The sequence below is a fragment of the Spinacia oleracea genome, chromosome 4, assembly GCF_020520425.1.
Source record: "Spinacia oleracea cultivar Varoflay chromosome 4, BTI_SOV_V1, whole genome shotgun sequence".
Lineage (NCBI taxonomy): Eukaryota > Viridiplantae > Streptophyta > Magnoliopsida > Caryophyllales > Amaranthaceae > Spinacia > Spinacia oleracea.
The window spans coordinates 90198628-90270716 of record NC_079490.1 but is presented as its reverse complement, the minus strand read 5'-3'; the positions used below and the strand labels follow the sequence as shown (position 1 = coordinate 90270716).

General features: G+C 37.3%; 2 protein-coding genes and 1 pseudogene across 3 annotated transcripts; 1 reads left to right on the top strand and 2 right to left on the bottom strand.

Annotated features, from left to right (window-relative positions):
• Nucleotides 1-20934: 20934 nt before the first annotated feature.
• On the bottom strand, nucleotides 20935-23214 carry LOC130459505 (uncharacterized). Of its 2 annotated transcripts, none has more exons than XR_008918918.1 (2): nucleotides 22895-23214; nucleotides 20935-20974 (listed from the first exon to the last, which is right to left on the bottom strand). XR_008918918.1 is itself a non-coding variant. In XM_056826918.1 (2 exons), exons 1-2 carry the CDS (start codon nucleotides 23157-23159, stop codon nucleotides 22067-22069), a joined length of 342 nt encoding a protein of 113 aa, XP_056682896.1. In that variant the 5' UTR covers nucleotides 23160-23214; the 3' UTR covers nucleotides 22048-22066. The 2 variants fall into 2 exon arrangements, 1 of the variants encoding a protein (XP_056682896.1); XM_056826918.1 differs by lacking the exon at nucleotides 20935-20974 and adding an exon at nucleotides 22048-22143.
• Nucleotides 23215-23782: 568 nt separating this feature from the next.
• LOC110801533 (protein argonaute 4A) lies at nucleotides 23783-32838 on the top strand. The gene is made up of 23 exons (XM_022006895.2): nucleotides 23783-23940; nucleotides 27222-27504; nucleotides 27604-27809; nucleotides 27906-28151; nucleotides 28222-28358; nucleotides 28682-28779; nucleotides 28869-28969; nucleotides 29050-29212; nucleotides 29305-29421; nucleotides 29508-29615; nucleotides 29879-29941; nucleotides 30031-30147; nucleotides 30255-30420; nucleotides 30511-30623; nucleotides 30735-30872; nucleotides 30986-31119; nucleotides 31253-31318; nucleotides 31640-31703; nucleotides 31784-31895; nucleotides 31987-32060; nucleotides 32168-32262; nucleotides 32333-32364; nucleotides 32452-32838. The coding sequence occupies exons 2-23, from the start codon at nucleotides 27226-27228 to the stop codon at nucleotides 32625-32627; spliced, it is 2805 nt and encodes a 934-aa protein (XP_021862587.1). The 5' UTR covers nucleotides 23783-23940; nucleotides 27222-27225; the 3' UTR covers nucleotides 32628-32838.
• Nucleotides 32839-37206: 4368 nt separating this feature from the next.
• Nucleotides 37207-42176, bottom strand: LOC110801531 (protein SPIRAL1-like 1; annotated as a pseudogene).
• Between the last annotated feature and the right edge of the window lie 29913 nt (nucleotides 42177-72089).

The window sequence follows — 72089 nt, the reverse complement described above, 5'->3', positions numbered from 1 at the left end:
CATTCCAACGTAGATATGCCATATCTTATGGACCTAGATTGTGAACACACAATCATTGATGATCATATTTGGTCTCAAGTAATCATCAACATGATCTAGCCTAGATCTTTATGATTTCTTGCCAAGTGGATTTTATACTTCTGAACCTTGGAACTACCCAAACAGATTCAACTCATATCACATTTGAGTCAATAAACCTATATTCACTCAAATCCATGTGAAATAATAAAGTCATAAAATCTTTCTTTAGCTTTGAACTCTATCGTCTAGGCGTTCTAACAATAGTTCATATCTTTTGTTACTTTCAACAAGTAAGACTAGCTTGTCTTAAGTTGATCTAGAAATCAACCAACTTTCAAAAGTCCATCAAAATAGAGCTTATGAATGTTAACTTGTTGATATGGTCTAAGCAACAATGCCAAAGATTTAATGGAACTCAAATCAAGGGTTTGATTTGAACCTAGTAAAGTTCTTTAAAGAGTTGTTTGTTTTAATCAAGCATATTGACTCAACCAGTAATTGACCATTTCATTCAAATAAACAAACAAACAAGCATTGTTTTTGTTCTTCTGAATGTGAGTCTTTCTGTGTTTGAAGCAGAAATTTAGGTATGCTGATTATGGAACAAAATAGCCATTTAGTTCCAGCCTTTGAAAGGACTTAAAACAAACTAGATGACCCTACAATTAATGTAGCAATGCCATGCTTCATTTCCCACTTGTAGGTCATTAGTGTATCCTAGCTTCCATTGTTTGAGTTATTACCGAAGTAAGAACCTCAAGCGGTATATGATACCAAGGAAGTTTGATTGCTAGGTCACTTCTCTTTAAACATAAATTTATAGGTAGAAACGGAATCGTAAATTCCTTTCATTTGTTCCTCGTTTTCCTATTTCTTGTACCCTTTCTTATAGTCTTAAGAATTGAATTCTTTAGTGTTGACTTTTATACTTTGTTAGACATGCCCAATGTCACCAACAAGGTTCTTTACCATTTTAATTTATGTTGAATATTCTGTTTCAACTAGATGATCTTACCAGAAGCTTCTAAAGTTCTCTAAGCATCGATCTATTCGAATGTCTAGGAACTAGACTCATTCAAGAATTAAATGGACAAAGATATTAGGTTGTTAACCATTGGTAAAGCTGAGCGTATTAAACTCAATGCTTTATGATCTCAAAACTACAGTGTATTTTGAATTCACAAGCACCAATTGGTTTGCCATTCGATTTTGATACTCGAAAACAACCATAAAAGTCGATATAAGAAACGTACATTTTAAATTGCTCACTTTCTCTCATTTCCGTGAATCGTTCTTGGATTCACTACCAATCGAGGAAATTTACTGTTACCTTTCTAAAAGGATTTATTGCAGTGCAAGATATTTAATTATAAACAATAATTAAAACATACATTGAAGCATGCAAAGTCTAAACATTTATCATGAATAATAACTTGAAATTAAAGCAACCATGCAATTCAAACAAGTTATTAGCATTTTATTCGAATTATGTGTTCCGGCAGGTGTGAATAAAATGATTCCAAGATCCTAAAATCATTGAAGAACTAAGCACAGTTTGTCGACTTAATCCTAGAACATCTTAGGTAAGCAAAAGCCTTTTGCTAATAGTCTAGAAACTATTCTTGGTTGATAGGTACGTCTAAGAACTTATTAGGTAAACCTATCGAATTTGCCACGACATAAAAGGACTCCTTACTTATATCGTTGAGTTTCACCAAAACTAACATGTACTCACAATTATTTGTGTACCTTGCCCCTTTAGGACCAATAAGTAACACCTCGCTGAGCGAAAACTATTACTAGATTGATGTAAAGGATATCCAAGCAAGTGTATATTTTGGCATGGCACCTTTTAACTCAATTTTTAAGTTTGGAACTTAAGGCTCTTACTATGTTGGTTAGATTTTAAGTGAACTAAAATCCTTAATCATGCAACATAATCAAGCTTTTGATCTCATGCATTTTAAGACATATTTAAAGCAATAAATAACTTAAAACATGCATAAGATATTTGTGATCTAGTATGGCCCGACTTCATCTTGAAGCTTTGACTTCAAAGTCCGTCTTGAAAATCTCCGTGGGAGGCACCATTTTCTTCAAATAGGATAAGCTATAACTAATTACAACTATTTGATGGTTCGCAGACCATATTTGAATTGAAAAATAACTTTGGTACTTTAGACCAATTACATTCAAATTAATGGCACGCAGACCATATTTTCTATCCTATTTGGGCCATACTAGTCACTTCATAACCTGCAAAACAGTACATATACAATATATACCATTCACCCATTCATTATCATGAATGGCCCATATAGCTGGTTAGTAAAACACATTATGCATCACGTAAACATTTGCAGCACTTAATCAAGGGCACCAATAATCTACCAATTATTCAGTCCTTATTAATTCTAATCAAGTTGTTTTAACCTTAAGGATTTGTAGACCTAATCAAGAGTTTATGACTAAAAAGCGCTCCCACTTAAACCAATAAATTCATATGCTTTACCAATTTTAAACATAAAAATGTATTTCTAGTCCAACCGGAAACATACAAATTTAATTAAAATTTAAAGCTCATATCAATTTATAATTGAATCCAAAAATTTAATTTAATTTCAGTCGTATTTAAATTAATTCATGATTTTAATTTTAGTAAAATAATTAGAATAAATAACATTTATTATAATTATAATATTCAAAATTAAAATCCAAGAAAATAATTCAAATTATTAATTTTAAAATCAATTAAAATTACGTGAACTGAAATTTTCAAATTAAACATTCAAGACGATCTAATCGTAACGCAAACACCCTACGCGTTGCACGCCCATGGGCCGTACGCACACAGCCATTGCTGGCCATGTGCGCGCAGCCCATGCGCTCGTCGCATAGCTGCTGCTTTCTCATCGCAAACCTCCGCACAGCGCCCCATCGCACGCGAGCTATCGCTCGCAGTGCGCGCGCGAGATCGCTCGCTGGGCGCGCTGGCTCGCTCGCTGCGCGCGCGAGCCATCGCTCGCTGGGGCGCGACATCGCTCGCTGGGCGAGCGACATCGCGCGCTGCGCGCGCGAGCCATCGCTCGCTGGCGCGAGCCATCGCTCGCTGGTGCGCGACATCGCTCGCTGGGCGAGCGACATCGCGCGCTGCGCGCGCGAGCAGTGCTGGGCGCAGCGCTCGTGGCACGCGAGCTTGCGCTCGCTGCGCGCGAGGCTGCGCGCACTTGTGCGAGGCAGCGCGCGTTGTGGCGCAGCTCGCTTGCTGCCCACACGCGACTGCCTTGGCTCGCCCTTCGCCCATGCCCATTCGTTCATTGCTCGTGGCACACGACACAAGGCAGGGCTGCTGCCTTGTGCTCGTGCACTACGCCCTTGCTCATTGCATTCGTGCCGCACGGGCGACGAGCTCCCTTGCTCGTCGTCGCATGCCCGCATTATACAACACCCCTTAAGGGTAACACGAAGCGTCCATTGCTTCGTGCGTGCAAGTTAATTGAACGAATCGCATAAAATTTTAAAATTTTATATTTAAAATTAATGACAAATTAATAAATATTATTAATTTCATAATTTTAGGGCGAAAAATCGAAAATTTATTATCCAATTGATTTCCGATTGATATGGATTCAAGTCTAGGTCATAAAAATTTAAAATTTATCGTAAATTTACAATTTTTATGGTGGTTTTTAATCATAGGTTTCTAATTAAATTACAATTAATTATGAAAATCAAATTAATTCTAAATTATTCTAATTTTCAACAAATTAATCATAATTACAAATTAGATTGCATAATTAACAAGACTAGGCATTCAAACTTGTTAAACATATGCAGTAGGTCAATCAAAAATTCAAGATTTATCAACAAGAATCGCAAATATTTAATTTAACATCTTAAATTTACGAAATTTTGCATTCGAAAAACTAAAACCTTCGAAAAGTCATAGTTAGGCTTCGAATTTGAGAATTCTGGGTTCGGCAGAAAAATACTATTTTTGTCAAAATTTTAGAATGCCTTTTACATGCGGAATTGACACAAAAATCACTCAATTCGGATGAGTAATGAAGAAACTGCCGAAAAACTGCGTACATATAATTAAATAAACGCAATTTGCAATTAATTAACAATTACGAAAATTAATCACCCCTTTTAATTCTTGCAAATTTGTAATATTTAACCATGTTCATGCAATTTAGATTATGAAAATAATAAGGGGCTCGTGATACCACTGTTAGGTTATGATACATATGACATTTACATAAATCATGCGGAAACAACCATTAACCCAGGAATCATATTATTTACACATAATCATATAGCATAATTAGATGCATACTCTTTGTTGCGTGCCCTCCCTAGCTGCGCCCGAACCGAACAAGAACAAGTCTTTTAGGACTCCAAATGTCGTCCCTCCGTAGATAGTCCACAGCACGTCCGGATCCGCCTTAAGATTGACCAACTAGAATCGCCCTTAAGGTACTAGAAAATTCGGCACTTTTATGAGCAAGATGTGTTTTAATTTTCTCTCAAAAACTCACTTTTGAATACTTTGAAACTTGTGTATAAATTATGACCCCTAGGCCTTTATTTATAGAGTTATGGAAAAGGAATCGTAATCCTAGTAGGATGCGAATTAATTGGAATTAGAATCCTACATGAATTCTATTTAATTAATTTATCCAATTAGGAATAGACATTTAATCATACACTGACTCTTGCTGATTCAGGAATCACGCATGAGCACAAACTCACACACACACGGCAGCCACAAGGACTGCCCATGCGTGCGAGCTGCAGCCCACGCAGCAAGGCCCACGCATCCGTGGCCTTGGCGCGCGCTGGGCTTGTGGCGTGCGTGCTTGCTGGGCGACGGCCTGGCTTCGTGCTGGGCCTTCGTCCGGCAGGCCTCGTCCGATGCTAATTCGTACGATACGCTTCCGATTAAATTTCCATTTCCGGAATCTATTTCCGATACGAACAATATTTAATATTTCCGATTCCGGAATTAATTTCCGTTTCGAACAAATATTTAATATTTCCGTTTCCGGAATTATTTTCCGATTCCGGCAATATTTCCGATTCTGACAATATTTCCGTTTCCGGCAATATTTCCGATTCTGGTAATATTTCCATTTCCAATAATATTTTCCGATACGTACCATGTTTCCGTTTCCGGCAACATCTACGACTTGGATAATATTCATATTTCCGATACGATCCATATTTCCGTTTCCGGCAATATCATCGTTTCCGGAGTATTCATTTCTTGCCTGTGACGATCTTAGCTCCCACTGAAACCAAGATCCGTCGGTTCCGAATATTCATAGATGGAGTATTTAATGCCATTAAATACTTGATCCGTTTACGTACTATTTGTGTGACCCTACGGGTTCAGTCAAGAGTAAGCTGTGGATTAATATCATTAATTCCACTTGAACTGAAGCGGCCTCTAGCTAGGCATTCAGCTCACTTGATCTCACTGAATTATTAACTTGTTAATTAATACTGAACCGCATTTATTAGACTTAACATAGAATGCATACTTGGACCAAGGGCATTATTTCCTTCAACTACTGCGTCCATCCAGCTGGATTCGGTACGTAAACTGCATACTGTGGTGGGTAGCAAGTCAATGCTTCTCTCTTGGTGAACTTCCACGTGGACCGACCTGTTTAGGTCGATGAGTGTTGAGCTTGCGAGCTTTGACAGCGCGTCTGCTTGCGTGTTTTGTCCTCGGGGAATGAGGATGACTTCAAAGGATCTTAACTTTGACGTTAAGGATTTAATTTTTGCTAAGTAGGCTGTCATGCTGGGCCATTTGGCCTCATACTCCCCTCGGATCTGGTTGGCTACAAGCTGGGAATCAGTTTTGAGGCAAACATGCTCGGCCTCCAGAGATAAACAAAGCTCTATCCCTGCGATTGCGGCCTCATATTCGGCCTCGTTGTTAGTTGCTTTGAAGCCGAACTTCAATGCATACTCTATGCTTTTCCCCGTCGGGGGGATTAGTACAACTCCTGCTCCTGAGCCGTTTATTGTGGAAGATCCGTCAGTGAAGACCTCCCAAGTGCTTTTCGTATCATCCAGCATTTCCTGGTATGAGCACTCGGCCAAGAAGTCTGCCAATGCTTGTGCTTTGATTGCTGTCCTCGGCTGATATTTGATGCCGAACTCTGATAGTTCGAAGGCCCAGGCAGCCAATCTTCCTGACCTCTCTATTTTGTCGAGTACTTTCTCGAGCGGTTGGTCAGTTAGTACTGTGATCTGGTGGGAGTCGAAGTATGGCCTTAGTTTTCGTGCAGCTACCACTACTGCATATGCGACTTTCTCGATGAGTGGGTACCGGGTTTCGGCCCCTGTGAGTGTTCGGCTGGTGAAGTAGATTGGCTGTTGCTTCTTTTCTTCTTCCCGAAGAAGCACTGCGCTGACGGTTCCAGGGCTAACTGCGACATATAGGTACAGGGTTTCCCCCTCCTTTGGTCTGGCCAGTGTCGGCAGTTGAGCTAGGTGGGCTCTGAGTTGCTGAAAAGCTTCTTTTTGCTCCTGTTCCCATATCAGTTCGGGATCCACTTTCCTCGGGACCCCCTTTTTCTTGACTGGTTCTGCTTCTCCTCCGGGGAGGTTCTTTGGTTTCAGTGCTTTGAAGAAGGGGGCTCCCTTGTCCGAGGCTTTTGATATGAACCTTGTTAGTGCGGCTAATCTGCCGGTTAGCCTCTGCACATCTCTCTTGGTCTTCGGCTCGGGTAAATCCAATGCCGCTTGGACTTTGTCCGGGTTCGCATCAATTCCTCTTTCGCTCACCATGAATCCGAGGAATTTCCCTGACTTCACCCCGAAGACGCATTTTTTTGGGTTCAGCTTCATGCTGTATTTCCTCAGATTTCCAAAGGTCTCTGCCAAGTCTTTGACATGGTCTTCCTCCTTGATGCTTTTTACGATGGAGTCATCCACATAGACCTCCACATTCCTCCCTTTCTGGTCGGCGAAGACGTGATCAACTAGCCTCTGGTAGGTGGCTCCGGCATTTTTCAAGCCGAAAGGCATCATTTTGTAGTTGAACACTCCTGCGCTTGTGATGAACGCTGTCTTTGCCCTGTCATCGGGGTGCATGAATACTTGGTGGTAGCCTGAAAAGGCATCCATGAAGCTGAGCAGTGCATGGCCGCTGGTGGAGTCAACCAATTGATCTATCCTTGGCAGGGGATAGCAGTCTTTGGGGCAGGCTCGGTTCAGATCTGTGAAATCCACGCACATTCGCCAGGAGCCGTTCGCTTTTTTTACCATCACCACGTTGGCCAGCCATTTCGGATACATGCATGGTTCAATGAATCCGGCCTCCTGCAACTTTTTCACCTCCTCGGCGATGGCTTTGTTTTTCTCCGAGGAGTAGTTCCTCTTTTTTTGCTTGACTGGCCGAGCTCCAGCGTTGACGTCCAGCTTGTGACAAATCAGCTTCGGATTTATCCCTGGCATATCTGCTGCTGACCATGCAAAGATGTCTTTGTGATCCCTGAGTAATCGGATCAAATCGATTCGGAGCCCCGAGCTTAGGCCCTTGCCTATTCGGACGCTCCTGTCTGAATCCTCTTCGAGGAAGATATCCTCCATTTCTTGATCCGGTTCGGGAGATAGGGTTTCGGGGCGGGCATCAACTTCTGCGGGAGACAAGCTGCTCGTGCTTGCTCTTCTCCTTTTTGCCTCGCTTTCCTCTCCCGTAGCTCCTTTTTCTTCCTCGGGGCCGTCCCCTAGTTTGGGCTTTCGGACAGCAGTGTGGCAGGTTCTTCTCGCCACTTCTTGATCACCTCTGATTCGTTCGGCGAATCCTGCATCCGAGACGTATATCATCAGCTGATGGTATGTGGAGGGGACTGCTTGCATCTTGTGAATCATGGTTCTTCCCATGATTACGTTGTATACGGAGTCGCAGTCCATCACCAGAAATTCGTCCCGAAGGGTTTTTGCTGCCTGGCCTTCTCCCACTGTGACTGGCAGGGTGATCTTTCCTCGAGGGATAGCTGCGGATCCGTTGAATCCGATCAGAGGATAACTGACTTTCGTCAGTGCTTCCTCTGGTTCTTCGAGGATCAGCTGCTCGAAGCAGTTTCTGAAGATGATATTGACGGCACTTCCTCCGTCGACTAGCACTCGATGTACGTTGTGGTTATTGAGGTCCATGGAAATGACTAGAGGATCGTCATGTTTGTACTGGACTCCGAAACAATCATCAGCAGTGAAGGTCATGTTCGGGGGGTGTGGCTGGTTGTCTCCCACCGCGCTGAAGTTGACCCGATGGGAGAGGGCTCTTAGGTGTTTCTTGCTGGCCTGGCCAGACTTCTGCCCCCCGAACACCACCAGGATGTCGTTTTTCTTGTGTCCTGTTGCTTCGTAGACCCTCTTCTGGGGTTGCTCATGTTGTTTGCCACTGGCGGCCTTTTCTTTTTCCTCCCTTCGGTCTAACAAGTACTGTTTCAGGTAGCCTCGGCGAACGAGGTCCTCAATGTTGTCTTTCAGCGAGTTGCATTCTTCGGTGTGGTGACCGAAGTCATCATGAAACTCGCACCACTTGTTCTTGTTTCTCCGAGCTGGGTTGGACTTGAGCTTCCCCGGTAGTTTCCACTTTTCATCATTTCTGTTGAGGCTAAAGATCTCTTTTCGGGGCAGAGCTAGTGGAGTGTAGTTAGTGTATTTGGGTTGAAGTTCACCCCTTCTCCCGTCTTTCTTCGGGCTCATCTCTCTAGCTCCTACTTTCTCCTTCCCTTTCCTTGAGCCGCCCTCGGGCTTGCTCTGGGTATTCTTTGTGTCTCTCGGATCCGACGATCCCTTCAATCTTGCAGCGGCCTTGTTGAACTCTTCGGTTCTGATGAACGCATCAGCCATTTGGAGCACGTCAGCTATTCTGGAGGGGTTCTTCATTGAGAGTTCGTCACGGAACTTCCCTTCCTGGAGCGCGTGCTTCAAGGCGAAGATGGCCACGTCTGGCTGCAAGTTTGGTATGTTTGTTGATTCCTTCATGAATCTGGCCATGAATTCTCTCAGACTTTCGTCTCTTTCTTGTTGGATTGAGGTCAGTTCTGCTGTGGTTCGCTCGGGGCGATTGTTGCTCAAGAACTGTGTGCAGAATCTCTTTTTCAGCTTTTTCCAGCTCTTGATCGATCCCTTCGGCAGCGATCTAAACCACTCTCCCGCCACTCCGGTTAGCGTGGTTGGGAAATATTTACACCAACATGCTTCGGAGTAGGGACTCAAGAACATTTGCTGCTCGTAGGAGATGACATGATCCCTCGGATCTGTGATTCCGCTGTAGGTTAGGTGCGCTGGCAGTCTTACCTTCGGTATTTCTTCCATGATCAGCTCGTCCGAGAAAGGGGATGACGTGGGAGTCATGATTCTTTTCCCGAGTCTAGCCCTGATGCCTTCGTTTGCCGAGGTTCTGTGATTAGAACGTTCGGGCGTACGATGGGGGCTAGGGGTTCGATCATGCCTCCTGTCTCTTCTTCTCTCTCGGCTACTGACCTCGGGTCGTTCGCCAGATCTGCTTGGCTCGCCCACCCCGAGTCTCGTATGGATTGAGGGTCTTAACCTTGAGTGGACCGAGGGCCTCAACCTGCTGAGCACCGAGCTTCGGACCCGAGTGTTACGAGTAGTCGATTCGCTTTGGAGAGCTGTTGGAGTAGGCGATGGTCTCGCAAACCAATCTGGTTGCTGTTGTGCCCTTTTTTGGGTGTCCCACGTGCTTTCCATCCACCTCGACGTCAAGTGTGTACCTGTCAAGGGAAGGAGTTCTCGTTCGGGTGTGGACACTTCCGCACTGGGTGGCTCGTTCAGCCTTCGCCTGGTCCTCCTCTCTTCTCTGCGGTCATTTGCCAGTCCTTGCTGCTTCTCATTGAAGAGGAAGTTTTGCATGATGGTCATGGCCGCAGTGAGCTCTTCCCTAGTTGGAATCGGAGGTCCTGCATTTGTGGCGGTCGTAGCTCTGCTTGGCTGTGACCTCGCCATCGATTGAGGGTGCTCCTCTTGGTCAGATTCTGAATCTGACCGCACCATCATATCGTCGTCATTGTTGTTAATAACATCATTTACCATTTTCGCGGAAAGAGGTGGTTGATGTCTTTCAAAGGCTTTGAAGTGTTCTTCCCCACAGACGGCGCCAAATTGTTCCGGTGTTGTAAATATGGAAACAATGGGCTTCGAATGAAGGCCCTTTCGTATGTGTTGAAGATCTTGATTGTTTGAATGAGTAGAGTCCGAATTCACCTGCACAAGAGCAAAGTCACTAGCCTCGGGGGTGTTTCCGAGGAAAGCCCCTCCGATGCCTAAGTAAGAACGATGCTCGGATTCTAGAGAGAAGTTCTCTAGAAGAGTAGTCTTAAGGCGATAAATTGGACGTACCTTGAGGTGTGAGCCTTGGCGGCCTATTTATAGTGTTTGCATAATAAATGCCCATAGGTCATTTATTGCTTTTGGGCCTTGGGCCTTGATGGATGGCTGACTAGCCATTGGTAGGTTTGATGCTGTTTGTTTAGAGCCATTGGGCTTTGGACTTAGTGGCCCAATTGAGAATCAATTGGGAGCCCAAACATTTTCAATTCAATTTGTTCGAATAAATTGTATTAGGATACTGTGAATAAGTTTCCTTGACTATGGTGATGGTGATATTTGATTCAATTACTTTTGTTGAATCTAATGACATTTATTGGCTTTAGGGGGTTTATCTTTTGTATAATTTTCTATGCATTATACAATTGGTAACTACTCCAATTTATAAAAAATCTATAACTTGTTAATTTTGGATTTTGAAATTGTTTATATTACTCTTGTGATGCACTATATCACTAATAAAGGTAACTATATATTCAGGTTACAGCTTCTTTGAGGTGCTTGCAAGCTCCTAAATTCAAAGGCTTAGTGATGTTGTGGTTCTTGTTTCTGTTTTGTCTGTACTACCTGGTGCAGCTTGTTTTGTGACCTGTTTGCTAGTTTTTTGCTTCTGGTTTCAGCCTTTTGACAGCGGGTTTGAGTTGGCTTGGATTGATTGTAGTTCTGGTTATGGGGGCTTGGAATGAAGTCTTTTATGTTGTTTGTTTTTCGTATATTACTTCATTCCCATGGTGACCACATTCCAAGATTATGTATATTATCATGAACATAATTCTGCATTTTCCATTTTTTATTTCTTGCAGATTTCCGTTTTTATTTTCAAATCCTACAAAATTTATGAATACTACAAAATACAACATGGTTATGTATAACTCAGTTGGTTCCTTATATGCTTGCTCAATCCCTAAAAGTACCCGAGGTTTTACTACCTGCTCTAGCAGTTGGATTAGTAGCTGGATTCAGGATAGATAACCAGCATAATTATCTAAGTCAAGGAGCACATCTTTCTGTTGGAGCCGAGAGCCATAATGTCACTGTAGAGAATAAAGTTGAACAGCAAAATGTGACAAGTAATGTTGAATCCGGAGCTGTTGTAGTATGCACAATAAAACTGCTGATGTCCCGGCTAGAAAATGAAGGTCAGCACTGAGTAAGCTTTTGTACGTCCAGTTCAGATGGAACACATTTTTCAGAGACAGTTGATGTAGTGTTTAGCTTTTTGTTAGGTGATTGTATGTAAGTGTGCTTCTTTGATGCACTATGCAACAAATAAAGGTAACTATACTCGTAAACAAAAGCACTATAGAGAAATTAGATGACATTAAGCAATTGGAGTTTGATTTTTTGTATATCCCTTCATTCCCATGGTTCTGAATTTGGCTAGTAGATATTATGACAGTGAATAATATGGCATCTTAAATCAGTGCTTGGATTTTGGTGAAGTATCAAGTATTTTGAAATCACAGGAAGATAGAATTGGTTGAAGCCTAACTATATACCTTACTGTATTTTTATCTGTTCGGGAAGGATGGTGTGACAATGTTGGTTCTGTGGAACAAATACAATCTATGTTGCTCAAAAGGTAGGAAGCTGCTGCTAAGCGTATAAGCCTATTAGCTCAACTGGTCGAGCACTTTGTATTGGTACTTCAAACCAATACAAAGAGGATGTAGGTTCAAATCCTACATAGGCTATTGGTTTTATATAGTTACGTATTTACCCAATCCATTTTAGTAGTAACCCTCTAAGTTACCTTTTTTTAAACTATGTTGACATATGTTTAATATATAGTCACCCTTATTTACAACATATACAAGTAGTTACTCTTTTAAATCGAGTGACTCTTTTTAACATATAATGACCCTTTTTGACGCATAGTGCCCCTTTTTGAAATGTATCCTTCTTTAAATTGTAGTTGCCTTTTTAAACATATAGTGACCCTTTTTAACATATAGTGTCCTTTTTTGAAATATATACTTCTTTTATTTTTAGTTACCCTTTTTAACATATAGTGACCTCTTTTCCATTTAATTTTTTGAAATGAACAAAATAACAGGAACGAAATGTTGGAAGTTCTTGTTAGGAAATACAAAAGAAAAGAGTGTAAAAATGTGAATGTTGTTTTTGTCCCACATTGAAACTATAACTCATTTCCTCTTTGTTTATATATTGGGTTGAAGGTGTAACTCTTGTTTGAGAAAGTGTGAGAGTGGTATGGGTGGACACATAGCACACTCACGTGCGCGCGTGTCGGCTGGCCGGGTTGGGTCAGGCCATGGGCCTTGGGCTCTTGGGAATGTGATGCGCGGGCGTGGGGTGGGTTTTGTGGGCCTTACATATTCTTTTCGTACCGGGTTGTTTCGGTTAAAACATTGTTACGGGAATCTATATTGATTACGTAACCGTTGGTTTAATTAGCCTTAATGGCGGCCGTTACAATCTTTATTATTCTAGCCGTTTTTGGTCTCTTGCTTTTCCTAAAGTTTGATTATTTAATCAAACTTTGTACCTTCCAAAAAAGATATACGTAATACACAATTCCAGAAAAACCAAACACATGCTTTCTCTCCCAAATTGCTCTTGGTTTTGGGCATATGTTCTGACTCCATTCGGGTTTGTGCGTGCACACAAATTCGGAGTTGTGTTAATCCTGGAGGGCGACCGCTTTTGTTCTACTGCACCAGGAGGTAGTGCGGAATCGTCTTTTAGGACAGTGGTATCCCACGGCACAGCAATTGTTTGTTATATGTTTATCCGATTATTCGCATCTACCAGATAAGTATATTCTATCTACATTCTTATAGCAACATTATTATTATTATATTGTGCTAATTTGCAACAGTCTAAAAGACGATTGATCAATGTTGCGTATGTTTTTTATGGTGTTGGTATAAATGTTGATTTCCTTAATTGGTCGGACCTTTAAGACGATCTGAAAATATACGAAATCGGAAATGACGAAAATGTTGTTGGTATTGCTTGGCCTTGCATCAGAGTGCTATTACTAAGGGAGTTTTCTAATTTCTACTCATATTAATGACACCGCATAATCTGTTGTTGGTATATGTGAAAGGAATTCGGTAATTAATTCGATCAAGTTTATTCTTGTTCCATTTTTTGGCATTTCGGAAACTGTGTTATGGAGCTTTTATGCATTTGTTATAAAATTGTTGTGCCTGGTTATGTATGATTCGTTATTGGATCTTTAATACGGAGTATTACGCATGTTAGTATTTTTTCGTTATTGCTACGGAGTATTGCTTCACTATTGTGGATTATTTATTTAGCATAAATGGGCTATATTAGAATTGTTTATAGTCTGTTTATGGCCTTTGGAAATCACTTGGAATGTAAACCTGTCTGAACCAAATGTCACAACCTTGGATCGGGAGCTTTTTTTTTTCCGACTGAGATCATGTGATCAATATCATCAGAGCAATGCAATTTTACAATGATACGGTATACTCCGTATATGGTTATGCAAAGCGGTTCTCAGCATCTTGATAAGTCATACGTTTTGTATACTGCATTTATTTTCAGCCGGTTTGGTTTTTTGTTTGACTGGCATTTGGTTTTTATTAAGTTACCATTAATTTGGTCAATCATATATGATATATCGTGGTAGTCGTACATTGTGATTAGCTAAGTTTTAGCCTCAAATTACGTTAGTGTCTTTGTACATAAATGGTTCAAGGATCTTTTAATTTCTCATAACTCTTCGTGAATTATGCCGCCTTAATTACATTGGTTCTCCGTGAAACTCAAAGGACTTGTGTGTTGTGTTTATGGTGTTTTATGTAATTCTTGAGATAAGACGCCAAACAAGAGGAGTTTTATTTATTGCGGTTAGAGAAGTGTTCTCTGAATTCTTTCTCCTCGGACAAATAAATGTTGTTGTAATACTCATATAGTACTACCAGTATGTCCTACTCTTTCTGGTTCTTTGTCTAATGTAATACGAAGTAGGAGTACTTGTAGGAGTCATCCCCTTTTCTATTAAGTAGTCTTGATAGTTGGTTTTTTTTTTTTTTTTGTGTTCCTTGTTGGGGCATGAACTCCTCATCCCTCGAGATGGTTATCCTTCTTTATGGGCATAGCAATTAGCGACTCATATTGGGAGGCAGCAGCATGGATTAGACTTGTTGATGTTGTATGAGTTTTTTCAAATGCGTTATAAACTTATAATGTTACGGTCAACTAAATTTTTATTGTTGATTATTAATTTAGTTTTTCTTGTTTGACCTTTGTAACTATTTAATTCATTTTCCTCATACTTTTCTAAGTTAGAACTTGGGGGTAAGGATTGTTATTGTTATGGAATTAAAAGACAAACTTGACCAGCTAATGGAGTTCTTTGGTCTAGTTTTAAGAATCAGATGTCGTACTAATTACCTTTACTTTGGAGGTTTCGAAACGGTCGAGTGAATTTTTATTTATTGAGTGATATAGTTATTTCTCAATTTATTATCATTTTATAACTTATTTACATATTTTAGTTTATGTACCCTCTCATAGGCTCATGTTGGGTACTTTTTTGTTTTTTTTTTTTTTTTTTAACTCTCTATCAGCTAGACTATGTGGGGGTTGGAGTTAAAATTTGAGCCCTAACGAGTAAGTAAGTTATGGTGCGAAATTGGTCGCTAGTAAGATTATAAGTGTGCTAAATGTACTCACAGTTGTCATGACTACTTTCCTGCGATGCTATCAATACTAATGAGGTTACTCATATTCTACTCGGCGAACAGGTGCAGTGATGGTAGCACACCCATCGAGCACGTTAGTAAGGAGGTCTTTAATCGCTTTCTAATATATGAATATTATTATATGTTTTACTTGTACCCCGTTTATGCATAATATTTATTTTGGTAAATAGTTTTGCAATGTGGGGGTAAGCTAGTATTTGAGACTAACTAATAAGTTAGTTGCAAACCTAGTTATGTTGAGTATGTTTGTAAACCTACGAAAGAATCGTTGCAACCACCTAAATACAAAAGTCATATGAGAAGTTTTATTCTTTTCTTGGGTTATAACGTTTGGGATTTATTGCATGTGTGTAGCCTAAATTTTAGCTTTGAGTGTGCCAATATGGATTGAGGTAATCATGTTGTTGGCTCTCACACGCTATAATGATGTTGGTGAGACTAATGTTTTTAATGTCTTAAGCCAAGATGAAGGTTCGCGGTAAATTATATGATACTTGATGGCTTGGTAAGGCAAATGAGTTGGTACATGTACATTTAATCTTATTCTCACCTCATGGAAAGTGTTTGGTAATCGTCAATTACCTAATGTACACTCGTTGTAGTTCTAGCATATTATTGTTAAATTTTGAGAAAGAACCCTCAAAATATTATGCTAATGTGTTTGTAAGTATAATGCGGTGCCCACTTACTCTTGATTGTTGTTGCTTTACAGTTGGGACGATCATATCATTACTAGTAAATTTGTTCTTCACCAGGTGATAGTGTGTAATGTTATGAAAAGATGCAAAGCATAAGTATATTGCACTTTACAATATGAAGCTGAGCTCATAGGGCTGATTTCAAGATGTCAAAAGAACAAGGTCTGTAAGTTGGTTAAGTCATACGTTGAAAGACTTAAGCAAGCTCCTAAATGACGGTATTACAAGTTTGACAAGACTATGTCTGGTAATGTTTTCATGTCATTGAAGGTGACGCTTGTGTTTATTCTAAGCATGATTCTCTTGATTGTGTTTGTCTTTACGTGGATGATATAACAATGTTTGACACTAACTTGAATCGAATAAATGAGATAAAAGATTTTTTTTAATTCGGAATTTTGAAATGATAAACCATGGATGAGGCAAATATGATTTTGGGAGTAAAATTTATAAGGACTCCAAATGGCGTTTTTCTTGGTCTGTCTCACTAAGCTGGAAAAAATGTTTAAACGTTTTTCTCATTTAATGTCGATCAAGTTAGGACTCCTTTTGATCCAAACATCCACTTAAGGATAAAAGTGGTCTAGTTTGTCAAATCTGAATATGCTAAGATTGTTAGTAGTATTATGTTTCGTATGAACTACACTACGCTTGACATTGATTATTATGTGAGTGGTTTGAGCAGGTACAATCATAGCCCAAGTAATGATTATTGGGATGCTATAAGGTGATTGCTTCGGTACCATGTAGGTACCATGGATTGGAGTTTGCACTACTCCAAATTTCCAGGAGTGATTGGAGGGATCATGTGATTTCTATTTGGTATCTGTTAATTATAAAGTCCACTCCAATAGTCGTTGTTCTTCACCCTAGGGGGTGGAGCTGTATCTTGGAAATCTTGCAAGCAATCTTGTATAGACTGTTATGACTAATATGGAATATGAATTTATTGCTATTGATCGAATTGGCAGGTTATGAGGCAAAATGGTTGAGGAATGTGCTTGCAGATATTCCAGTGTGGGGGAAGCCAGCTCCTTGGCAATTGTTGTTGCAAAGAACCATGCCTATAATGGAAGATAGACACATTCGTTTGAGGTATAAAGCCGTCAAAGATATGTTGTCTATTGAGTAAATCTTTACTGTGTAAAGTCTGAAATGAATAAAGCGGATCCGTAAACGAAAAGGCCTATAATGAAAACTAGTTCTGGAAACATTGGAAGGGATGGACTTGAGGCCCATTGAATGAATTGTAAAATAATGAACTCCTACTCACAGAGTTCAAAGGACGACATTATGTTATAATTCGGAAGCACAAAATTTTATTTTTTGTCCATCCCCTAAATGTTATAATGTGCTTGCTACAATCGGAAAGAGGTTGAGCATACGGCTCTTAATGAACCCATACCATATGTTTGGTGGTGTGAATGTAGCTCACACTTGATGGGATTCACCTACGTAGGTGTGGAAGTGTGGCCGCTTCCTATGAGAATTGCGATATGGGCTATTCTCTAGAGCACCTATGAGCATATCCAGGTCGGACGTATGGCCAGTATAAGGCGTCACTTTATTCGCGGAGTTAGAATATCATACATATTCAGTTGTGTGCTTTGAGTGACGGGTTTCTAACCCCCTATCAAGTTCAATACGAAAGTCACTTGGTAGGAAAGACATCATAGCTCAAATGTCACTAAGTGTTAATTCAAGTCGAAAGACATTGGCACCTATTCAATTGGTATGTTTTGTCCAAAACCAATTCATTCTTTTCTTTCTTTTTCTCATCTTCGAACCTGTGGGGGATTGTTGGAAGTTCTTGTTAGGAAATACAAAAGAAAAGAGTGTAAAAATGTGAATGTTGTTTTTGTCCCACATTGAAACTATAACTCATTTCCTCTTTGTTTATATATTGGGTTGAAGGTGTAACTCTTGTTTGAGAAAGTGTGAGAGTGGTATGGGTGGACACATAGCACACTCACGTGCGCGCGTGTCGGCTGGCCGGGTTGGGTCAGGCCATGGGCCTTGGGCTCTTGGGAATGTGATGCGCGGGCGTGGGGTGGGTTTTGTGGGCCTTACATATTCTTTTCGTACCGGGTTGTTTCGGTTAAAACATTGTTACGGGAATCTATATTGATTACGTAACCGTTGGTTTAATTAGCCTTAATGGCGGCCGTTACAATCTTTATTATTCTAGCCGTTTTTGGTCTCTTGCTTTTCCTAAAGTTTGATTATTTAATCAAACTTTGTACCTTCCAAAAAAGATATACGTAATACACAATTCCAGAAAAACCAAACACATGCTTTCTCTCCCAAATTGCTCTTGGTTTTGGGCATATGTTCTGACTCCATTCGGGTTTGTGCGTGCACACAAATTCGGAGTTGTGTTAATCCTGGAGGGCGACCGCTTTTGTTCTACTGCACCAGGAGGTAGTGCGGAATCGTCTTTTAGGACAGTGGTATCCCACGGCACAGCAATTGTTTGTTATATGTTTATCCGATTATTCGCATCTACCAGATAAGTATATTCTATCTACATTCTTATAGCAACATTATTATTATTATATTGTGCTAATTTGCAACACGAAAGATCAATAGTTTGATAGTCTATGTAGGATTCGAACCTACACCATTATACAATAGCATAATAGCTCTACCAGTTGAGCTAATAGACTTTACAATTATAAAATTCATTTTCATTAAAGAATGGACAGATTAGCTCTTCCGAGTACTTGAACAAAATGGAAAATGGACGACAATGATGCAGAAATATGGGATTTTGGTATTGTAGAGTATCCAACCCTTTGGCAAATGTGATATGAGATATAACGGTCAAATTTTTAAGAAGGGTGAACTTACCAGGAGCAACTGTATAGCGTGCTTCTTTTCGCGAATCACGCAGAACAGCTACCTCAGATTTAGTTATGCACAGAACATCTATATCAGCCCCTGCATGAACACAACCATATGACCAAGTCAGCTAGAGAATGAACCTCCTACCATAGGTTCATCACTACAGATTCATGCACAAGTTTCCGAAGAGTCTATATAGTACTCATAGCTATACAACCTCCTAGTAAGAATGACATGAAAGTCCCCAAGACTTGGTCAATACACTCAGCAAGGATACAATTGCAATCAAAAAGATTGTTATTCATGACTCATCTAACCACATTCCAACACTTATGAATCTCAGGCGTATTCCGCTGGTTTTCTCTCCAAGACCTGTGATTGCATTATAATACCAGCAGTAAATTCAGAGAAAAGACCAACCAGACGGAAGATGTAACAGAGCACGGGTAAAAGCAGTTTCACAGCAACGACCAACCATGTACTCTCTTATTTTTGTATAGTGATCATTTTCTACGCATAGTGACCCTTAAAAAAACTAAACACTTATTTCTAGCTATAGTTACCCTTTCTGAATCTTAGTAGCCTTTTTTTGGAAACAAGAATATCAATAGCCTTCAACCTAAAATTCATCATCCTTTTGGTGGAATAAATGTCCTTTAAACTGAAAATAAATAGTTTCAAACTTGATTTTTCAGAATGGTATTGCAATTAGTGTCTTATAGTAACCTTTGTGGAAAAGAAACCAAAACAATAGCAAGTAATTAGTAACTCAAGTAATGCAGTGTTAATGAGGCAACGAGACCCTGCTATTGATAGCATTATTCCAAATCATCCAACACATTGTCCAGTGGTTTCTTATTTGTTTTCCTCTTGTTAGGTAAGAATTACATGGTGCAAAACTTAAGACTGAGCAGAGTTATCAACAAAAATGTATCACTAATTAGAAAATTAACCTAAACAAGCAACCACAATTTATGATTAAAAAGGATTAGCTTCTGAACATGTAGAGCTTATGTATAAATCTATTATAGTGACCCCTCTTGTTGAATAGGTATCATAAAATTGAAAAAAATCAATTTTAAAATTTTAGATAAAGGAACTGTAATTTGTGTCATAGTAACCCCTATGTAAAGGAGAACTTAATGATAACTAATGTACAATCAAACTCTTTTACCCTCTCTAAATTTCTAAAAACTAAAAATCTCCTAAACAAATTTAGAATCTGACATGAAAATTCAATCTCTTCGAAAATTAAATCAACTACAGATTTATAATTTTATAGAGGTTACCAGAAACTTTTGGAGGAAAGTTATGGTTGAGAGAAGTACTCTGGATCGAATACGCCACTGATGCGACCTTCAAATGAATAAATAGCTTCACTTCAATAAATCTTAGAACCAAAATCACTACAAAGCTACTCCCTCCGTCCCTTAATACTCGCACCGTTTTGACTTTTTGCACTATTTACATAATTCACTTTTACCCTATTTTATTTCTAGTATACGAAAACAAATGTTAGTATATAATATATTGTTGGCTTCATCTTAATATATATTTTCAAATATTAATATTTTTTTTAGTTTTTATAATATATACTCCCTCCGTCCCGGAATACTCGACCCGGTTTGAGCGGCACAAAGTTTAAGGGACTTGAATTGACTTATTTAATTTAATTTAATAGGTAGTAGTTGATAGTGGGGTATTATTTTAATGTAGTTAGTGGGAGGTGGGTTAAGAGGTGGGGTTGGGGGAGAGTAGGGGTTGAATTTTTAATTATTTTTTGTATGGAGTAGGGGGTATGTGGGTTAATAGGGGTGGGAGTGAGAAATAATATAATATTGTTAGAATATTTCCATTTTTAGAAACAGGTTAAGTATTAAGGGACGGCCCGATAAGGAAAACAGGTAAGTATTCCGGGACGGAGGGAGTAGTTAAAGATATTAGTGGTCAAAGGTGTGCATTGGCAAGCGTGTCCAGTCAAAACGGTGCGAGTATTAAGGGACAGAGGGAGTACATTAATAGAGATAAATACGAGCAAAAAGGTCAACTGCACATTCAATTTAGACTAGCATAAAACAATCTTTAGCAAATTCAAGAGAAATTGCCAGAAAATGTAGGCAAAAGCCGATTAAAGCATCCAAAACAAAAGAATCACTCACCATAGCATGAAATCGAGAGGAGAATTCAAACGGAAAAACGATAGAAGAATCCAATCGCAATCTATCGAAGAATTGAATCAAAAACAAATTGAATGAAGCTCGACGAAGAGATCGAGAGAAGATGCAACGCTCAGATTGTGCAGGGGTGTGCATGGTGCTCTTGGTGCACCTATCCCAAAACGCACATAAATAACATTAAAACGCAACAAAAATAAAAACCGCAAAAAAAAAGAACATTAACAAAAGAACATTAACAAAAAGAACATTAACAAAAAGAACACTAACAAAAAGAACATCAATATTGACAAATCAGACAAAATGTACAAATATAAAAAGCAGTTATATTTTTTCTTGTTCTTTTAAGTTCTGGAAATGTTCTTTTCCAACCAATTTACAGTATGTTCTAATTAAAAAATAAAACGACGAACCTTTGATGAACTTTAAAACCAGATTTATAATTTTTCTTGTTCTTTTAAGTTCTGAAAATGTTCTTTTCCAACCAATTTATGTTCTAATTAAAAAATAAAACGACGAACCTTTGATGAACTTTAAAACCAGATCTATATTTTTTCTTGTTCTTTTAAGTTCTGGAAATGTTATTTTTCAACCAATTTATGTTCTAATTCCGTTATTTTATTTATCAAAAGATATGTGAAAACAACACTATAAATATGTAAAAAGAACAATTGCTGATTCTAAAAAAGAACACACTGTTTTGATGCCACAGAAATAGAAAGTTATAAGAAAAGAACATTAAAATTTAAAAAGAACATAGAATTAAGAACGAGAAAATTTACCTTAATCACCCGATGCACCTTCATCAACAGCATAAACCTCTTTGAATGAATAAAAAAATTCAAAAAATAGCGAAATTAAAATAGTATTTCGCTTAATAAACTAGTTTTTTGTAAACGTAATTCAATTAAAATCACATTTCAGAGAAAGAAGGAGGAGAAATTTTGTTTTGAACTTTCTCTCTCATAAAATCTCTCTTTTGTTGGGAGAAACTAAAAGCTCTCCTATTTCTCTCTCAAGAATGTGTTTCTAAAATGAGAAGTTATGAATCCAATAGGAGAAATATTATATATATAGAAAATGAAAAATAAAAAAAATAAAACAAAAGAGGGGGAAGGAGAAGAAATACAAGCCATGTTCATGATAAGAACGGTGCACTTGTTTTTTTTTTTTTTTGGGTTTTGTTGTTCTGTTATTTTATGTTTATTGATATAAATCTTAATGTTCTTTTATGTTTGTTCTTTTTTCAAAAAGTACAGTATTGAAGAGCAAAGGAAGCTTTTACTTGACCAGCAACAAATGATGTTAAATCTTCAAAAACAGCTGAAAGAACAAGAAGAGAGGCTGAATAAACAGAGCAATTCCTCAAAAGAACAAAAAGAGGATGAACCTAAAAGAACATTATAAATATAGAAAAGAACATATCATGTAGAACACTTATTTTAACCATGTAAAACAACATTACCAATAAAAAAACGAACAACAATAGAGCATAAAAGGACATAATAAAGTAAAGAAAAAGAACATTAAAAATAACAGAAAAGAACATATCATGTAGAACACTTATTTTAACCATGTGAAAAAAGAACAACAAAAAAGATAAAAGAACAACAAAAATGGTAAAAGAACAATTTGATCTGAAGTGTGTAATATCAAAAGAACAACAAGCTAAAGCAAAAAAGAACAAAGAACAACAAGCTAAAGCAAAAAAGAACAAAGAACAACAAGCTAAAGCAAAAAAGAACAACATGTTCAATAATTATTTTCTGTATTATTACAATCTCTTAATACATATATGAGAACCAATATATAAAAGAACAAAAGATAAGAATAAAAGAACATATAAAATCGAAAAAAGAACAGAAATCAAAATCATCAGAAATATATAATCAAGATACATTAATCATCAAAATTATCAAAATATAGAATCAAAATACATTAATCAAGGTTATTGAGAAATGCAGAAATCGAAATAATCAAAAAAATCAAAATAAATTGAAATGATGAAAATAATGAACATGGAAATCAAAATCATCATAAATAAGTAATTCGTTTTAAAAAATTGAAAAATTACCTTCACAAATCGGATTATCAGCAGAGGAATTCAAATTTGAAGAAGAAGAATCAATAGAATTTGATATTGAAGTAGAAAAATCAACCAATATCTGAGAATTTTCCATTACTTTCTCTCTCCTCTTCACAGTTTCTCTCTCCTTTCCATAGTTTTTCTCTCTCCTCTTCACAAATTCTGATTCGAAAATTATAAAAAAGAAGGTATATATACCAGAAAAATAGAGTGAAAAACAAAAGAACGAAAAAAAAAGGGACAGAGCAGTCATTGTTCTTTTTTTTAACAAAAGAACAACGTTTGTTCTTTTTTTTAACAAAAGAACAACGTTTGTTCTTTTTTTTAACAAAAGAACAACGTTTGTTCTTTTTTTATCAAAAAAACAACATTTGTTCTTTTCTTCTCCGGATTCAACAAGATATCCGCGTTTTACATTTATTGCATGTCGTTTGGACACCAGTGCACCAAGAGCACTGTGCACACCCCTGCACCATCATATTTGCGGAGAAGATGACACTAGAGAAGAAAAAATAAAATTAAGAAAGAGAAGCGTTTCATTAGACTCACACGTGCCAACATCTATTTTTTCGTTGAAGCTTCCCCTTTTCATCTCTTGGTCCACAATAAATTAGGGCGAACCTGGTTCATTTAAGAATTTTGCTACCGGCTTACCCAGAAGTCCTAAATCCCATTTTGTTTAATTATTTCGTTTTATTAAGTTTCTCCAATTGTACTACGACAACTGGATAAGAATCATGATTGCACCAAATAAATACGGAGTAATTCATGTATTAATGATTATACGAAGTAACTTCATTAATTAATCACTAAATTAAAAAGAACGACGGCAGCATGTGAAAGCTGAATCGTCAGTTGTCCTATTTAAACACACTCCCTCACTTCCCCAATCCCCATACGCTCTCACACACACTCCTCCACTCCTCTCCTCCTCCTCCCTTGTACCCCCTGATTCCCTGAAGAGAGAGAAATCCAGAAACAGAGCACCATTCTCTCTCATCTTAGGGTTTTCGCCGCTCCTTTTTCACCTCACTGTATATTTCTCTCTCATCTCTTCTCTGCCTTTCCCATATTTTCATTGTTGTTCTATATTTGATTCTTGCTCCATTTACACTTTTGAACTTGTTTTTTTTTTTTGGGTGAGTGTTTGGAATTTCATGTTACATTGCTCTTTATACTTTTTAAATCTCTTTGATAATGTTGTTTGCCATTTTTCTGTGTTCTTCCGGTGCCTTCTTAGCATGTTTTTTTTGCTTGGGTTGTTGAAATTTCATGGTACGTTGTTCTTACATAACCTTAAATCTGTTTGATGATGGTGTATGTGATTCTTCTGTGTCCTTCCCCTGTTTTTTGTGGTGGTTTTCCATGTTTTTTCGGTAATTTAGTTCACCTGAGAAAGAGAGAAAAGATCTGGGTGTTGATTGTCTACGTACATTTCTGAGTTTTTCAGGGTTTGCGGCACTGATTGTCTACTTTTGGTGTTGTTTTTAGGATTTTTTGGTAAGATTTTTATAAACTCAGTTTTCACCTGTAAAAAAATGTGGGTAGGTTAAGGACATTATTTTACCTAATATGCTGAGATTTACCTGAATTTTCTGGGTTAAAAATGTTCTCTCTGTTTATCGGATGTTGGTTCATTTTTTTTTTCCCTCTGTTTATCGGATGTTGGTTCATTTTTTTCCTCTGTTTATCAGATGTCCTTTTTTAGACGTTGGATAGAATTGTTTAAGGATTTTTTTTCTCTGGTTTTTTCTGTTTTTTTGGTGTTTAAAATCTCGGATAAATTGAGAATTTTCTTTGGTAAGTTTTTTATGAAATTGTGGGTACTTTTTAGTAAATTATTCGACTAACTTTGCTTACATTCCCATGAATGTTTGTTAAAAATCTCTATTTTTTCTGGGTTGAAATTGTTGGGTTTCCCCCTTCTTTTCCTGTTGAGTTCTGATTTTCGCTTGATGAAATCGCGGATAAACAGAGAAACTTGAGCGTTTGTTCATCTGGGTTTTTGCGATCTCATATTTTTGCTTGACTAGTCATTATCATTCGCCAGAAACCTACGAAAAGACTGCATAATTTTGGTATTATTTTATTGTTTGACTGACGTTTGACGTTTTAGGTAAAATAACGTACGAATGATGATTTCATTTTCCCCCTCTTTTATCCGGAAAAGGAAAGAGAGAAAATATAATTGGTTTTTTTATTTACCTTGCAAACCGGGTCTTTGTTTCTTATGAAAAAATGTGCTCAGGATAAGAATAAAAAAATGAAAAAATTCACTATTTATGGTATAAGATTCAAACCCTAATAAATTTGTGTTAAAATAATGTTACTCATACTTTCTCCCTCAAATCCCCATTTTGTTTTCGATTATTTTTAGTGGGTAAACCCACATTACGATTTTGACAACCCAGAAAATTGTTGACTCTAGATCTAGTTCTTAGTTATAAATGTAAGATGGACGAGATGATTTATCTTCCCAAATAAAATACTCCCTCTTTTTTGAAATAATGAGAATATTACCCATTTTCACGTTTGTCAATGTAAATATTTTGTCACTAATATCTCTAATTTTGTATTGAAGTTAAAAATTTTGATATTCCGAAAGTACTTATCGAGACAAATTGAACAAGATCATACACGACTATATTTTTCTTTACCCATCAATTATAAATGATAGTCAAATTAAAATTTGTGAATAGTGTCATAAGTCAGAGCTTTATTTTGAAACGGAGGTAGTTTTATACAATAATTAAGGGCAATAGCAATATGAGGTTTCTCACAGACTACTCCCTCCGTCCCTTAATACTCGCACCGGTTTGACCGGTGCGGAGTTTAAGACACTTGAATTGACTTATTAATTTAATAGTGTTAGTTGATAGTGGAGTATTTTTTTAATATAGTTAGTGAAAAATGTGTAAGGGATAGGGAGTGGTGAGTGGGGTATGTGAATTTTTAAATGATTTTTTGTAGGAAATAGTGGTGTAGGTGGGTTAGTAGGTAAGTGTGAGAAATAATATAATATTGGTAAGAATTTCCATTTATAGAAACGGTGCAAGTATTAAGGGACGGCCCGAAAAGGAAAGCGGTGCGAGTATTAAGGGACGGAGGGAGTATTTGCTAGCCTAAGCTTTTTAAAAAATGTTACTAAAAACAAACCAATTTGCATCTCATCTCATATTCTCATAAAGGGAAAAAAATAATGTTTTATTTTTATGTGAGTTGAATGACGTGGACCCATGCATAAATCTTTAAATAGGTTCTTACTCCATACTTCCTCCATTCTTTTTTAAATGCCACAATTGTACTTTTGGCACTATTCATATAATATACTTTGACCATCAATTGTGATTTATACGTAACAAAAAATATAGTCATGTGGGGTCTTGTTATAATCGTCTCATCCTATAGTTTTATAATATCAAACTTTTATAATTTTTAACCATTGATAATAAAAGGTATTAATGGTTGAAATATTGCATTGGCAAACGTGACAAAAAAATTGTGTCATTTAATAAAGAATGGAGGAAGTATATTGTTAATCCAATTTTGTTGAAGATGGGATTTGTAAAATGATGATGTGACATAGAATGCCTTGATAAAGTTTCATTATTGCTATTGCCCTAGTAGTCACGTGAATAGTAATTTTTTGAACGGGAATGTAAACACGGGATTTGGATTGAAGCAGGGCTAATAACCCAAATAATTTTTTCGTGGGAAATTGCATTTGCATAATTTACCATATAAATAACGGTATTTTAGATATGTAATGGTTCTTGAATTGGAATTATACCATAGATTTTGCCTTCAAACGTTTCTTAAAACTTTTGGATATAGAGCTACTTAACTACTCACTTCTATTATGAGCTTGGTTATTATTTGAATACATGCCAACGTTATAACAAGGCAGAATACATAGTTTGTACGAAGTATTACGTTTAACAGTAGTTCAAAGCTTTATAAGTGTTAGGATGTATTAAAGATCTCATGATTTGGTTTTATCATCTTTGGTTACCTTATGATTTGTTTAGGAAACTCATTCTCACTATTATGGCTTGAAAGGTATGAGTTGATATTTTATAGTAGAAGATTAAGTTAAGCGTAGGTGTAGTCTGGCTCCCAACTTGTATTGTCCTTAAATTGAATAACAGTTATAAGACCTTTCTAATTAAGTTAGAATCTTGTCTTCTTCATGATTGATTACATTCTGCTACTTGATGGGGGAATGTTATGGTATTTGTTTTATGTGTGCGAAGTGAGATCCTGAAATTTCCATGCCTGAATGTTGTAAGTTGCTGTATCTTGTGTGTTTTTACAGCAAAATGGGCCTGGAAGAAGAAGAGACTAATGGAGTTCCACTTCCTCCACCACCGCCAGTTATTCCTCCGGGTGTTACTCTTGTTAAGGAATCAGAACTTGAGTTGCCAAAGAGTTCAACAGCACCTAAATCAGAACTTGAGTTGCCAAAGAGTGCACCAGCACCAAAGCGGTTTCCTATGGCTCGGAATGGTTTGGCATCCAAGGGAACAAAGATACAGCTGTTGACCAACCACTTTCAAGTCAAGATGCCAAATTCAGATGGTTACTTCTACCAGTATAGTGTATGTCTCATTTCTGATGTATTTCTTTTGGTTTTTGATAATGATACTTTTAGGGGATTCAACTGGTAGTTTTCTTACTGTTGCCATGCATGTTGGCAGGTTAAGATGGCGTATGAAGATGGGACTGCTGTTGAAGCCAAAGGCATAGGGAGAAGAGTAGTTGATAAGTTACATGAAACATATGAATCTGAGCTTGGTGGGAAGCAATTCGCCTATGATGGAGAGAAGACTTTGTTCACACTTGGAGGTCTTCCTCGTAACAAGCTAGAGTTTGATGTTGTTGTGGAGGATCAACAATCTAGCAGGTACACGCCTTGTTCATATGAAATGTAGGTCGTCTATCTCCTAGACATGATTAGCTCATGTTAATTGGAAGTTATTTTCTGTTTGTTATATATTAGATCTGGTGGGAAGACTGGTAGCCCTGGTGGAAGGGGTGGTAGCCCTGGAGAAAATGAAGATCCTAATGGTGAAAGGAAAAGGCTTAGGCGGCCACAAAGGTCCAAGACTTACAAGGTTGAGATAACATATGCAACCAAGATTCCATTGCAAGCGATAACTAATGCATTACGCGGACAAGATTCTGAGCATTTTCAAGAGGCAGTGAGAGTTCTTGATATCATATTGAGACAGCATGCAGCTAGACAGTAAGTACATAAGCTCTTTCTTTCTTTCTTTCTTTTTGGTTAATTAGTTGTTTTCTATGCATTTTTGCAGGGGCTGCCTTCTTGTCCGGCAGTCTTTCTTCCACAATGAGCCACGAAACTTCGCTGACATAGGTGGTGGAGTTCTTGGATGCAGAGGATTTCACTCAAGTTTCAGGGCTACCCAAGGCGGCCTCTCTCTGAATATTGGTAAGAAGACTATTTAAAGAGCTAGATAGGTGGACCAATGATATTGTGGTTTAGTAAAGAAACTAAAGATGATTTGTTGTCATCAATTATACGAATATCTGTGGATGTAAATTTGTGTAAATACTAAATTACCTATATTTAATCACTGCATTCCATCCCTTCATCTTTTTGGTTTAGCCTTTTGCTCCCTTAACTTCTAGTCAAAATGGCAAACAACTAGAATTTTATATGCTTCTGTAGAAGTATTTAGTACATTTTGATGCATCTGCTATTAGCATTCACAATGACATCTTTTTTCTTTTCTTTTCTTTTCTATAATGTAGATGTGTCAACTACTATGATTGTTAGGCCTGGTCCTGTGGTGGACTTTCTCATTGCAAATCAAAGTGTTAAGGATCCTTCACAGATCGATTGGAACAAGGTAACGTACATTGTTATCATGGATAATGCATGTGGTGTTTCTTTATAGGAGCTTTGTGACTAATTTATGGTGTTCTGTTTGTGTAATAGGCTAAGAAAACGCTCAAAAACCTGAGGATGACTGCGCGGCCTTCTTCGAACTCGGAGTTTAAAATCACTGGGCTGAGTGACAAAGTTTGTGGAGAGCAAACGTAGGTTAACTTACCTTTTATTTCTTGTCTTTACCAGGCTGTTTCCACATTGCAGAAATATGAGTTTATTATGTATGTAGGTTTGAATTCAGACAGAGAAATGGTAAAGGAGAAGGCCAGAGTGTTGAGATAACTGTCTATGACTACTTTGTACAACACCGCAACATAAAACTTCAATATTCTGGTGATTTACCTTGTATCAATGTTGGGAAACCAAAGAAGCCTTCATACTTTCCAATTGAGGTAAATTTTATTTCAGTGAAATTACTATAGCCATCCATAAACATTTATTTAATTTGAGAAGTAGATGCTGAGTTCCTTTCTACTATGCTCAGTTATGTGACTTGGTTTCGCTGCAACGATATACAAAGTCATTGTCTGGATTACAAAGAGCAAGCCTAGTTGAGAAATCACGTCAGAAACCTCAGGAAAGGATGAAAGTTCTGACTGATGTATGTCACACTTGTTCAATCTACCTGCACTCACATTTCATCCCATATTCCCCTTTTTCAGTTTTATTGAATATTTTTTGTTTTAGGCTTTGAGGAGTAGCAACTATGGGTCAGATCCTTTGCTTAATTCATCTGGCATTTCTATCAATACTCAATTTGCTCGAGTTGAAGGGCGTGTCTTGCAACCACCCAAGGTAAATAATATTTTCCTGCATAAAGATGAGTTGTTTAATGAAGTAACATGTGCTTTTCAAGAAGTTAATGGGTTTCTAAAATCTAAATAAATAAACTTCAGTTAAACTATATATGAGGTATTGTGGAGGCTTAAGTAGATATTAAAATCCAAGCATTCCTAACCTTCAGCATTTGGTACCATAAGTCAATAATCCAAAGAATTCTATAAATCATACACTGCTAAGCTGTTTGATTTGTTTCCTTCACATTCTTGCTTGTGTAGCTAAGAGTTGGAAATGGTGAAGATTTCTGTCCTCGTAATGGTCGATGGAACTTCAATAATAAGGTATGCCATGCCATACTTGATTTAGTAATTGAATAAATGGTATTAACTTAATCCTGTGGGGCTTACAATGCTTAATTATGTTGATGTAGGGAATGTTTCAACCAGCAGATGCTTTAGACAGGTGGATAATTGTCAACTTCTCTGCTCGCGTTGATATGAACATGCTGTCCAGAGATATTGTCAAGTGTGGCCAGAGAAAAGGAATGGTTAGCTTCCATACTATTGTACATATAATCTTTCGTAACTTTTTTGATACATGACTTGAGTTTGGTTCTTTCCCTGTGGTTAATGTTTTTCTTTTTTTTAAATGAAGAAAATAAGTGACCCGTTCGAAGTATTCAGTGAAAGCCCTCAAGATCGAAGAACACCAGCTCCTATAAGGGTGGAAAAGATGATGGACACTGTCAAAAATCGGCTCCCTGGTCCACCCCAGTTTATTTTGTGCATTCTTCCTGAGAGGAAAAATTGTGATGTTTATGGTTGGTTTACACTTCCCTCTTTCCTTTTTTGTGCCATCTGGATTCTGTGTTAATGCGAGCATTTACTAAATCTGTTGTACTGGATTGAAGGCCCGTGGAAAAAGAAAAACCTTGCTGATCTTGGTCTTGTAACCCAATGCATAGCTCCTACGAGGTTGAATGATCAGTATCTTTCTAATGTCCTGTTGAAAATCAATGCCAAGGTTATTACATTTCGTGATTTTACCATCGTTAACCTTATGTAACAATACCTGCCTCCTTGATCGGGTTATTTCTTTCATAATTTTCACTTTATAGTTTCCCTGTTTTCTCAGCTAGGGGGACTCAACTCTATGTTGTCTGTTGAGTTTGCAAGAAACATACCTTTAGTTTCGAAGGTTCCTACTGTAATTATTGGGATGGATGTCTCACATGGATCCCCTGGACGAGCTGATGTCCCATCTATTGCAGCAGTATGTTTTCTCTAACCATTCATTCAAATAGGTGTTCACTTTCTGAAAAAATCAACACATCCTTGCTGTATTTCATTTTATGATCTAAAATTTGATGCGTAACATATTAACAGGTTGTAGGCTCCAGGGGATGGCCGTCTATCTCTCGTTATCGAGCATCAGTGCGTACTCAGTCTCCCAAGGTTGAGATAATTGATGGTCTGTTTAAGCCTGTGCCTGGAACTAATCAAGATGATGGCATGATCAGGTAGCTTTACGCAACATGTTAATCTTTCCTGCAATATAATAATGGCTTTTGTTATCAACTTATTATGCAACTGTATGATATCAGTATGATTAAAACTGCTACTTTCTTGATTTTCTTGCAACCTGTTATCTAGGGAACTGTTGGTGGACTTTTTTCAGAGTTCTGGAAAGCAAAAACCACAGCACATAATCATATTCAGGTAAAGAAACATACCAACTGTTCTTTATACTCTGTGATTCTTAAAAATTGAGTCTTTTTCTCAAATATTGCCACTGCAATTCAGACATTTACGACTGAATGGTTCTGTTTGACTTTTAGTATTTGGTTACTTTTATCCCATTACCAACTCTACATTGAAAGCAAATACATGTGGAAGCAAGGAAGATATAATAATATTCTTACATGATCATTTATGCTTAACATCAAACCACAAAATCATAATGATATCTGCAACGGCAACAGTGTAATGTATGAGCTAAGTGATAGTTGCTAATTGTAAGTTTACCTTTATGCTTCTCAGGGATGGTGTCAGTGAATCTCAGTTCAGTCAAGTCCTGAATATTGAACTGGATCAGATAAAAGAGGTTAAAAGAAAGTGCTTTCCTTTCAGTTTTATGGTTCTAAATCATCAACTTAACTTTACATTAAAATATTTTGTTGTTAGGCTTGCAAGTTTTTAGAAGAGAATTGGTTTCCAAAGTTTACACTGATAGTTGCCCAGAAGAATCATCATACGAAGTTTTTCCAGGAAAAAGCTCCAGACAATGTTCCAGCTGGTGAGTTTGTAGATTAGAGATCCAGTAAATCTTGTACTCGGTAGTATTGCATGTGAAAGTGACTATATATCCTTGTTTGGTTCCCCTGCAGGAACTGTGGTTGACAACAGCATCTGCCATCCTAAGAACAATGATTTCTACATGTGTTCCCATGCTGGAATGATAGTAAGTTTTTATTTGAGCTTTATAATCGAATAATGGTTTTATTTTTTAGAACTTGATAGTTGAAGAATGTTTAATTATTTATTATTCATACTGGTTAATGTTTGTAGGGAACAACTCGGCCAACACATTATCATGTTCTGCTTGATGAGATTGGTTTCTCAGCTGATGATTTGCAAGATCTGGTTCATTCGTTATCCTATGTGTGAGTATTGTTGTTTATATTACTTCTCCGAGTTACTAAAGTTTGAATACTAATATTATTTCCTCAACAGCTATCAGAGAAGCACAACAGCCATCTCTGTGGGTGAGTGTTTATTTGCTCTCTTGGACAATTAATCTATCTGTCAGAAAAATGAGTTTGTGTTAATGCTGCCTACTTGGTGTAATGCAGTTGCTCCTGTATGCTATGCTCATCTAGCAGCGAGTCAGGTCGGTCAGTTCATGAAGTTTGATGACTTCTCTGATACTTCTTCGAGCCAAGGTGGTGTCACTTCTGTGGGTATCGCGCAAGTTCCTCAACTTCCAAAGCTGCATCAAAAAGTCAGCAGTTCCATGTTCTTTTGTTGAACTTTTCTTATTGCCTACTTTTTAAGCTGTTATTGCCTTAGCACTTTTGGTGCTTGGATCCCAAGCTAACTTATTAAGTTATTATGTGTACATAAGCTGTTGCTGATACTCGATGCCCCTGTCATTCCTGAGCAATTTTGGTTATCTTGAATATTTTGTCTCCTGTTATATGCTCACAGCTATTTATAAAAGTTTTGGCTTTATGACCTAAGTTCAATCTTTTGCTTCTGTTTTTTGTTCAAACTAACTTCATTCTTTGCTAATTGTTCTGAACGCCTTTTTTCCTGATAAACTAGCCGGAGGGTATACCATTTAATTTTAGTCGTAATCTATCTGATACAAGTTTCTGACCTCCCAATTAAAACTTAATACAACTTTGAACTTCCAAAATTCATCATTTAACACATAACATTTAACCCAAAGGCACAACCATGAGCATGTTCTTGACTACCAACAGCACCAGCAGGCAATGGGAATAGTCTTTTCTTTGGTTAAAAGCAATGGGAATATTCCCTCCGTCCCTAATCGTTTGCCACTTTGCCCCATGCAACAATAGTGTTTCATTAAGAATTGGTTGTGTAGAATTGTGTTGACCCTTATAATTTTGGTAGATGACAAAGCAAACTTCCTAATATTGTTTAATTGTGTGAAGAATATTGCTCGAGTTCCTGAGTTGGAAGTTAAATTATACGGAGTAGATAATATATTTGATTTGTCTCATATTATTCGTGGGCATACGTCTCTATTTATATTACAAATTAGATTTCGTACACTTCGTAGGATTCCTAAGTCCTATAGACTTTTATCTCATCTCTATTATATAAGTGAAGAGGTGAGGTTATTTTAGTAAATCCACTTTTAGTGTCCCCCTTGGATTACTAAAATACCTTCCACAATTATATAATAGAGAATATAATGACAACCTACCTAATAAGAAAAGCCCAAAAACACATTTTAATCAATCTAGCTCCTTAAATACATTCTTACCATTTTAATCAATCTGTTTATATGTATTCGGTTCTATCTAATTTATATGTTTCTTATATTCGCACGTATCGCATTTATATTATATTTTTTACATGTTATTTCAGGTTAAAATGTAATAACACAAATCTGTTTCTTATATTCGCACGCATCGCGTGCGTATAAGACTAGTATCATATAACATAACTCTATCTCATATGATATTCTATCCTCTAGAATAACTACGTTATCCTTAACACCCTCCCGCAATCGTAACAGTAGTTTCACGAACGTTGCGATTTGAAACGTAATATTTTCTGCGTTAGTACCAGATCAATCGGATGAACTGGAACTTCTTCGTCTTTTTTTGAAGTCGATATGCGCAACTCAGTGATGCCGACTTCGATTAAAAAAAAAATCGAGCAAGAACGCCATTCTTTTCGAACCTGCACTTTTTTTTTCTCTTGATCGATGAGAACGTTCTTCTTTTCGAACTCACCAATTATCTTTATATAACGGGAACGCCGTCGACTTCTCTTGAGCAAAATCATGCTCAATCCGTCATTGGTTTTTCGGAGCAAAACCAAGCTCTCAAATCTTCATTGGTTTTTCGAAGCAAAACCAAACTCAAATTAATACTCGAATTGGACGCGATTCCAAGTACGAGTCTTATCCCCAACACCAACCTCATCTTCTACCAATTATTTGCAGCGAAATTATTATATTAACTACGAATCCCGCCGGTGGGTTTATTTTTCTACCCCACCGGCAGGTTAAATTATAGAGAATATATTTGATTTGTCTCATATTATTCGTGGGTATACGCCTCTATTTATATTACAAACTAGATGTCCTACCTTTCGTAGGATTCCTAAGTCCTATAGACTTCTATCTCATCTCTATTATATAAGCCAGCTCCTAAGGGCTTTTTAGTAACTTAACTTTTCGTGTCCACTTGCAAAAAGACAATAATACCCTCATTATGTTGTTTATCGGGCTTGCTGAGCATTCATTTCTAGGGTTAAGATTCGTTTATCCATCTCTCTCCTCTCACCTGCCTCTCTCCTTTCACTCTTCCATCGCTTTCCCATCGTCGTGCGCTCCCGATCTCTGCCGACCATCGCCGTCGCCACCATCAGGTTGGTTGAGTTTTTCTTGCTGATCGATTTATTGGGTTCTTCTATTTTTCCTTCCATTTTTGTAATCACTCTTCTTTTCTCTACTAACTTACTGATATTGATTTTAATTTGTTAGGGCTCATTTGAGCGGTTAACCTCGCCACTGCAAAAACCTCCCCGAAACTAGAACTCCGGCGAAATCTCAATAATGGCTAGATGTTATCAAACGCCTAGATGCTATCGAAGAATCCGGCGTCGAACACTTCCCACTGTATTCTCTCTCCTTCCTCAATTAGAGCCTAATCCTCCCCAATTATTTTCAATTTTTTATCGGTAATTTGATTTTGATTTCGAATGTTTTTTAGTGAAATCGAATACGAAGAGAAAGCGGTGAATCTAATTCGGAGAGTGGATTTCGCTTGGGCGTTGGAAAGAGACGCGAAGAAGCAAAAGAAGGCGAAGGTTTAGTTGTTTGATCCGACTTTGGTTTTAGTTTCCTTCATTTTTCAATCAATTTTGTTTGTAAATTATTTTAATTTGAAGTGTTTGTTGGCTCTCAGCTATTTTATTTATTTATCTCATGTGAAAACTCTTTACCAAAGTTCATGGCTAATAATGCAGGTTCTGAGAGATATTAGGAGATGGTGGCAAGTTCAAATAGGTGATTTCTTCAGAAAAATCTTTGATTTTGAGCTTATTTTAATTATATCTATTGTATTCTGTTGTTGAATTATTGATTTCGGTGGTAAGTAGTAAATAGTAACATACAGTTAAAGTTTTGTGGTGGTTTTGTTCGTATGAAGTAATTTTAGGTTTTCCAATGATGTTTGCTGAAATTTGTAAATATTTGTTGTGACTCTAAATCATTTTCTGTTATTATTCGTAGAATTACGGAAGTTTTGGTGAATATTACTTGAAATGGCGTAATTCGTAGCTTAGATTGTGGCCACTTCTCTCATTTGAAGCTTAATGGTAATTATTGATGAACTGGAATTGCCAGCGTGTCATTATTGCCGGTCATTGTGCCTTGGAGATGAGGCAGCTTCGCGCTGAAATTGACGCCATCTCTAAAGCTGACGGGTAATTTCCTAGCTTTTTTTCCAATTTTATTTTAATTGTGTTTGCGAATGGTAGAAATTATAAGTTTGAATTTGGTAATTGGGTGTAGCTCAGCTGTTTTTGAGATGGGTAACAGCTGAACATCTACTAATTGAGAATGCAAAGGTGTTTTAATTGTTGGTCTCCCTAATGTTGGCAAATCCACTATTTTCAATGCTGTTGTAAGCCAGTTTTCTCCTTCATTGAATCTCAGTTCTGTTGTTTGGCTCTGTCTAAGGTGTCTGATCAAATGACAACATTGAGAAATGCCTCAATTTTTTTTTTTTTTTTAAATTTCTGAAATTAATTTTTTGTTCATTACCTTCATGTTGTGGGTAGCTGTTAATTGTTATTATGAAACTCGAAAGGTACCCCAAATCTCTCACAGTAACCTGCTAATCTTCTACCGGTCTCTTCAACTGTTTGTTAAGGTTTGAAACCAGTCTTTGGATTTTCAACTCCAGTAATTTTAAGCCTAGGAGGTCCAAGAGGTCTTCTTGAGAGAGTTTGAATAAGACATGTCCATTGGAAACCCATAAAGATGTCAAAATCAATAATGTGTATTTTTTATGCTTTTTCAGCCAACTTTGCCACTACAAGAAAAAAGGGTTTTGGTGGTGATTATTTTAGCCTATAGTAGCGAATATATTCGCTACGAAAACATTCCCCAACAATTAGATATTTGAGGCGATAGCCACCGTTGCTGTACCCTTTAGTAGCGATTATTACATTCAATGGGGTAGACCAAAATAATCGATACGAAATACTATGTATAATAGTATCGCTTATTGTAGCGATTATAATCGCTATAATTCCCTTATTTCACATACCAAATACATTAGTTTTAGCGGCAAAAGAATCGATGTTGTTGGTAGTTATAGTAGGGAATGCAATAGACGCTATTAAATACCTATCGTATCGACTATAATCACAACTATAGGTCATTTATTGTTGCAAATTTAAGTGATACTATTAATTTCGTAATTGATACATTTGCTAGGATAAAAATTCAAATTGACTGTCTATAGCATCGATTATAATCGCTACAAAATAGATCATACTATAATTGATTATAATGGCTTATCAAAAGTTGCCACTATCAAGCATATTGACAATTATAATTATACATGAATATAAATTTAAAATCCTAGATAATTATAAGATAAAAATAATATTATAAATAAATAACTCATATTTAGTAAGTCATAAGTTATTACATAAGTGATATAAAATTGTCTAATAATCTAAAAAACTTAACAAAATGTTGTCTAATAATCTGCAAATGACAAGATAAATAACTAATCAACTACTAAAATGTAACAACGAAACAACTAAGTCGATAACGTCATGTGCTTCCCCAAATAAGTCCGACTTCACCGTTTGCCAAATAAAGTGTTAACTGCAAGTCAAAAGAATGTACGATAATTAATATCACTAGTATGGAAATATTTCTCTACAATTAATACACTGCAACATCTAATACAAATAGCAAGCCACCCAGAAAAAAGGGCAGAATTTCAATAAAGAAAGTAGCAAACTAATACAAATTTGAATAATGGAAAATAAAGGGTAATTCCATAAAATTTTAGAAGGGGTAATTCCATACAATTGATGTTGTTGCAGTCATACCGTGATGAAATTTCCAGTGTTCTGACCGTCAGCAGGGTAGTAGTTGTTTATGTTACTGTTAACTCGAGCAGGAACCTTCTCGAGATCAGCAGGCTAGGGTTATCAGCAACAGCAGCAGGCCTTGCTGCTTCTTTCATAACCAGTTCAGCGCAGATGTTAGCTGGAGCTTTAGTGGCAGCAGGCTTCGGAGCCTCTCCACTTCCAAACAGATAGCACAAGGAACTCTGTCTACCTCCACTGCTGACACCACGTCCCATTTGTAATAAGTTCCTACAGTGACCAATTGTTAACCAAGTTAATAATCAGAGCAGGAAAGAAACGATGCACGTGATATCATAAGATGACACGTGAAGAAAGAGGTAAAGAATACAAGCATGACTACAACAATATAGAAGAAAGTGTTGTATTAATCACAACTCAAAAGAAGCTGCAGACGTATGCATTCTGCATTTCAACCCTAAGCATCAAACGTGGACCTTAAAAGGGAAGGGGAAAATCTGTGTGTGGGGGTGGGGAGTTGAGTCTTCAACCTCATGCTTGAAAATAAGTTTCCTTTTTCTACTAAAGCTAATTGCAGACATCTGACTCATTGCAACAATTGATTACACATAAATCAACAAACAAATACCAAACCTAGCTTTAGCAATGATTTCTCATCTAAAGCAACATCCGAAAACTAAAAATAGCTTTTAAACCATACTAGAACAACAGTACTAAACACCAACCAGAGCTAATATCCCTAACTATACTAATCTAAACAAGTAAACAAAGAAATTAATCTTAAAATCAAGCCAAAATATCCCAAGATAAACACACTATCAGTCTCTAATAAACCAAAGTAGTCTCTAATAAACCAAAGTATTATCAAATAAGTCATCATTTACGAAACTTGATAACTTTGTACCAAGCATGATAATTAATCTGCATATCAAATAATCTTAAGCTCACTTTATAGAGATATTAGGAGAACACCTTCCCTATAACAAACTCACATAACCATTGTTGTCCTGCATATTTTTTTTAACATGGAGCCACACATGTTTGTTCTCGCTCATTTCAGGACGGTGGAGCTGATCAAATCATTGTCAAATAATACTATAGGGTTGATTATTTTTCTACCATTCAATCTAGTCCACAGTTCCACACAACGTACAAATTACAAAAACTCCATAGCGAACCTTTTCCTTCACCACTTTTATGTAACATTAAAAGACAGCCCACATCACCCTCGTGTTCTTTTCACTTCCCTACTCTTACAAGTTTTTCGATCTGCAATAATTTGATCATAGTAAATATCTACAGTTGACTTATTCAGGTTTTTATGATCGTAAAAGTCATAACAAAAGATCCAAGAATTCAGTTAAGCAATCATGGTTGTAGAAAAAATCACTTGTAGAAGATTTAAACATACTATAAGATATAATGATGCAACTCTAAGAGAGTCAATCTGAAACAGACATCATAATCACAAGTATAAAAAAAGTAACATAGCTCAAACAGAAACTTCAGGAAATTTTGTGTTCCAGGAGGGCAAGGACTGAGGATATAAACATACGCTTGAATTGACATGGTTGAGTTCTAAAGAAGAGGAAAGCATAATTCATACTTCAAAGACCAGATGAATGAGAAGTTATCGAGCAAAGACGAGATGAATGAGAAGTTATCGAGCAAGAGTAGCAGCAAAATTAACAAAAAAGAGTTGAGCATTGCCGAAAACTTATCCTGAATAAGACTCCTACCTATAATTTGAACTCCGCCTATATCAAAAGAAAAATATATAAATCATCAAATCAGATTATGATAAATCCAGCAAAGCTGCCTTATATTAGTCTATAATGGTTCAGCAGATGATATATGGAAAGCATCCAAACGGTCAGAAGGTTGTTGCTCAGTATTTAATATACCTTAAGCTGGGAATGTGAAAGGGCTTTCTATACCTCAAATTTCACAGTATTGTCTTGAACTAGAAACAAACTTGTAACTTCACTACAAGAAATGTACCACAACATACCATAAATTACGAAAGCTGATAACTTTTTACCACGCATGAAAATCATTCTTTATCCCTTTCATAGTTTTCACCCCTCCAAGCTGTAAAGGAAGAGACAAATCAATTCAAAAAGTAGTTTCAAAAATTATAACAAAAAAATAAGTAAATAACTATATTATTTGCATTGTTAAAGAAGCCACAAAAGCAATATACAAAAGCAGAAAATGATTACTCTATCAGTAATTTCCAAAAGACAAAGTTTCAAGGGGAAAAGTCTAACAAAAATTGCAGCAGTAAAAAAGGTTGACCATGAAAATGTTTCACTTTTACTTAAAAAGTCAGCCAGAGAGAGATAATACTATTACAAGAATAAGATATAACGAGTCATCACCCTACATAAAAAATAAAGTAAGATGGGTACCGGGGGAGTGTATCATAGCAAATATTTTACCTCGTCCTGTGACCTCTGAATACAACTTTTCAACCACCTCCTGTAAATCTGTAATCAGCAAAAATTTGTCAAATTAATGCATGAATTTCTTCCAAAGTAAATCATAATAGAGAAAGAGAAAAAGAAATTTGCACATAATCAGCTAAAGTCATAATTTATTTGCAGAGTCTGCCCCCAACAATTAATGTAAAAATACAAACCACCAACACACATGTGTGAATATTATCATCCTTAATTTATATCCAAATAGTGAGACAGGTATTGCATTAATTAAAATATCCAAGGTTGTATTAAACAATTAGGGCAGCTTCTGTGAATATCCAATATTGGGCTTTCGCAGTTATTACTAATCCAAGGGTAAGACAGTGAAGAAGCAATTAAAAGACCGGATTACACAGTAGTTATAAAGTATGCATTTCAAATTAAAGCTCGACCAATAAATTACATACCAGTAGCATTGATCCCTGCAGCCAACATCAGGTTGTCGAATCTCAACATCAGAAAAATTCTGCCCTGTCACACATTTATTGCTTCAGAGAGGAAACACTTTGAGAAGCATAGACCAAATTTTAATATTCATGATTTACCTTTGAATTTTGCCTCCATCTCCACTTCAATACTCTGCTCCTGGTCGATTTTTACAAGAATAGGAAGAAGGAAATTGACCAAGTACTGTAAGTGTTGGAATTTGCTTCGCTTACAATTTACCTTCATGACCTCCTACAACAGATTGTGAGTAAATGTCAACACCTAGATCAAGATTTGATCAAACAGTGGTGTAAGTGTGTAACCACCCCCCCCCCCACACACACACCAAAAATTCATAGTCACCTTGACACCCATGTCTTTTATTTGAGTCGTACAACAGGCCTTGCAATCGCAACTTCCATGACAAACTGGGCATCTCAATTTCACTTCTTCTGTATCAGCAGACATTAGAATAACACGGGTTAGAATGACACAGGTTCTCTGCATCTTCATTACTAACATGATATGTCCATCATCAGTTCCAAACCGTTCAAATCGATTTCATAATATATGTGCAAGTCATCCTTCAGTAGGTATTTACTAGAGAATGTAACTAGAATCCCCTAATAGTGTCATGATCATTGATCAAACACTTTTTAAAAGAACTAATCAGGAAAAATAATAAGGAATGCAAATCAGTTGGGTTCATTCAGACATATGAATTCAAAGACCAAACACCTTGTATAAACAAGGTAATATTACATAAGACTCCACACTAAACAACACGCTCAAAATCAAGAACAAATGCAAAACATAATCAAAATTCAACTGACACCTATAAATCAAAAACAATATCATAAACAAGACCCACAGACCCACAGTAGCAAGATCACAACCTACTAATTTCACCAGCCATAAAAAGACCAAACCCAAATGAAACTAACTAGGCTTACAAAAGACCAAAATCTGTAGCCTAAAACTCAACATTCCCTAGTAGTGTCTCCAGTTCTCGGACCTATGATTCCATGGCCCTTCATTTCATTCCAAATACTGTCATGTGTTCCAAAAACAAACATAAGTAAATATGAAATCTTTGAGGTAGAAACTTACAACCTGATTTATAGCTAAACAATCCAAAGTAATTTCTGAATTTAAGCACAATTTGAGGCAATACAATTTTACACATGAAACCAGAAAGGAGTAGAAATTTTTTATATGGATTATGACCTACAAAGTACAGAAATCTACCATTTTTCTAATAGGAATTTGGATCAGAAAACCGATTAAGAACTATTAATAAGAGTGCACAAAAAGAAAAAGAGAAAAAGCATAATTCGAAATCCACGATTTAGTCCTTCTATATATATGCCGAGAAGATCAAATAAAACAAAAACCTAAATTGAAACTCACAATTTAATCTATCAATTACCGCTAGACTTACTCAATTAGATACTGGAAAAAAAATCATTTCGTTGTAGAAACAATAAGAAATAATCAGAATATGAGCAAATTGAGAGATTAATAGAAGGAGAGAGAGGAAAAAAACGGAGCATACCCGACATTGTATCCCTCAATTCGTTGCTATTGATGTGACTCCGTTGGAGATACTAGTGAAAAGACATCTGAAAGAAACTGATATGAGTTCCTAACCCTAGTTCGAGAAACAGTTGAAGACTTGAAGAGCGTTGAAGTGGGAACGACTGCCAAAGAAGAGGGAAATGAAAATTTTGAGTGAAGTTCGTGAAAATAAGAGCGGGGTTACTCTAATGTGCTTTTAGTGAAATGAAAATTTCGAGTGAAGTTCGTGAAAATAAGAGCGGGGTTACTCTACTGTGCTTTTAGTGTCGATTACTCGAGAGGTTAATATGGCAATTGCAAACTGGTACGGTTACCAACATTATTTCACTAGTAACATATAACTATAACAACGAATGTAAAATCGCTACTAAATAATCGCCACGAAAAACCTATTTTTCTTGTAGTGTGCTATTGTTTGATTTGCTAAGTAATAGGATGTCCTCTGGAAAGGAAGAGTTGAAACATATAATTTGTAAACTCTCAAGATATCATAAGAAGAAAATCTCTTCCAATCAGAAGCTTTGTATAACTCTGATCCTGTGCCTGTCATGCGTGCTTCAAGCCCATCTGCAAAATAATGTTCTACTCCCTGTACACTATCCCCAAATGGTGTAGCATGTTGCCTAATTTGCATGAATGATTGAATATAGACATAGATATGCGTATTGCCCTAACTTCCTAACGCTCTCTAATTCAGGTCGTCTGCAAACCTCTGCAAGTAAGAGCAGTGTGTTAGAGAGAGAAAGAGTAGAAAGGAGCAGCAATGGAGTTCGTCAGCCCAGACCAGAAGGCCTCTGCCTGGCCGGTCGTCGTTCCTTGGATATGAGGCAGCTTCGCACTGAAATTGGCGCCGTCTCTAAAGCTGACGGGTAATTTCCTAGATTTTTTTCCAATTTTATTTTAATTGTGTTCGCGAATGGTAGAAATTATAAGCTTGAATTTGGTAATTGGGTGTAGCTCAGCTGTTTTCGAGATGGGAAATAAAATTGAGAATGCAAAGCTGTTTTAATTGTTGGTCTCCCCTTTTTGTAAATTGCAGTTGGTATTTATTCTCTCTCCCCATTTTATTTTATTTATCTTTCAAACTGAAATTCAACCCTCTTCTCCATAAAACATTGTGGGTTTCTATCAATTCTCGACAAAATTTCTCACCTGGGTAAGCTTCAACTTCCCTATTTTCCTTTTTTTTTTAATACCATTTGTAGTTAAATGTACTGAAAATGGTGGCTTTTGCTGCTTTATTTCTAGAGATTTGTGAATGGCCCTAATATTTTTGTACAGATCCGTTAATTTATTTTTTTGTAAAAGAAATTGGTTAACAGAAGTTTTCGCTTGACTAAAAATGTGTCCTTTTATTTTTATAGTGTTTTTGCCTTATTTGGCAGTTAGGGTTTTAAAATTATAGTGATATTTTTTGGCTGGATTTTGTTTAAGAATTTGAAATTCGCAGCATTATCATCTTGGTCGAACTTCATTTTGCTTATTAATGGGTGTTTCCGAATTTCTGGAAATTTCAATTTTGGTTTTAATTTGTCTGTCTTTTGCCCTTAAATTTGTGTTTACGTTCGTTTAGTTTGTTGAAAATGATTGACCATGTAGTTTAGGTTTTAAAGTTTTGGAGTCTCATATGAGTTGAGTTGAAGGCATTCTATACAACCTTTACTCTTTGCCTTTTCTGTAGTTGTGAAATATTGAAAATAGGGAGTATGAATTTTCCTTTTTAGAAACTACATTTCATGGTTGAATTGGGCAATTGAAACTAATGAAAAGATGAAAGTTTTCAGATTGATTGGAGATTCCAACAAGAACTTTGATATGGAATTACGGAGTATCAATCTCCCTAAATTATTTGCTTTCAACTTTTATACGGACTATACGTGCAAAATTTCCGAATCGTTCGCAAAAATTAATAAAATAAATATATCTTATTCTGTAATCAGTCTGTATTGACCAAAGTGCAAGACTTATTCTGCAAAACAGTTCTTTAATTGTTTTTGTTAGAATAAGTTTTGCACTTGGGTGACTCCTCTTACACTGACTCCTCTTACATGCACCTCTTATCCTTTTGTGTTAATTGGGTTATTTTTAGTGATTTCTTGAATATTTTGATCCAAGTTTGATAAATTACCATCGTTTTGGTTTTATAATTGCCACTTAAAATTGATTTAATTAGAGGTAATCTGTTGAAATTAGTGATTTTTTAGGAAGTTGAAGGATTTTTGGGGAAAATTAGTGTAAGATTAACAAGTTTTTACAATTTTCAATTGTGATTTCCGTAAGCTAATACTGATAATGTTGATAAGGGGAAATTTCTGTATTTTTTATGTTTACTTTTGTCAGGTTACATTTTCTAATGAAGTGTGACGTGAATTTTTTCATAGGTTGAATCATGGAAAAGGAGCAAGAGAGAATGGACAGAAGCAGCTTCAATTTCTCAAAACCGCCAAGAAGCAGCTTCAATTTCTTGCTGTTGTGGATTGTAATATATTTTTCATTTTTTATGAAAGTTCTGCTTTGGAATGGGCTATCTATTGGAATGGATCCAATGAAATTTGTGAACAATATGATGCATACTTTAAGACGAACTCTGTGAACAATTTTTATTGCCTACAATTTGTGGTGATATATATAATAGCACAATTTTTAGTTTTTTAATAATCCTGCACGCTTCGGGTGCATATGAGATACTTTTCATAAGCCTAGTAGCTGATGCGCGCAGTGTAACTAAAAACTTCAAATTGGCACCAATGGTGTTCTACCACCCTAATGTTTTAATTTTTTTTGAATTCGGATCCATTTCGGATTTTTTTGAGTATCCGATCCGAAAATTTCGGATATCCAAAACTTTTGGATTGGATCCGGATCACATTTTTTCGATCCGAAAATTTTGGATCGGATCAAATCATATGAAAAAAAATATTTAACACCCCTAAAATGTTGTATATGTTCTACGTTTATTACTTTGGATAAATTAGGATACAATAATGACAAAAGGCTATCCTAATTTCAATGTTTTTTCCCTTTTCAAAAAAAAAGAGTTACCAGTTGGATACTCGATACTTTACACATTACATGTTCTACATTTTATTTGAATACTAAATGACATGCAAACGTATATGAGAGATGTTATCTTGTTCCCAACTATATTTATAGTTAGGTGTACTCAGCATCCATTTTTTTTTCTTATTGATCGGTTGTACTAAATCGTAAATAAACAAAACCGATAAAGTTAATACGAAAAAGTGACATTTGGTACATGTATCCAGCTCTAAATATACTTTAACTAAGTAGTAGGAGATGAGTGAGCACCAAAAAATATGCAGCGAAGTGTTTAGACTAAGGTCGTAATAAGACTATTGCCTTTAATAAAGGTAGTTGACAAATTAGTTAAAAAAGAAATTAGGATAAGCAGTTAAAAATGAATAATTGATACATGGAGTTATTGTTCATAAGGAATAGTTAATAAAGGTAGTTGACAAATTAATTAAAAAAGAAATTAGGGTAATTAATTTTAAAATGATAATTGGTACATGGAGTTACTATTCATAAGGAATAGTAACAAGTCTCCCACTTTTTAAAGTGTAGAGATATTCTTTCTATCAACCATTACCCAAAAGGTATTCCGTTATATGCAAGATTTTGTAGATTTTTTTGGTTAAATGGTACCTTTTCTATGTCATTCAATTTAAAATTGTATGTTAGTGTGCAATCACCTATGAATAATGTTAATTAATAAGCAATTCAACAATTAACGTTACTACTCTTTTATATTGCTCTATTGATTTCCGCACGCATCGCGTGCATATAAGACTAGTATCATATAACATAACTCTATCTCATATGATATTCTAACCTCTAGGATAACTACGTTATCCTTAACAAATAAGCTTAACAAGAGAGTGCCAGAGCTGAAACAAGCTATGTAAGGAGTAAAACTGTAAAATGTTCAACGCAACTACGCAAGCCATAAAGCAAGGAGGAACTATAAAGACTACTCATCTATAGCAATTTCTGTTTGAGTTCCTGTTAAGATTTCCTACATATATTATGTAGAGTAGAACTTATAAGTTCCAGGGTTGGAACTTGAATTGAAGCAACGGAGTAGAAGCTTCAAAAAGAGCGAACATGAAAACATGAAATATGAATTTATTTTCTAGGATTCATGTAAATATGTATAAACTTGAATAATTTAGGAATACGGTACCTGTAGGGGGGTTTTTCGTACGTTGCTTTCCCTTCCTACGGGGGCGGTTTTTAGAACCTTTGTATCTTTCTACTTTGAAGGAGTCGCCACCAAACATTATTTAGGGTCTCGTTTGGTAAGACCAAAAAAAATGACTCTATTAGGATAAGGCATTGAATCTTAGAAACGGATGGGTGAAATCTGGGCAAGGGAACGAGATGCTTATTCCGCGAGCTTTAAAAATGATTCAAATGCGTGGTACAACATTTTCAAAAATACCCTAGTTTAGACTATGTGGGTTTGAATTTAGAACAAATCGAATTTCTAGTTTGTATTGTGGTCACTTTGCTTTAAAGTTAATTTAAGGGAACCTAAGATCGGTTTGTCCAAGAAATTATCTTTGTTAAGCGTGGCGTAACCTTGTATTTTGTTGTATTTAGCATGTTAGGTGATGAAAGCAATAAGCAAGTAAAGCAACATCACAATGAAAAATAGGTGCGGAATTAGTAAAGTACAAGACCACCTAGAAATGGACTAGGAGGTAGAACCACATTGCCTAGAAGGACTAGGCAAGTAAAGTTGCGGAATTGAAATTGCATAATTGAAGGCGCGGAATTGAAATTGCATAATTGAAAGTGAGGAATTGAAATTGCGTAATTGAAATTGCGTAATTGAAAGTGCGGTATTGAACTTGCATAATTGAAAGTGCGATATTGAACTTGAATCTTAGCACATGAGATCCGGGCGCCAAGCGACTCCTTAAAAATAAGTGCGCCCGACACGGATTCAAAGCAAAAATCTCTACTTTAGTTCAAGTTGCTCGACCTAAAGTGTCTTAGATTTTGAACATAGAACTTGAAAGGTTTGAATCTTGAAATATTGAACTTTGAAATATTGAACTTGAACTTGATGCACATGTCAACTGCAGAAGTTTCGCGCAAATGATCCTTGCATTGAAGACTTAGTGTCCGCCAGCGATCGATGTATTCCACGACCGGTTCATCTTCAAACTGGTTCTTTTGTGTTAACTCCATCATGCTGACAATGCGACGAGTGTTTATGAAGCGATTCAGGAACAATTCTTCCATCTGGTCCCAGCTATCAATCGATCCAGATTCTAATTCGTCGGTATACCAATCAAAGGCAACTTCTTTTAGTGATCGAACAAACTGCTTCACGAGCAAGTCTTCTTCAGTCCCTGCATTGTTACACGTTTCAATAAAATGTGCAACATGTTGTTTCGGATTGCCTTTTCCATCAAAAAGCATGAATTTTGGAGGTTGATAACCGTTAGGCATCTCCAAGGCATCAATTCTTTTTGTGTAAGGTTTGATGTAATGGCCACTTTTGTCAGGATCTACGTCAAGCTGGTGTTTGATAGTTTTGGCTATGATATCTTGAATTTGACGGAAGCAGAACGAATGACCATGGGGATTTCTTCTCCTTCTTTGCTTGGGCTTCGCAGTCGACTTAGATTCATCGCTTTTGCCTTCACTTTCGGTTTCGCCATTTTTGTGTGTTTCGTCAATGGGACGTTTTTCAAGCTTCTTGGTCAAATTGGCAATTTTTTCTTCTTGTCGTTTGATTTGGGCTCTTTGTTTTCGCCGTCTTTGACAAGTTTTTCAATGAGTTTCTTCATGTTCGCCAATTCTTCCTCGATGGTGTTTTCTTCAATCGCCATGACATTTACAACAACGACGTCTATTGCTCCATTGGTTAGTTCATTTGACGGATCTTGGACCGCTCCATTGATTGGCTCCTTTGATGGACCTTGGACCGCATCTTTGCTTGCCTTCTGTGACGGACCTTGGATTGATGTTGGAGGGAAGAACTTGTTGCTGTTGTAGCCACCGTCAAGGTTTGTTAGCGATGACAAAGTTGCATCAAAATGAACGGATCTTTTGTTGGCCGCCATGATTGGATCTTGTTTCTTCATCATCATGCTTTTACGGCTCAAAAGTGCGTCAGTACTTTGATCGAGGAGAAAGAGATGAGAGGTAAAAGTCGTCCCACCGAGCGTGCCAAATTTGTAAACACAAATTTCAAGTCTGCAAAATAATAAACTCAAAATAACGTGAACAAAATATAATTTATTGATTTTTGAAGTTTCTGGGTACAATCTCTAATATTTGCTCCTCTGATTTGATCTTCACTTTGAATTCGACTTGGTCCACGACCTGATTTGTTTTGGTTCACGGATTTATTTGATTTGCACTTGATTGAGGGCCTTCGGGCTTGATCTCGTTCAAGAATGTTGATGCAGAATAGAACGGCACGTCAGTTTTGTATGCTTGTTGTTCTTCTTCCACCGGGATGATTTTGATGTTGATTTGGTATTCCTCACGAACTGGTTTGACCTTCTTGAATAAGGGACTTCGGGCTTGATCTTCTAGAATGGAACGACACGTCGATTAGAATGCTTGATGTTCTTCTTCTAGGGAGAGAGTTGTAACTTGACTGGCAGGGAGAGATTTGAGAGTTTTAGGTTTTGCCGTCTATTTCTGCTCCCTGACAAATCAATTGGAGCACTCTATTTATAGAGTTAGGGGACCTCTAGGGTTTTTCAATATGCTTTGGGCCTTTAAAGTTGAACTTAACAATCATGACCCATTAAATAGTTTTAACCCTTTTTTTGGGTTTTAAGCATTATAATAAACGGGTTTGATTAAAAATAATAAAAATGGGATAAATTAATTTATACACCCAAATTAATTAATTCTATTGACCGTCAAACAATTAATGAGTCAATATTTTGACTTTTGACCCAAATAATACCCAACGTGGCACATTAACGAATTTTCCGTGTCTACAGCCGTTTACATGCGAAATACACTATAAAATTTTACGGTTCCGACCATTATTGACTAAACTGCCGAAAATTCTGCGAACATATAATTAAATAATTGCACGAATTTGCAATTAATTACCAAAAATTGAAAATTTCGAATTAATCAACCCTTTAATTCATTGCAAATTTATAAAATTTAACCATGTTAACTAATTATTATGGAATTAATTAGAGGCTCGTGATACCACTGTTAGGTTATGATACATATAATTGAATATAAATCATGCGGAAAAAACATAAAGCTAGGAATCCAAATTAATTTCCACATAACAATTAGCATAATTTAGGATACATACACTTTGTAGCTTGCCCTCCCTAGTTGCGCCCGAACCGAACAAGAACAAGTCTAGGACTCCAAATGTCGTCCCTCCGTAGATAGTCCACAGCACGTTCGGATCCGCCTTAGATTTAATTAACTAGAATTGCACCTAAGGTTCTATGAATATGTTCGAATATTTTGGCAAATATTATACTTAGTTTTAATCCTTAAAACTAGGTGTATAATTGAAATTATGTGTGTTCATAAATTTGTGAATGCCATCACATATTTATAGAGTAGGAATATGGAATTAGAAGTCTCCTAGGATTCAAGTATTCTAAATCTATTAGAATTAGAGTTTACTTAAAACTAGTAACTTAGGAAATTAATCTTTTAATCTAATCCTAATCGCTTAAGGATTCGATGTATGCAAAAACTCCAACACGCACACGAGCACGACCCACAAGCGAGCAGGCCATGCCAGCGCGCGCGAGAAGCCTGCAGTAGGCTCGTAGCCCACATGCTGCTTCCCAGCCCGTGTTTCTCGCAGCCATGGGCGCGCTGGGCCTGGCCTTGCGCTGGGCCTTGCATGCCTTTGGCTTGCTGTGTTGCGCGCTGGGCTTGCTAAGCGTGGGCCTGGCTTCGTGCTGGGCCTTCGGCTAGCAAGCTCGTCCGATGCTTATTTCGTACGACGCGCTTCCGATTAATTTTCCCATTCCGGAATTCATTTCCGATTTCGAACAATATTTAATATTTCCGATTCCGGAATTAATTTCCGTTTCGAACAAATATTTAATATTTCCGATTCCGGAATTATTTTCCGATTCCGATAATATTTCCGATTCTGACAATATTTCCGTTTCCAGCAATATTTCCGATTCCGACAATAATTCCATTTCCGATTCCGGCAATATATCCATTTCCGATAATAATTTCCTATACGTACCATGTTTCCGTTTCCGGTAACATCTACGACTTGGATAATATTTATATTTCCGATACGATCCATATTTCCGTTTCCGGCAATATCATCGTTTCCGAAATATCCATAATTTGCCTTTTGACGATTTCAGCTCCCACTGGAACCGAGATCCGTCGATTCCGAATATCCATAGATGGAGTATATAATTTTGATCCGTTCACGTACTATTTGTGTGACCCTACGGGTTCGGTCAAGAGTAAGCTGTGGATTGATATTATTAATTCCACTTGAACTGAAGCGGCATCTAGCTAGGCATACAGTTCACTTGATCTCACTGAATTATTAACTTGTATAATTAATACTGAACCGCATTATTAGACTTAGCATTGAATGCATACTTGGACCAAGGGCATTATTTCCTTCAGAATAAACCCGGCCTCTAGCTTCTTAGAGACTTCTTCTTGAATTTTGAGGGAAACGTCCGGTTTCATGCGACGGAGTTTCTGCTTGATGGGTTTTGAACCTGGAATGAGCGGAATTGTATGCTGACCGATGCTTGGATCAACCCTTGGCATATCATGATAGGACCATGCGAAGACGTCTATGTACTCTGAAAGTAGCTTGATAAGACCATCCCGTTCTGCTTGAGATAGAGTCAGACAAATCTGAACTAGTTTTGAATCACTGCTGTTAGAAAGGTTAAATTTTTCTGTTTCCTCAATTATGGGCGTCCTGTTTTCATGATTTTCAATAGCTTTTAGTATTTCAAGGTCAGTTTCTTGTGAAGCAAAGTTGTTTGGATTAGAAGTGTGTTTTGAATTTTGACTCGAAGAGTAAGAGGAAATTGAAGTGTTATTGAAATTGGCAATTATTACATCGACAGTTTTGACTTGAAGCTCGGCCTTTAGAGGCTCTTAATTGATGCAAGACTCTAGCCCTAGACTCTTAGACTCATTACTAGACTCAGATCCAGACTCATCCTCTGACTCGGACTCGCTCATCATAGATCCTTCGCCCACAGTAATCTTGAACATTTTGCCATTTAGAGCAGATATCTTGAGGGACTTTCTCCATCCATTGACCATCTTCTCACTTGGCGTAATCATCTTAGATGGGTTGAAATCTTCGATTTGAGTGATCATTTGGACCATAGTATCTTCGGAAATGATTGGTGTTACTTCTTGGCCAAACAAGAGACCAAAAGCTGATGAATCAAGGCATTCAAGGGTGGCCTTGTCTTGTATTGGAGGAGCGTCCTCGAGGAAGTGACAGTCTTGAAAGATCTCGAATCCAGGGTATAGAATCCCTCTTGAAGTGTCGTAGAAAGGCTCTGGAAAGTCAAAGTACAAGTCATCCTCTCCTTCTTTTGTGAATTTCCCATTGAGTGTACGTTGATGGGGAGGTATGTTGAATTGGTCATTGCCAGCTCGACGGGATCTTAGCTTAGCCTTTTGCTGCTTGTTATCGAACCTAGTCGGCTTGTATCCCAGACCACAACATTGTTAGGTTATGATACATATGGCAATTCATAAATCATGCGGAAAAACCATTTAGCCAGGAATACATATTATTTACACATAATCATATAGCATAGTTTAGATGCATACTCTTTGTTGCGTGCCTTCCCTAGCTGCGCCCGAACCGAACAAGAACAAGTCTTTAGGACTCCAAGTGTCATCCCTCCGTAGATAGTCCACAGCACGTCCGGATCCGCCTTAAGATTGACCAACTAGAATCGCCCTTAAGGTACTAAAGATTTTCGGCACTTATAGTCAAGAAATGTGTCTGAATTTTCTCTCAAAAACTCACTTTGAATACTTGAATAATCTATGAAAATATGTGACCCTAGGCACCTATTTATAGAGTTATGGAAAGGGTTTTGGAATCCTATTAGGATACTAATTTATTTAATTATAACCCTATTAGGACTCTAATTAAATAATCATTATCTAATAGTTTTAGGATTTAATCACACTTCGAATCCCGATTGCTTCAGGATTCCCGCACAAGCAATGCACGAGCACCGTACACCCGCGCAAGCCTTGCGGCCCACGCTAGGCGCACAGCGCTCGGCCCACTGCTGTGCTCCCCCGCGCGCGCCCAAGGCCTTGGCTGGGCCTGGCCTTGCGCTGGTGCGCGTTGGCTCGCTGGGCGACGGCCTAGCTTCGTGCTGGGCCTTCGTCTAGCGGGCCTCGTCCGATGCTAATTCGTACGATACGCTTCCGATTAAATTCCCGATTCCGGAATTCATTTCCGATACGAACAATATTTAATATTTCCGATTCCGGAATTAATTTCCGTTTCGAACAAATATTTAATATTTCCGTTTCCGGAATTATTTTCCGATTCCGATAATATTTCCGATTCTGACAATATTTCCGTTTCCGGCAATATTTCCGATTCTGGCAATATTTCCATTTCCGATAATATTTTCCGATACGTACCATGTTTCCGTTTCCGGCAACATCTACGACTTGGATAATATTTATATTTCCGATACGATCCATATTTCCGTTTCCGGCAATATCATCGTTTCCGGAGTATTCATTTCTTGCCTGTGACGATCTCAGCTCCCACTGAAACCAAGATCCGTCGATTCCGAATATCCATAGATGGAGTATTTAATGCCATTAAATACTTGATCCGTTTACGTACTATTTGTGTGACCCTACGGGTTCAGTCAAGAGTAAGCTGTGGATTAATATCATTAATTCCACTTGAACTGAAGCGGCCTCTAGCTAGGCATTCAGCTCACTTGATCTCACTGAATTATTAACTTGTTAATTAATACTGAACCGCATTTATTAGACTTAACATAGAATGCATACTTGGACCAAGGGCATTATTTCCTTCAGTCTCCCACTTGTCCTTAGGGACAAGTGTGCATTTCCTAATTCCTTTGTCGCTCGATGCTTGCTCTTGAACATAAGGTAAGAGTTGTCATCCTTATTATGTCCAGAGGTGTTCCTCGGTTTCAGAGTTCAACTGATCAAATAAACAGATAATCATAGCCTATGATTCATCCGAGCACGGCCATGCATTTCACAGTTTCTAGCTCTCCGAGTGGCATTGTACAACTTTTAAGCATCTCATCCCGATTTATGGGAGGACAATCCCAATCTTGCGATCTTGAGATTAGACTTCGTTTGATAGGTGATTACCTGAGCGTTGCCTTTATAGCCTCCTTTTACGGTGCGACGGTTGGTCAACGTCAAAGCAACCAGTTCTCAAACAAGTAATCTCAAATCACTCAGGTATTGAGGATTTAGTGTCTAATAATTTTAATGAAATTTACTTATGACGGATTTTCATCTCTTACAGTAAAGTTTCATAGGTCTTGTCCGATACTAGTCTTCCCAAAGTAAGTATCTATGCAAATGATTATGACATTGCCATGTCCACATAGTTCAAGAAACAGAACTACTAGTCATCTTGCATTCTAATCGTCTAACGTTTTCTATGCGTCCAATTTTATAGAAAACTCCGACTAGGGACCATTTTCAACCTTTGACATTCAAGTTCACTTGATAGACATTTCTTAGTCACAGGACTGGTCCTGACAGTCTATCTTGAATATATCGTCAAATTGAAGGGACTCATCATTTAATACTAAACCAAGATTAAATGGAATATGAAAATTCATTTCATATATGATAAATGTTCAACCCCAATGTTTTACCACCATGGGCCTCAAACCCATCTTCTAAAACAGTTCATGGAATTCAAAGCTATGCTTGATTTCCAGTGCTACAATGTGAGTGTTGTTTCTCACTTGTTGCATAGGTTTAGTTATCATGCTTTGCCAATCTTAATATCTTTTCATCGAATGTTCTTCGAGATAGATGATAAGATCTTTTGAGTATGTTTATTATGTGATCTAGTCTTTCTTACTTCAAGAGTGGTTCTACGCATTTTTCAATGAAGAACCATCAAGCCAGCAGACATGTGATCTACCTAAGTTCAGTGAAGAACTCTTTAACATAAACAACCCTGTTTTATTGCTTCTTAGGCAATAAGTACTTTTACTTCAACTTTATAGGTTGCTAGTGATGCTTTGTTTGGAATTACTTATCCAAGCAGTTCACAGATATGTGGATTACTTTCCAGCTGTATCTTAGAACTTAGAAATTAATATTTTAATATCCCACGCAACAACTCATGGTCTCCAATCCATGTTGCCATTTCAAAACACGATGCTCTATAGCTCGTCCTTATCAATGGTTAACTCCAAAGGGTCTTGCTTGATCCTTTGCCAGTGTTTATGCGTGTAGCATCAATATTTAGCATATCTTTATTTCCTTGAATCAAGAACTATTCCTATGTACCTTTTCAAGTACCATAAGTATTCTTGATCTCAATCTAGTTGATTTTCACTTAGATCAATAGAGATTGGTATATGTTCGTCATGCCTAAAGTCATACGATACGTTTTTGGCGATCCTCATATTATATCATACATGATAAATTCTTTTGCAGAATAATTCCCAATTGAATTCTATTCATGTAACTTTAGCTTATCTAGTTTCAGTAGATACTAAATTCAGCTAAATTCTTTGACATATAATATAGGTTAAGAATCTTATTTAGATCCTTTGATGTTTAACTTAGTAAATGCTTATACATAGTTCAAACATCCTTTACTTAGATTTATTCACATGGGTCGAATATCTCCAATGGAGACTTTCGTGTTTGATTTAGTAAATGCCATTACTTAATCCAAAACAATATCATAAGATCTTTGTAAATAGATCTTAATACCCAGTATGTACTAAGTTTCGCCATGGTCCATCATTGATGAATAATTTCAAATCTAAGTCATTAGCATTTGAATGTTATTTCACAATAGAGAGATATGTGTGTGATACACATATGACCAATTAAGTTTTATGTACTCCCACTAAACTTCTTATACATCTATAAGAATCATGTATATTTTATGAAACTAAAATACTTATTAGCTTCATTAAAATATAATTCCAATCCCCAATTGCTTGCTTAAATCTGTACTTAGATTTTATAAGCTAGCTTTCTCTTTCAAGCATTTATTTGGATCCACAAATCCTATGACATACCATGTACATAGTTTATTCCAACATTTGATTGAGGAATACGTTTTGTCATCCAATTGCTATATGTACCAATATGCAATCATTGCTTGAATTATAGACTTGAGCATTACGATTATGCATGAGGTTTCAACACAATTCACACCATGAATTTGCTTGTAACCTTTAGCAACTAATCTTGCTTTGTGTGTGAACACAATTCCATGTTTGATGGTTTTTATCCTTAAAACAAACTTGCAACCAATAGGTGTGAACCTATTCTTGCAAATCAACAAAATTTTAATTTTGTCATCAAAACATTGAGTATGTTTTATGGCCTTTAACCATCTAAAACATTTGAGTCTATATATGGCCTCTAACCATTTTAGGGAACCTGGGTTTCGTCATAGCTTTCTTACAGGTCACAAACTCATTAATCTACATGATAATAGTTTGACTGTAAGTTGTAGGTTTCTTCACTATCTAATAGAAGAATTGCATAGTTTCAGTGACTTGAACTCTATGCCTACAAGGGTATAGAACATCAAACAACAGAATGTCAATAGCCACTTAAAAGTCTTCTAAGAGATGTCTATTCTTTAAAGCCACTTCTAAAGTCTTTAAAGAATACATGTTCGGATTTTCTAAAGAACTTCGAAAAGCCTCCGGAATGTCCGTTTATGTTTGTTGTTCGCCTCGAAGACTTTCGAGGTCTATTTTCTCCCACTTGTCATTTTGGAAACGAATCTCCAAAAGGACATCATTTCGAGCAAACAAACATTATGTTCTCAAAAATTCGTGGTAGAAACAATACCCTTGTGTCTCATTTGAATAAATCACAATGAAACATATATCTATACTCGAGCCTTAGTTTGTCGAATGACAAACACTAAGCTCCCACTGAGTTTTGCAACTCTCTAGATATATTTTATGAAAAGTTATTCTGAAATTACTTTCCAATAGCTTTGACGAATTTGGTTTAGTTTGGTGGTAGTTGAGCATTTTGTTTTAGAAATTATAGGAAAAGTCTTTATGATCCATCATTGATCGAATCAAGTAATAATTGACTTCGATTATTCCAACTAAGATATGCCATATCTTATGGACCTAGATTGTGAAATTACAACACACAATCATTGATGATCATATTTGGTCTCAAGTAATCATCAACATGATCTAACCTAGATCTTTATGATTTCTTGCCAAGTGGATTTTATACTTCTGAATCTTTGAACTAGCCAAACAGATTCAACTTATATCACATTTGAGTAAATAAACCTATATTCACTCAAATCCATGTGAAATAATAAAGTCATAAAATCTTTCTTTAGCTTTGAACTCTATTGTCTAGGCGTTCTAACAATAGTTCATATCTTTTGTTACTTTCAACAAGTAAGACTAGTCGTCTTAAATTGATCTAGAAATCAATGAACTTTCAAAAGTCCATCAAAATAGAGCTTTTGAATGTTAATTTGTTGATATGGTCTAAGCAACAATGCCAAAGATTAGTGGAACTCAAATCAAGGGGTTGATTTGAACCTAGTAAAGTTCTTTAAAGAGTTGTTTGTTTTAATCAAGCATATTGACTCAACCTGTAATTGACCATTTCATTCAAATAAACAAACAAACATTGTTTTTGTTTTTCTTGAATGTGAGTCTTTCTGTGTTTGAAAACAGAAATTTAGGTATGTTGATTATGGAACAAAATAGCCATTAAGTTCCAGCCTTTGAAAGGACTTAAAACAAACTAGATGACCCTACAACTAATGTAGCATTGCCATGCTTCATTTCCCACTTGTAGGTCATTAGTGTATCCTAGCTTCCATTGTTTGAGTTATTACCGAAGTAAGAACCTCAAGCGGTATATGATACCAAGGAAGTTTGATTGCTAGGTCACTTCTCTTTAAACATAAACTTATAGGTAGAAACGGAATCGTAAATTCCTTTCATTTGTTCCTCGTTTTCCTATTTCTTGTACCCTTTCTTATAGTCTTAAGAATTGAATTCTTTAGTGTTGACTTTTATACTTTGTTAGACATGTCCAATGTCACCCCAACAAGGTTCTTACCATTTAATTTATGTTGAATATTAAGTTTCAACTAGATGATCTTACCAGAAGCTTCTAAAGTTCTCTAAGCATCGATCTATTTGAATGTCTAGGGACTAGACACATTCGAGAATTAAATGGACAAAGATATTAGGTTGTCAACCATTGGTAAAGCTGAGCGTATTAGACTCAATGCTTTATGATCTCAAAACTACAGTGTATTTTGAATTCACAAGCACCAATTGGTTTGCCATTCGATTTTGATATTCGAAAACAACCATAAAAGTCGCTAAAAGAAACGTACATTTTAAATTGCTCACTTTCTCTCATTTCCGTGAATCGTTCTTGGATTCACTACCAATCGAGGAAATTTACTGTTACCTTTCTAAAAGGATTTACCGCAGTGAAAGATATTTAATTATAAACAATAATTAAAACATACATTGAAGCATGCAAAGGCTAAACATTTATCATGAATAATAACTTGAAAATGAAAGCAATCATGCAATTTAAACAAGTCATTAGCATTTTATTCGAGTTATGTGTTCCGGCAGGTGTGAATAAAATGATTCCAAGATCCTAAAATCATTGAAGAACTAAGCACAGTTTGTCGACTTAATCCTAAAACATCTTAGGTAAGCAAAAGCCTTTTGCTAATAGTCTAGAAACTATTCTTGGTTGATAGGTACGTCTAAGAACTTATTAGGTAAACCTATCGATTTTGCCACGACATAAAAGGACTCCTTACTTATATCGTTGAGTTTCACCAAAACTAACATGTACTCACAATTATTTGTGTACCTTGCCCCTTTAGGACCAATAAGTAACACCTCGCTGAGCGAAAACTATTACTAGATTGATGTAAAGGATATCCAAGCAAGTGTATATTTTGGCATGACACCTTTTAACTCAATTTTTAAGTTTGGAACTTAAGGCTCTTACTATGTTGGTTAGATTTTAAGTGAACTAAAATCCTTAATCATGCAACATAATCAAGCCACAATCTTATGCATAATTAAGACATATTTAAAGCAATAAATAACTTAAAGCATGCATAAGATAAATGTGATCTAGTATGGCCCGACTTCATCTTGAAGCTTTGACTTCAAAGTCCGTCTTGAAAATCTCCGTGGGAGGCACCATTTTCTTCAAATAGGATAAGCTATAATTAAAACTAATTACAACTATTTGATGGTACGCAGACCATATTTGAATTGAAAAATAACTTTGGTACTTTAGACCAATTATATTCAAATTAATGGTGCGCAGACCATATTTTCTATCCTATTTGGGCCATACTAGTCACTTCATAACCTGCAAAACAGTACATATACAATATATACCATTCACCCATTCATTATCATGAATGGCCCACATAGCTGGTTAGTAAAACTCATTATGCATCACGTTAAAATTTGCAGCAATTAATCAAGGACACCAATAATCTACCAATTATTCAGTCCTTATTAATTCTAATCAAGTTGTTTTAACCTTAAGGATTTGTAGACCTAATCAAGAGTTTATGACTAAAAGGGCTCCCACTTAAACCAATAAATTCATATGCTTTACTAATTTTAAACATAAAAATGTATTTCTAGTCTAACCGGAAACATACAAATTTAATTAAAATTTAAAGCTCATATAAATTTATAATTGAATCCAAAAAGTTTAATTTAATTTCAGTCGTATTTAAATTAATTCATGATTTTAATTTTAGTAAAATAATTAGAATAAATAAAATTTATTATAATTACAATATTCAAAATTAAAATCCAAGAAAATAATTTAAATTATTAATTTTAAAATTAATTAAAATTACGTAAACTGAAAATTTCAAATTAAACATTCAAAACGATCTAATCGCAACGCAAACACCCTACGCATCGCACGCCCATGGGCCACACGCACACAGCCATTGCTGGCCATGTGCCCGCAGCCCATGCGCTCGTCGCATAGCTGCTGCATCTTCCCATCGCAAGCCATCGCACAAGTGGTGCTCGCTGCGCGCGCGCCAGCGCTCGATGCACGCGAGCCATCGCTCGCTGTGCGCGCTCGCCAGCGCTTGCTGCGCGCGCTCCAGCGCTTGATGCACGTGAGCCATCGCTCGCTGTGCGCGAGAAATTGCGCGCGATCAACGCTGGGCGCAGCGCTCGTGGCACGCGAGCTTGCGCTCGCTGCGCGCGCTTGCGCGAGGCAGTGCGCGTTGTGGCGCAGCTCGCTTGCTGCCCACACGCGACTGCCATGCCTTGCCTTCGCCCATGCCCATTCATCCATAGCTCGTGGCCCACGACACAAGGCAGGGCTGCTGCCTTGTGCTCGTGCACCATGCCCCTGCTCATTGCATTCGTGCCGCACGGGCGACGAGCTCCCTTGCTCGTCGTCGCATGCCCGCACTATACAACACCCCTTAAGGGTAACACGAAGCGTCCATTGCTTTGTGCGTGCAAGTTATATGAACGAATCGTATAAAAATTTAAAATTTATATTTAAAATTAATGACAAATTAATAAATAATATTAATTTCATAATTTTAGGGCGAAAAATCGAAAATTTATTATTCAATTGATTTCCGATTATCATGGATTCAAGCCTAGGTCATAAAAATTTAAAATTTATCATAAATTTACAATTTTTATGGTGGTTTTTAATCATAGGTTTCTAATTAAATTATAATTAATTATGAAAATCAAATTAATTCTAAATTATTCTAATTTTCAACAAATTAATCATAATTACAAATTAGATTGCATAATTAACAAGGCTAGGCATTCAAACTTGTTAAACATATACAGTAGGTCAATCAAAAATTCAAGATTTATCAACAAGAATCGCAAATATTTAATTTAACATCTTAAATTTACGAAATTTTGCATTCGAAAAACTAAAACCTTCGAAAAGTCATAGTTAGGCTTCGAATTTGAGAACTATGGGTTCGGCAGAAAAACACTATTTTTGTCAAAATTTTAGAATGCCTTTTACATGCGGAATTGACACAAAAATCACTCGATTTGGATGAGTAACGAAGAAACTGCCGAAAAACTGCGTACGTATAATTAAATAAACGCAATTTGCAATTAATTAACAATTACGAAAATTAATCACCCCTTTTAATTCTTGCAAATTTGTAATATTTAACCATGTTCATGCAATTTAGATTATGAAAATAATAAGAGGCTCGTGATACCACTGTTAGGTTATGATACATATGACAATTCATAAATCATGCGGAAAAACCATTTAGCCAGGAATACATATTATTTACACATAATCATATAGCATAGTTTAGATGCATACTCTTTGTTGCGTGCCTTCCCTAGCTACGCCCCAACCGAACAAGAACAAGTCTTTAGGACTCCAAGTGTCGTCCCTCCGTAGATAGTCCACAGCACGTCCGGATCCGCCTTAAGATTGACCAACTAGAATCGCCCTTAAGGTACTAAAGATTTTCGGCACTTATAGTCAAGAAATGTGTCTGAATTTTCTCTCAAAAACTCACTTTGAATACTTGAATAATCTATGAAAATATGTGACCCTAGGCACCTATTTATAGAGTTATGGAAAGGGTTTTGGAATCCTATTAGGATACTAATTTATTTAATTATAACCCAATTAGGACTCTAATTAAATAATCATTATCTAATAGTTTTAAGATTTAATCACACTTGGAATCCCGATTGCTTCAGGATTCCCGCACAAGCAATGCACGAGCACCGTACACCCGCGCAAGCCTTGCGGCCCACGCTAGGCGCACAGCGCTCGGCCCACTGCTGTGCTCCCGCGCGCGCGCCCAAGGCCTTGGCTGGGCCTGGCCTTGCGCTGGGCCTGGTCGAGGCTTGGCGTGCGCTGGTGCGCGTTGGCTCGCTGGGCGACGGCCTGGCTTCGTGCTGGGCCTTCGTCTAGCGGGCCTCGTCCGATGCTAATTCGTACGATACGCTTCCGATTAAATTCCCGATTCCGGAATTCATTTCCGATACGAACAATATTTAATATTTCCGATTCCGGAATTAATTTCCGTTTCGAACAAATATTTAATATTTCCGTTTCCGGAATTATTTTTCGATTCCGATAATATTTCCGATTCTGACAATATTTCCGTTTCCGACAATATTTCCGATTCTGGCAATATTTCCATTTCCGATAATATTTTCCGATACGTACCATGTTTCCGTTTCCGGCAACATCTACAACTTGGATAATATTTATATTTCCGATACGATCCATATTTCCGTTTCCGGCAATATCATCGTTTCCGGAGTATTCATTTCTTGCCTGTGACGATCTCAGCTCCCACTGAAACCAAGATCTGTCGATTCTGAATATCCATAGATGGAGTATTTAATGCCATTAAATACTTGATCCGTTTACGTACTATTTGTGTGACCCTACGGGTTCAGTCAAGAGTAAGCTGTGGATTAATATCATTAATTCCACTTGAACTGAAGCGGCCTCTAGCTAGGCATTCAGCTCACTTGATCTCACTGAATTATTAACTTGTTAATTAATACTGAACCGCATTTATTAGACTTAACATAGAATGCATACTTGGACCAAGGGAATTATTTCCTTCAAACAGTCAATCTGTCCATGAGTCTTGAAAGGAGACTCGGTAGGCGGTGGCAGAGTAGTGCCCAAGAAGCGCCCACGCTTGATCATCATGCGCCTTGCCATGGGATTCATTTTGGACTCGATGGCTCCAACTTCGGCACTGAACCCCCAAAGGTCTTCGTCATTGTCATCATGTTCTATTAATATCAGAGCCTTGTCGGCTATCTTGGTTCTCGGATGGGATGCATTTAGAGTAATGACATTTCCTTGGACCTCCATTCGGACTTTCTGATGGAACGAGGATGGCACAGCTTTGAGGTCATGGATCCAAGGTCTCCCCAAAAGGAGATTAAAACTTGCTTTGATGTTGAGCACTTGAAAGCTCACTTTAAGCTCGATTGGGCCTGTTCGAAGTAGAAGAGTGAGAGTTCCCATTGCTTCCCGACGAGTGTTGTCATAGGCGCGAACACCTTGGGAGGAACTAGAAAAGTCACTAGGGGTGAAACCCAAATTCTCAGCAGTGCGAAGAGGACACAGATTGATGGCTGACCCGTTGTCCACTAGAGTCATGGGGATGATTTTGTCTTTGTATTCAACAGTCAGATAGAGAGCATTGTGATGGCTTGCCCTCTCAGGTGGGAGGTCTTCATTTGTAAAGGTAATTCCTTCTTCCAGATTCGTAAGTAACCCGACCAACTCGTCAGGAGTGACTTCTGGGGTGACATTCAACTTGACAAGAGCATTGATTAGAGCAGTGCGATGTTCCACGGAGGAAGCGATGAGTTTCCAAATGTTAACCTCTGCCTTTGTGCGCTTCAATTGCTTGATCAAAGGATTCTCATCGGTGGGTAGAAGGATGTTAGTTGCCGTTGTCGTTATGTTGACTGGCTCTTGAATTCGACCGGATCTGGTCATGACCCGAACACTGTTTTCTGCCTTAGGGTCCAAGTACCAGTCGGCGTTCACAATTTCTTGACATTCATCGTCAGAGATGTTCTCAATAGGAGGGTCCTGATATGTGTCTTCATCATCGCTGGCCCATATCCCACAAATGTCTTCTTGAGGCAATTTGGTAACAATCCCAGACCCCGACCCTTCACTTGGTTGCACAGGGTGTGGCACAGGCCTTTGGTTATGAAAGATTTCCTCTACCTCGAAAGGACCCACAACATGGAAAAGAGTTTCTTGATTTTCCTCGAGAGCCCTTATGCGAGCCTCAGCTTATTCAACACGTTCATAGAGCTCTGCTACGGCCGCTGCTAGTGAAGTCATCTTGAATAGGATTATGAGAGAATGAGTCCGAACACCTAGTTACCACATGATTTTGAACTTTAGAACTTGGACTTCCCAACACATGGTATGATATGCATGCAATGAATGAGACCTAGACGTGACTCTAAGTGCCACTCTGAAGATTCGAGATTTTGGATTTTGTATTTGTATTTGGGATTTGCAACCCGTTGGAAATATTTGAGAGGAGCTTCATTCTTTTTTGGAGGCTTCCTCCTTGTACTATAACTTGGAATATTGAACTCGGACTATTTTAGGGGGATTTCAACCCATTGAGAATATGGACTTGTATTTTTTTCAAGGGATTTTCAACCCATTGGAAATATTTTAGGAAATTGGATATTGTATTATTTCAGGGGAGTTTCAACCCTATTGAAAGGGAATTGATTTTGTATTATTTCAAGGCTATTTCAACCCGTCAATATTTTAGGGGAATTTCAACCCATTGGATTTTGGAATATTTTAGGGGAGTTTCAACCCGTTGGTTTTTGAAGTATTTTAGGGGAATTTCAACCCGTCAATATTTTAGGGGAATTTCAACCCATTGAGAATTCAGACTATTTTAGGGGAGTTTCAACCCGTTGAGAATTTGGATTATTTTAGGGGAGTTTCAACCCGCTGGATTTCGAAGTATTTTAGGGGAGTTTTAACCCGCAGATAGAATGTGGAATTTGAATTTGTATTATTTATGGGGATTTTCAACCCGTTGGACAATTGGACTTGTACTATTTCAGGGGATTTTCAACCCATTGGAAGTGTTTTCGAATTTGGATTTGTATAATTTCAAGGGATTTTCAACCCATTGGAAGTATTTCGAATTTTGTATTTGTATTATTTCAAGGGATTTTCAACCCATTGGAAGTATTTTGAATTTTGTATTTGGAAGCAATGGAAGACAAGGATTTTTTGTAGCTTGAAGATGAATTTGAAATTTAAATTTGACTCGGAGTTTGAACTTGGAAAAGGAAAAGAAGCATTTTTTGTATAGAGTATGAGACTTTGAGTTCTGAAAATCCCGGCATTACGCCGCCATGGATTTGAGACATTGAATTTGGTATTTTGAAAGTCCGACATCATGCCGCCGTGGACTTAGAATTTTAAAGTGTTTGATCATGGAATTTTGAATTTGAAATTGAATGAGGAAAATCCGGCACTACGCCATCATGGAATTGGAATTGAAGAGTTTCGAATAGGGGACTTGAGATTTGGAAGATTGAACTTAGAACTTCGAACTTGAGGTTTGAAATATGGAATGGAAAAGTCGGCATTATGTCGGCATGGAGTTGGAACTAGAAATTTTGAGTATAGGACTTGAAGTTTGAAAGATTGAACTTAGGAATTTGGTCTTGAAGCTTGAATTGAAAGTTTGCATTACGCCGGCATGAGTTTGGGTACTTGAATTTGAGGTTTGAGATTGGAATTGGCAACTTGAATTTGAGGTTTGAAAGATGGAATTTGAAGATTTGAATGCTTGAACTAGAAAATCCGGCATGACGCCGTTGGACTTGAATTTTGAATTTGAAACTTGGAATTTGGACTAGAAAATCCGGCATTATGATGCCGTTGGATTGAACTTTGAATTTGAAAATTGAAATTTGGACTAGAAAATCCGGCATTATGACGCCGTTGGATTGGACTTTGAATTTGAAACTTGAAATTTGGACTAGAAAATCCGGCATTATGACGCCGTTGGACTTGAATTTTGAATTTGAAACTTGGAATTTGGACTAGAAAATTATGACCCGTTGGATTGAACTTGAATTTGAAACTTGAAATTTGGACTAGAAAATCCGACATTATGACGCCGTTGGATTGAACTTGAATTTGAGATTTGAAATTTGGACTAGAAAATCCGGCATTATGACGTCGTTGGATTGAATTTGAATTTGGCATTTGTGCGTGAGGCGTGTTTGAGGGTTTTGAATCAAATGGAGTGGCACTCCTAGAAGACCTTGAATCGTCGATTTTAGATGCATGAGGCTTGAATGATGCTCCTAGGGGGTTGGTTTCCTAGGTGGAGGCTAATGGTTTTTGGCAAAGCTAGAACTCGAGGTTAGCCATTCACGCGTGCAAAGACGACCACACAATGCACAAGTAGCACGTTGTCACACTAACATGAATATGAATGCGACATGCAAAGTTCTCAACCTAAGGTGGGTCTAAGTTTTGTATGATGCAAGTGGTCGGCTTTGGGTGTCAAAAGGTACTCGACTAAGAGGCGGATCCAACGAAAACTTGCACATCCACCTAAGGGACGTGTGTGTCGGCAGACGACCTCCATACTTGACATCGGGAATGTCAAGCAAATGCCAAGTTTCGGTAGGCGCGGAAATGGTCACACACTTTGGTCGGGAACCGTATGGAGAGTCACCATTTCGTTGCCCCCGGTGCTAGCCCGAATGTAGAACACATCCGTTTGGGCAAGGTAGAAATTCGTTTTGCACAAATATGGTTTTCGAAAAATGCTGAAATGCCTAGAAATTGAAAATTGAAATCGCACTTGAATATTGTATTTGAAAAGCTCGTTTTTCGACATTCGTTCTCAAGGTTTGGGAGCGTCCTTTAAAATTCAAAGACAGACTGACTCCCACTTGAAAACTTGAGCAAACGTGGGCAGCAAGCCATTGTGAGCCACTGTGCTGGATGCAGGCAGTGGCGTTTGGCGCAGGCGCCAGTGCTGGCATCCAGAACTTATGCAGATCAGTGGCTTGATGCTCAAAGTCTGCTCGTATTTTCGAAGTTGAAATCAGGAAATCCCCAGGAGAGTCGCCAGAATTGTAGGGGGGTTTTTCGTACTTTGCTTTCCCTTCCTACGGGGGCGGTTTTTAGAACCTTTGTATCTTTGTACTTTGAAGGATTCGCCACCAAACATTATTAGGGTCTCGTTTGGAAAGACCAAAAAATGACTCTATTAGGATAAGGCATTGAATCTTAGAAACGGATGGGTGAGATCCGGGCAAGGGAACGAGATGCTTATTCCGCGAGATTTAAAAATGATTCAAATGCGTGGCGCAACATTTTTGAAAATACCCTAGTTTAGACTATGTGGGTTTGAATTTAGAACAAATCGAATTTCTAGTTTGTATTGTGGTCACTTGGCTTTAAAGTTAATTTAAGGGAACCTAAGATCGGTTGTCCAAGAAATTATCTTTGTTAAGCGTGGCGTAACCTTGTATTTTGTCGTATTTAGCATGTTAGGTGATGAAAGAAATAAGCAAGTAAAGCAACATCACAATGAAAAATAGGTGCGGAATTAGTAAAGTACAAGACCACCTAGAAATGGACTAGGAGGTAGAACCACATTTCCTAGAAGTACTAGGCAAGTAAAGTTGCGGAATTGAAATTGCATAATTGAAGGTGCGGAATTGAAATTGCATTATTGAAAGTGCGGAATTGAAATTGCGTAATTGAAAGTGCGGTATTTAACTTGCATAATTGAAAGTGCGATATTGAACTTGAATCTTAGCACATGAGATCTGAACGCCAAGCGAATCCTTAAAAATAAGTGCGCCCGACACGGATTCAAAGCAAAAATATCTACTTTAGGTCAAGTTGCTCGACCTAAAGTGTCTTAGATTTTGAACATAGAACTTGAACTTGAAAGGTTTGAATCTTGAAATATTGAACTTTGAAATATTGAACTTGAACTTGAAATATTGAACTTGAAATATTGAACTTGAACTTGAAATATTGAACTTAAGAGCCTTGAATCTCAAAGATTGAACCTTTTAATGTTGAAAAGGTTTGATCTTTGATGTGCTCTTATTTTGAAATGATCCTAGTTTAGGGAAGTGATTGCAAACAACCTAAACATTATTGGATCTTGAAACTTGAACTTGAAATTTGAAAAGGGGAGTCTTGAATTTCAAAGATTAAACCATTAAACATTAGAAAGGCATCATCTTTGATTACTCCATGTTTTGAAGGTGATTCTAGTTCAAAAAAGTGATTACAAACAACTTTGAACATCATTGAATCTTGAAAGTTTGCATTTTTGTATCACCTAAAGTTTGGATTTTGTAAGAAATGTATGATTGTTGTAAGTGACACTTTTAGGATTAAAAATGCCAACATAATAATAACTTTTGAAAGAGAAAATCAAAGAAACATGATTGATTAGGGTTGGGATTCGGAATTACCTAGTTAGGTTTAGGCAAGAATTCCTTTGAGAGCTCCCAATTGCTTAGAACTTGAAAATTTTATGTGATTTTGGAGGATATTTGTATTTTGATTTGAGTGGCGATTTTTGTATTACGACGTTGTTTTTTGATTTTGCCTCCCCATAATGCTCAGAATTAGGGGTTTAAATAGGAGAAGTTGTTGCTAAACTCCAGCTCACGCCAGCGTCCAGCGCAGCTGCCAGCGCCAGGCGCTGCTGACGTGGCGCAGAAGCTGCCGAACAAGGACGAAAGATGCCGTCCTTGTTTTGGCTTGTAATGGTGTACCTTTGTACGAATTATACGAAGTTGGCACGTAGTGTTTGCTTGATGATTAAGGCTTAGTTTGCGTCTAAAAACAAGCCGTTTCGGGTTTTTGAATTCGGTTTTACGGGACGAGGCCCGACTTGCTCGGTTTTGTGGGTCGGCGCCCGAATTTGGTTTGCTTAGTGTCATTTCGACTGGAAAAGGCATTGTAAAACCAATGGGATAGTCCATTGGGTGAGATTGTACTTGGATTTTGAAATTGATTTTTGGAATTTTTATTTTGTACCGAGTTCCGGAATGGGAACGACCTCGAGGATTGGATTTTGGCTCTTGGATTTTGGAAATGTTCTTAGCAATTGGGATTTCCGCAAGGAGTTGCTCCAACCGCCTAATAAGGATAATGGTATCGTCATCATCCCAATGGGGAGACACAAATTAGGTGTCTACAGTACCAAAAGGAACTTAGAGGAACTTGTGAGTTATAACGTCAGTTCATTTCCCTATAATACTCCTAGTCTTAAGGTAATTTTAAGTGTAAAAAAATGTGGCTTTTAACACACCTAGTTGTGAGGAATTTACCTTTGACTTTGAGTATTTCTCCTACTAAAACTCTATTAAGTTAAGTTTTCAAAAGAAAAGATAATTTTCACAAAATCTTATTTAGTTTAGGATTCTGATTTTAATATATTTTATTTATTTATCTATTATTTAAATTTCATTTTAATAAAATCCTATTTAATCTAGGATTTGTTTTAAATATCTTTTTGTATTTTTATGTGTTTAAAATTTCGTTTTAATAAATAAATCAGATTTGTTTTTTCTATTTCTCTGATTTTCGTAGGTATTTTATTTTCATAATTTTTACTTTATATTTAATTAAAATCAATTTCAAAAGGTTTTATTTAGAAAATAAAAAACAATGTTTTACGTTATTTTGAAAACCTGTTGTTGGTGGAGAAAGAATAGGAGATATTGGAAATTTTGTTTTATTAAGAAAATCAGTGGAAAAAATTTAAGGTAATACTTGGTCCTTCACACGTTTCTTTTGTTTACTTAGTTATGGGATCATGTCTACTTTGTAGGAAACATGGCTAAGTAAGTGGAAGTTTACTTGGGGAAGAGGATAATTGTTGCCTATAAAAAGAGAACGTTTTTACTTTTGCAAAGTGTCTGACTTGTGTCAGTCCACAAGGGTTGGTTATGGAGTAATGTTACAGTAGAATATATTTTCCATTCTATGTTTTTTGAGTTAGCGCCTACGAGCTCCAAGTTTCTACGAGTGCCAATATTGCGCACTAGCTTCCTCCTCTTATTGACTTGTTCCACATACCTTCCCCCTTTATTAAGGGTCCTCAACTGTTTCCTCTTTATGCGAATCTCCTTAAAGATATGGCCAAATTCTCTATCACTCCACTCCTTTAGTTCAACCGAGCATGCCAAAATTATGTTCCTCACATTTGGACCACCTAGGCGCCACACCACGTCAATCACTGCCTCAAACCCATCATGCTCGGACCATAGTTGTTCGAATCTAAACAGCTTCTCCTTCGGTACCCTCTCGCCCTCAAGCTTGTTTAGGTTGAGCTAGATGAAAGCATTGTCAAACCACTCTCAGAATAAGTTAGGAGCTTTGCATACGAAAATAAAGCCAACCACCCTTGTAAAGCAAGAGCACGATCGAGCCGACATTGAACGTTATCATCACCCGCTTGTCCATTTTCATATATGAATGAGTACCCCCGTATAGGGTACGTCCAACAATCCACACAAGTCCACAACCTGCCTAAAGTTATCCATCTTCCATAATGCGCCAACACTCCCACCCTTCTTCTCCGAGTCTAGAAAGATTTCATTAAAATCCCCAATACACACCCATGGCTCATCACCCTCCCTGGTTGAGATTTACAGTTAATCTAATCAACAAAGCGGAAACAATCCCCAAAGCTAAGATCCATGTAAAAGTATAGACTAAGCATTATTTACGTTTGATGCGTGTACTCCCTTTTAGTCTACGTGGACGAACGAGAACTCCACTTGTAGTTCCCCTACAATCGGCCACCGACACGTGCAGACCTGCCTTGAATCCAATAGCTTAGATACTCAAACAAGGTTGTAGGATTTTTGGGAAAAACTTAGTTGGAGGCACATAGAGAATTAAGGTTCTCTAGGTGTCTAGGGTTGAGTGTATAATCAGTTGTGTGGGAAAACATGTGTGTTAGGTTATTAAAATAACCTATGAAAGTATTATGGTTGACCAACCAAGCCGGAAGGCCTTATGGTCGGCCAACACATAAAACACACACGGCCACAACTGCATGCTACTTAGCCTTGGGCCACGCCCAAGCCAACACACGTTGCAACGCTGTTTTGTTGTTTCTATGTGGGTCGCGCGCAGAAAGCAGCAAGGCCATGGGCCATGCGTTCCTGCGTTGCCTTCCGCGCTGCTGCTACGCCCATGGGCCATGAGTGCTTCGCGCATTCGGCTTATGGGCTGGCAGCTCCTCGTATGCGTCTGATGGCCTTTCGTCCAATGCTTTATTGTACAGTACATGACGAGCCAATGTCGTACGATTATTCATTTTTCCTAGCTTACAAATATACGCAATACGTTATACGATTCCGATCCAACATCTTATCGTATATTTATGTTTTTCGAACTAATTTCCCGAAAAGCAATTAAATGAATTTCCGATTCATTTACTCCGGTGATCTGTTTTATGCCATTGGTGTGACCTTGTAGGTTCCAGTAAGAGTAAGTTGTGAGCCTAATAAGTATTAGAACGCACTGATCGAAAACATTTCTACAACTAGCTATTCCGATCACTTGATCTTACTGAATTAATTATTCGTAATTAATCTGAACCTTTGGTATTAGACTAACGCACCTTGGGTGAAGGAAACATTTCCTTCAGTCTCCCACTTGTCCTTTAGACAAGTGTGCATACGCATTCCTTTGTCTCTTAGTGTTACTTGCTGAACATAAGGTAAGATCCAAAACATCCTTATTAGGTCCAGAAGTGTTTCTCGAAATAAAGAGTTCAACTGTTAAACTTTTACAGAAGATTAAGCCTTAACCATTCTGAGCACGGCCATGCATTTTCACAGTACCTAACTCTCTGAGAGGCCTTGTTACACAACAACACTATATCTTATCAAACATAGGAGGACAATCCAATCTTGTAATCTATGAAAGAGTTACTTTGATTCATAGTAAGCCTGATGTAGACGCCTACATTTGTCTCTAGGCCCGATACGGTGTGTTCGATGATAAAACCAAACATCGGTTGACTAAGCTTTCCTAAATATGTAACGAACGATCCATGACTGAGTGATAATCACGTAAACCATATTTCCATTTTTAAAAACTGCTATTTATAGTAACTGCTATGCCTGAATGTTGCCCAGGATGGTAACCGTATAAGATAAATATCCGAGTTTTTAAATCGCATTACGATTTATCGTTGGATAAAGGATAAGAGTTTCATCCCAACCAATATTATAAAAGATAAAAACTGTGAGTGAGCTTCGGGTAAAACCTGATAAAGCTGGAAAAGTGAAGTAAAACACCAGCGCTAGAAAATTATAGCGCTGGCATGTACGCGCCACAATATTTCTAGCGCACAAATCAAAGCGCCATTATTTTCTAGCGCTGCAATTTGGTTCTCACCCAATCACGCAAGATAAAGTTTTAATCCAGCTGTAAATAAACACATCTGGCGCTGACATGTGAAGCGCTAGAATAACAGCGCTTTTGATCCAAGCACTGGAAATTTCTAGCGTTGCACACATCTCAGTAGAAAACTCTCATTTCTCAATTCTATCTTATTCTGGCATATTTTACTATAAATAGAGGCTCTAAATTCCGGAAAATAACACACATTCCTGGCCTAAAACCCTAATTAAGCTTGAGTATTGACCGAAGCTTCTCTCTGTCCTGTATTCGTGTTGTCTGCCGCATTAACACTCTGTTAAGCAGACCTTGCCTGCACGACCACCTGAATTAGTCTGAATCTTGCCGAAGTGCTGCCAAAGTCTTAACCCAATCCTTAAGCCTAAATATTCAAAAACTCTGGAAGAATCCCGTCCCGCAGTCAGTCAGTCATCTGAAAGTTCGAAGGCCAAACGGAAAGCTAGCAACGTCAAGTGGTAGGTGTTCCTGAGAACTGCAGTATAGCTTACGCTATACTATAACCTGAATCTATATTTTACAGCTTTCATCACCATATAAATCTATGCACTTTAATCTGTTATATTACTGACGCCTAAATCAGATAACTCTTGGACAAACCGGTTTATTGTTAAGCACCTTGAATTAACCTAAATCATTATTTTGACATCCGTTTAGTAAATATCTCTGCATTAAAGTCAATCCAGAGTAGTAATGTAGCATAACGCATGTCCCGTCGTCGTCACATTGAACTAGTAAGGACCGCCGCGTGGGCTAATGTTGGGCACTCCCCGTAATAGTAAACGTCCCCCGAATTCTCAATCTCTGCTCCGCTGATGTACGTTGATGGATCTCCGCATCAGGGATCACAAGGGAACCGTTGTGAGTCAAATATGTTTGCACCCCAGGCATATCACGATAACCGGGTTTTGTCAGTT

Coding starts and splice junctions, on each gene's coding strand:
- LOC130459505 (XM_056826918.1), bottom strand. CDS start 23,159: ATGACTGCTCTGTCCCTTTTTTTTTCGTTCTTTTGTTTTTCACTCTAT. Junction 22,144..22,894: donor TGATAATCCGATTTGTGAAG/GTAATTTTTCAA, acceptor TTGTTCTTTCAG/CTGTTTTTGAAGATTTAACA.
- LOC110801533 (XM_022006895.2), top strand. CDS start 27,226: ATGGGCCTGGAAGAAGAAGAGACTAATGGAGTTCCACTTCCTCCACCA. Junction 28,359..28,681: donor CGGCCTCTCTCTGAATATTG/GTAAGAAGACTA, acceptor TCTATAATGTAG/ATGTGTCAACTACTATGATT. Junction 30,624..30,734: donor TGTTGAAAATCAATGCCAAG/GTTATTACATTT, acceptor CTGTTTTCTCAG/CTAGGGGGACTCAACTCTAT.